The sequence below is a fragment of the Bombyx mandarina genome, chromosome 13, assembly GCF_030267445.1.
Source record: "Bombyx mandarina strain Sakado chromosome 13, ASM3026744v2".
NCBI classification, from domain to species: Eukaryota; Metazoa; Arthropoda; class Insecta; order Lepidoptera; family Bombycidae; genus Bombyx; species Bombyx mandarina.
The window spans coordinates 15306404-15378492 of NC_143220.1; the positions used below are offsets into that span (position 1 = coordinate 15306404).

General features: G+C 36.6%; 1 protein-coding gene across 1 annotated transcript; it reads left to right on the forward strand.

Moving 5' to 3' along the window:
• Positions 1 to 15465: 15465 nt before the first annotated feature.
• On the forward strand, positions 15466 to 44834 carry LOC114248524 (Carbonic anhydrase-related protein B). The gene is made up of 10 exons (XM_089732364.1): positions 15466 to 15673; positions 25974 to 26024; positions 32741 to 32877; positions 33668 to 33859; positions 35077 to 35172; positions 37692 to 37758; positions 38242 to 38396; positions 43139 to 43270; positions 43708 to 43756; positions 44078 to 44834. Exons 1-10 carry the CDS (start codon positions 15610 to 15612, stop codon positions 44098 to 44100), a joined length of 966 nt encoding a protein of 321 aa, XP_089588490.1. The 5' UTR covers positions 15466 to 15609; the 3' UTR covers positions 44101 to 44834.
• Positions 44835 to 72089: the final 27255 nt, after the last annotated feature.

Genomic DNA, 72089 nt, shown 5'->3' on the forward strand with positions numbered 1-72089 from the left:
TGATGATGACAAACGTTATACAGGTTTATTTGTGAAAAGAACAATGGTGAAAATGAGGAGTGCTGGTGATAGTAATTAGTATTTGGATTCTTCTTCTTCTCCATCGCTCCCTCATTGCTGAGGATCGTGACTCCGTTTTAGCTTGTCTACTGTCAGCCTCCATCGGTTCCGGTCAGTTGCCTGGTGTAGTGCAGCGCTAAGTGGTTCGCTGGTTTGCTCGGAGATCTGGTCGGACCAACGTTTGGGGCTCCGGCCTCTAGGACGTTTTCCTTCTACTTTCCCAGTGACCATCAGCCGTTCCAAGCTGTCTACACCTCTGCGGGCAACGTGGCCAAAGTAGCGCATTATGCGTTGCAGACAGGTGGCAGACAGGCGTTGAGCGTTCTCCATTTTAAGCTGATGTAGGACCGAGATGTTCGTGCGGTGGGCTGTCCATGGAATCCTTAATAGGCGGCGCCAGCACCACATTTCAAATTTCAAATTCAGTATTTGGATTAAGAACATGGAAATCACATTAGTTTATATACTTTCCAAGCAGTCATGGATTTTCATCGCTACTGGCAAAGCTACATCATAAGTACATATATAGAGTAACTGGGAGGGCACTCAATAATGTTTACTAATTAATTTTAATGATACCTGGCCAAAATCATGCTGAGCACGCCACTTGTCTCCGAGTATACTTCAAAGGTCTGAGGAAGCACAAAGTCTTCTAATGATAATCATTTCACGGACCCCACTTGAAATGGCACGCAAGATAAACGGGGCTCCGCTCGAATTTTGTGTCGGTAACGTCTGCAAAAACAATGACATTACAAATTATATTGATTGTGCGTTTGAAACAATTACAAGTTTTTCCTATGAAATTAAACTATACGTAAGCATTGAATTTGAAGTTCACAAGTTCTTTCTAGTTCGAATGAAAGTCTTTTCACTTCACAATAGTTTATTTAAATATTATAATAAATCAAAAATGTAAATTTTCGGGTGCACAAAAATAAAACTTTAATATGAGATCGCGTGATATTGAGACGTGGTGGCCGAGTTGAAATTGTGCGTGCGTTCGCCGTCAGATCGTGGCTCGACTAGTCGCTGCGACCGAGCGCAAGCGATTTTGTATTTTACAATACGAGTACTGAGTACACAGGTATCGTTCCTACACTACTCCCCCGCTGAGACCGAAGGTTATTGAGGTCGATAGTAGTCTGGAAAGTGAACGGTCCGGCCTGATCTCGTCTTCATTGAAGGGGTTGGATCAACTGCAGGTGGAATAGTGCTGATGTTGGTGTTCCCCGTTTTGGCATCCTCTTTGGCCATGTGTGCTGCTTTCAGGCGGTCAATGGAAACAGTCGTTTCTCTTTCGTTTGTAAGAATTTTAAAAGTTTTGTTTCCTCTTTCAATGACTTTATAGGGGCCAGTGTATGGAGCTTCCAGTGAACGCCTGACTGCATCTTGCCGGAGAAACACGTACTCTGCCGTTGCCAGGTCTTTTGGTATGTAGAATGTTTTCTGACCGTGTCTACTTGCAGGTTCTGGAGACAGCTTTGCCATTTGGAGTCTGAGTCGCGATGCGAAGTCGGTTATGTCGAGTGCTGGTATGGCGTTGGATGGTACGAAGAATTCGCCTGGCAGTCGTAAGGGTTCCCCGTAAACCAGCTCCGCTGCTGAAGCTTTGATGTCTTCCTTCCATGCGCTGCGGATCCCCAGGAGTACGAGAGGTAGAACTTCCGTCCAACTGGAGTTTTGGTGACATCTAATGGCCGCCTTTAACTGTCGATGGAGCCGCTCCACCATCCCATTGCAGGCGGGGTGATAGGCTGTGGTAGGACGATGCTGTGTACCCAGAATGTTTGTGACGCTGCGGAAGAGCTTGCATTGAAACTGACGTCCTCTGTCCGTCGTGACGCGATGTGGGCAGCCGAAGCGGGACACCCAGCCAGCGACGAAGGCGCGGGCACATGCTTCCGCCGTGATGTCTTCAAGAGGGTATGCCTCAGGCCAACGAGTAAAACGGTCGATGACCGTGAGGCAGTACCTAAAGCCACCTGAAATCGGTAATGGTCCCACGATATCCATATGGACATGAGAAAAGCGTTGGGAAGGAACAGGAAAAGTAGAAGTGGGTGATTGGGTATGGCGGTGGACTTTGTTTTTCTGACAATCTGTGCATTCACTGACCCACTGTCTGCAATCTTTCTGTGCTCCAGGCCAGATAAACCTCCTCGTAACCATCCTTGCAGTGGCTTTTGCACCTGGATGGCTCAGTTTATGAAGCGCGTCAAAAATAAGTTTCCTGAAAGCCACTGTCATATATGGTCGTGGATTTGGTGTGGAAATATCGCAGTAAATTTCCTTGTCGGAGTCTGGTATTTTAATTTTCTTCAGATCTAGTGCTGAACCTTTCTGTAGCAGCTGTTGTAATTCTAGATCCGAGTCTTGTGATGCTGCGAGTGCAGTGTAGTCTATAATGCGACTAATTTCCTCTATGCGGGAGAGCGCGTCAGCTACAACGTTTTGGCTTCCTTGGATATACTGGATATCCGTTGTAAATTGCGATATATAGTCCAGATACCGAAATTGCCTTGGAGAGCATTTTTCACGATTATGTGAGAAAGCAAATGACAGGGGCTTATGATCCGTAAAAACTGTGAATGGTCTTGCTTCTACCATATGGCGAAAATGGCGTATTGCGTTGTATATAGCCAGCAGCTCACGATCATATGGGCTATACTTCTTTTCTGCAGAAGAGAGGCGTCGTGAAAAAAACCCCAGTGGCTTCCAACTGTCTTTACACTTTTGGTGAAGTGCGGCTCCCATGGACGTATCGGACGCGTCTGTGAATATGGCCAACTGTGCAGCAGGTCCTGGATGTGCGAGCATCACTGCTTCGGAAAGACTTTTCTTGCAGCTATTGAAAGCTTCCTGTTGTTCAGGAGTCATTGTAATGCTCTGTGTTCCTTTCGTTTTAGGTCCAGCTAGTATGTCGTTTAATGGACTTTGAAATTTGGCCGCATTAGGTACAAATCGACGGTAAAAATTGTACATTCCTAAAAATCGGCGAAGTTCTTTTACTGTTTTCGGTGGTGGGTAGTTCATGATTGCCTGCACTTTTTCTGGTAGCGGCTTAATGCCTTCTGCGCTTACCTCATGGCCCAGGAAGGTGATACAAGCCTTACCAAATTCACACTTGTTAGTGTTAATGAGCATGCCATATTCTGCTAAGCACTGGAGCAGCTGTCGAAGGTGTTGGAGGTGGGAGGTCTCATCTGGAGAAGCAAGTAAAATATCATCTAAGAACCCGTAACAAAATGGCAGATCCTTAAGCATTTCGTCTACGAATCTTTGAAAGGTCTGTGCCGCGTTTCGCAGTCCGAAGGTCATATATGGGAATTCAAATAATCCGAACGGTGTAGTTATTGCTGCCTTTGGGATATCGGCCTTGTGAATCGGTATCTGATGGTAAGCTTTAACTAAGTCAATTTTTGAGTAGACTTTCGTCCCTGCTAGTTGCTGCGAGAAGTCTTGGATGTGGCGGATTGGATATTTGTCCGGGATTGTACGCGCGTTCAGTGCCCGATAGTCCCCGCAAGGTCGCCAGCCGTTGTCTTTTTTGGGGGCGAGGTGCAGCGGTGATGCCCACGAACTCTCGGACCTACGCGCCGTACCGTTCGCCAGCATTTCGTTAAACTCCTGCTTCGCAATCTTTAGTCGGTCAGGTGGAAGTCTTCTCGGTCGACTGGAAACGGGAGGACCTGGTGTCGTGCGGATGTGGTGCTCTGTTCTGTGTTTAATTTCTCGTTGGGTTCCAGCTGGACGTGTAATCGCAGGATATTCACGCAATAGCTGGTGATACCTGGAGTCGCCAGATATCACTTTAATTGATGCAATGTCATTTACCTCTTTTTCTGGTGTAGCTGTAGCCCAGAGAGATGTCAACCCGTCGACCAGGCGGTGGTTCCTCACGTCTACGAGCAAATCATAAAAACGGAGGAAATCAGCACCAATTATTGGTTTAGAAACATCGGCCACCACGAAACGCCATCTGTAGGCGCGGCGTAGACCAATGTTGAGTTGTAAGTGGATCCAACCGTAAGTAGCGATCGGAGAACCATTTGCAGCATAGAGTTGGTAGTCGGTTTTAGTACGAGGTTGACTCAGCGCAGATCTTGGATACACACAAAGGTCAGATCCTGTATCGACGAGAAATGACAACTTGCTTTTTCTATCCGTAATGAATAAGCGGCCTGGCTTAGATGGGCAGCCGTTAGCCGCTACCTCTGGCTGCCGGGTGCGTTTCCCGAAGTCGCGTTGAATTTGCAAGGTGTTGTACATCGTGTGGCTTTACCTCCAAATCGGTTGTGGTACCAACAGTAGCTTATATTCCAATCTCCGGATCGTGAGCGAGAGCGAGAGCGAGAACGATGATTCTCTTGAGACTGGCTTCGCTGATTACGCCGATGCCAACTTGGACTGCGAGACAGCCGTGCCTTCAATGATGCCACTTCTTTAGTTAATGCTTCAACTTGTTTTGCCATGTTGTTTATAATACTACTGCCATCAGCTGCTGCTATCACAGGTGCAACCGGTATCGGAACGATTTCATAAATGCGATCTGCTAGGTCTGCAACAGTCTCGAGTGGTACATCCGTTTGTGACGCTATTACGGTTTGAATATTGTGTGGCAGACGGCTCGACCATAGCGTGCGTAGGAACGAATCAGGTACGTTAGGTCCTGCTAATGTTTGTAAATGTCGCAGGAATTGCGAGGGTTTTCGATCTCCTAATTCTTCGTGCATCAATAACTGTTTGACTTTTTTTTCTTGTGACGCCGACAATCTTTTTGTCAGTTCAGTTTTTAATTTTATGTATTTATTTTCAGCGGGTGGGGAAATAATAATATCTTTTACCTCCGCTGCATATTGTTGGTCGAGTTGTGCGACAACATGGTAGAATTTCGTCGCATCTGATGTGATGCCGGAGATTAAAAATTGACCCTCAACCTGGGCAAACCACAATCCGGGCTCCTCGGGCCAAAATGGCGGTATTTTCACTCCAACTTTGTAGATTCCTACGGTTTCACCCATGCCTCCTTCTGTACGATCTCCAGAAGCGTCTCTGCTTCCTGATGGAAGTTGTCCCTTCTCACGACTCATCTTCTATCAGATCACGTCGGGTCACCAATTGAAGTTCACAAGTTCTTTCTAGTTCGAATGAAAGTCTTTTCACTTCACAATAGTTTATTTAAATATTATAATAAATCAAAAATGTAAATTTTCGGGTGCACAAAAATAAAACTTTAATATGAGATCGCGTGATATTGAGACGTGGTGGCCGAGTTGAAATTGTGCGTGCGTTCGCCGTCAGATCGTGGCTCGACTAGTCGCTGCGACCGAGCGCAAGCGATTTTGTATTTTACAATACGAGTACTGAGTACACAGGTATCGTTCCTACAAATTTAAACACAAAAAATGTTAATGACAAAATCTAAAATTGTAAAGATTAAAGGCAGAGATTTCATCGAACTGATACATAAACACAAAGTGAAGTTTTGAGACTATATGGTATGATGCAAGCGATTTAATGCAAATAAAAAAGAAAACGTTGTTTTTGCAATTTTACATTTCAAAAAATGCACAAACAAATGCAAGAACATGTTCTTTTTTATTGCATTAAATTGGAATACAAACAGGGTGCTCGCATCTTGTTAAGTTATGGCCTGAGCCTGTAAATGTCGTAAATGTGAATGCTAGGCTAAGCTGAAACACAAAGCGAAATCTATCCTTTGAAACGTAGAATAAATTGACTAAGCGCTATCGAAATATTGACCTTTTTAAAATCGTAATATCAACGCACGTCATATGCTGTGCAGTAGTTTTAGCAATAGCGTATTTTCATACAATTCGACACATTTGTGGTCAAGCTGGCTGTAGGATAATTTAATTTTTTTAAAATAAAACGTAATACGTCAAACGTATCTAAATCTTGACTCTTGGTTCCAATGACTACGGTCAACACTAGTTGTAATAACCGAGAAACATGTTTTATTATTGTGTTGACCGTACTGTATTCGGATAGAAATGGAAAGCCATAATTCAAGGCAATATTGAATTATTTATAAACAGACGGCGCTGAATAGAAACTGAGAAGTATTTTGACACCAGCTATTGACTGCATGCTCAACATTCTTGACTGATGATCCTTCATTGTTCGAAAGACAATTTTGTTGGCTTTTGTTGACTTATTCTTTTCTAGACATTTGAGTTATGTAGCTTCGTTCAAATATTACGACTAAAAGAGGTGGAGTATTATGTGAATAGTAAATATTCATTTAATTATATGACTAAGAATTTTAAAATTTAATTATCTTGAATTAAATTTTACCCCATATAAATATTACTTTGGTCAGATATCATATTTGTTTTTTGGTAACCCACTAAATAAATAACTATAGTGATCGTATAGTCCACTTAATGAAAAGAGCTGCCCTTGGACATCGGCACAGCTATCACACTGATTGCCATTAGAACTATCCCTAAACTTCATTTGAAAAAGGAAAGATTAAAAATTATAGTTCTAAATTGTTAAAGTAAGTTAAGTTGTCTAAATTGTAATTAATTAGAAATAATAATAAAAAGACAGAGATAATGATTTTATTATAAATGCTATTATTTAACGGGTTATTAGTTTTAAAGAGTTCCAGATTCGCCAGTGTCTTCGCAAGTGCTATGGCAACCTAACATCCTACCACTGATCTTTAGTCTGCCGGTCATTATGGTGCTTGCTATATTGAAATGTTAAGAAATCATTCAAAATATAAATAGCATTTATGGTTGTTCATAGCCGCGAATACTCGAAACGTTTTGCAGTAACATTATTTTGGGAATTTTTTTAGTACATTTGGACTATTTATCACAAACCATTAATAAAGAATAAAAATACATATTCGAAAACCTCCCTAAATTATTTTGGGCTGAAAACAATTAATCTTTTTGAACTGCAAAAAATCTTTCCTTGTTCAAGAATGAAAGCAATTTAGCCACACCGTGAGAACTAATGCAGATGATGCCCCAGCACTTTTCTTTCAGTCTGACAACCGTTCAACTGATAGCCATTATTTAGCCTAAACATAATATCAGCTAATTCAGCGTTCTAGTTAGCTCACTTAAAACACATTTGTAAGATATTTACAATTATGATTACAATTTGAAATACTTTTTTATTCACAAGTAAAACTCAATTTTGCTTTTATACAAAAGGCAAATGATAAATTTCCACGATCCGTGAGCGGTGTAGAAATCACCTCGGGCTATTTGCGTACCTAGAGCTACTTGTAAACAAATCTAGCGCGCTCCAAAGCTCTATGATCGAACGGACCACAAAATTCAATTACGTGGCAGACAAAATAAAAACCTTCATGCCGGCATCGTATCGTTGATTTGTTTTCGCTTTGTTGCTTCCTACTCCATGTAACATACATATTGTCATGGGATTTGACATGTTTTTTGCGACGATTTTTTATCAAACGCTTTAGAAAACCTATTTTGTATTGCCTGATTGAATTCCATCTGTGTCTCGCCAGTTGTTTTAAAGCTCACTATTGGAACGAAGTTCCTTACGGCAGGCTTGGAGGGGATAGGGATTTTGCTGCGCGACCGAACTGAAAAAAATGTGATAGGAAAACCTTAAGAAAAAATCAGTGGAAAAAAGTGCGTGGAATAAAACCGTTAAATGAGACGCGCCTGCGCGCGACAGTCGTATACACAAGCGAGTAGTGTATAATACCTTTCTCTTTCTCCCTCTTTCTTTTCGTTCTCTCATCCCTTCTCTCTCTATTTTGTAATTATTTCTATTTCTATGTAATTTTATGTTGTCAAACAAAAATAAAGAGACATATTTTGTTATTTTAATTGATAATTTGAATTACGATTTTATTTTTATTTAACGTAATTAATTATTTCCTAAAATACTGAATTTCCTAAATACTTTCCTGTACTTAAATAAAAACTAATCAGCAAAATTTAAGAGAAAAATCAAGAAAACCAACATAAAATTGAGCACGATTTTTTTTTGCAAATTGTGTCGATTCTAAATTAGCCGAAGGAACTTCGTTCCTACCTGGTGTCCCACGATACCACATTTTTTTTATTTATACATATTTTACTGCTACTGTATTAGAAGTTGATTCTTTATTTTTAATTGAATTTTTTTTTTTTTCTTCTTTTTCTCAAGGCTTTTAAAAAGCCTTTAAAAATACCACTGGCCGTATAATTATCCTTGAGCTATGAAATTAGTATCTCGATTCGCATTAGTCAAATTGCTGACCTACAGATTAGCAACGCATTACGGTTTATGACAGAAACTGGGTGGAAAGTATGTAGTATCCATCCATTCCGATCTACATCCTTTTTCATAAGGATGTAGATAGACATACTGACAGTACTAACGTGCTTTCTTAATTGATTATGTGGAACGTCATTTGAATTCTATGTCTTGAAGATGACGAAGAATGTTCGTCATGTTTTCAATTTCACGCAATGTTTGTTGATTTCATTGGATTTGAAAAATTGTTTTTACTTCTTGAATATTCGACATGTCATTACCGTTCTAAAATCAATTGAATTAAACGTCATTATTTATAACAGACTAGAGGAAATTAAACAATTATCTCCGTGTTTCGTTCTAAAATCTTAGAAGTGATGAAATTCGGCTCCCGTCTGTCAAAATGAAGTTCACGCTTTCTTGACAGTCTCTGTTTTCCTTCACTTCCGATTTCTCAAACAACTGCAAAGTGATTTAATTTTCAAGTAGTACGGTGTAAGAAATAGACGTTTAATGTTGAAGTATTTAAGAAAACAATAAGACGTCGCTTTGTTGACCTTTGGGGATTTGAGTTAAAGCATAATTGACATTGACATTGATATTTTTAGCTTGTAAATTTTATCTTTATGCTTTTTTCAAATGTACTAAGATGTATTTAGTTGGCCAAATGATATTTTTTGAAAAGACAAGTTGAATGTTTCTAATTTATTGATCCATTTATAAATTTTTATAAAATTAGCATAGTTAGTACTAGCTGTTACGTAGGTTTTTCAATAAAAAAGGTTAATTGTTCGAGATTGGGCTCGATTCAATGCCTTTCAGATTATCTAAAGTCATACATACGATACGCATTGCTTGTTCGTATGACAGCTGCCCGAGATTAATTGATAATGTATGGTCCACAAGCAACGAAATAATCGTAAGTCAACTAAATTTTATAAACAAAAAATATAAATCAATGGTAAGGTATAAATAAAAGGTAATCTTTATTTCAGGAATAGCATAATTTACGGGGAATATAAATTTCACGTCACAGCTTTAGACTAAAGTTGCGCTTTTTTCGTGTAAAAGGAATTCCCCGTGAAATTAGCGTCTAGATTAAATTCAGAGTGGACACCTTTCAGGTACAAAGATAAATTACTGCAGAGACAGGTCTCCAAAGCGAATTACTTACCTGGATGCGTACTAAACACTTAACGAGCATTTTGTTTGAGCATTCCAATTATTTGAAAAAACAGTACTAGTTGGATTGGAGGAACTGAAGACAGTTGTTTTTACTAAAGTGTCTAAGCGACAACTAGAGCTCAGAGTTTGTAGATACTATAGATATCCTAACCATCCATAGAGTCATCCACCACTAACCATCGAGATATTTTAATAAAATTGGGTTGGTGCACTGGATGCTGGTTTGAAATCACACGGGTTTATACCGGTGCAACAAGGATAAAAGAAATAGAAATCATTGAAAGGTAGCAAAATAGGTTTTTTATTGTATAGATTAGTAAGTGAGTTCTTGGTTCATTTGGCATTAAGGACTACCAGAACCACCACCTTGAAACAGGGATGAAAATTTCAATATTGTTTTTTAACGGCTGTGCCACCGAAACTTGAGACCGAAACACATAGCTGCTTCGTGGCATTAATTGGCAGGCCCGTAAGACTTACCTACGCGAGCGGCTTCGAGAACATTGGTCAAATATCTATTTCCTTAGTAAAATTTGAGCATCAGCATAGTCAGCATAGTAGCATCAGCATAGTCATGCTGGTGGTCAAACTCTGAAGGCATTTTGTGACTTGTACACGCAACGCTTAGTACGACTACATAGAGCATCTTATGCTTTAACCACGACAGCCTGTACATACTAACTTTTATCATTAGGCATAATGTAATATACCATAGTTATAAATTAACGTACTACGGATTTATCGTAAATGTTTCGTAAAAATATCAGTAATGTTGGGCTTATTTAGTTCCTGATAAATCTGATAACTATATAAAATTTATACAGTTAAATATTTATACAAAATTTTAAATATGTGAACGGTTTATAGTCAACTGATTGAATGTCGCCACTCACCTTAAGACAAGATATCGTAGTCAGCACACAACGTTTTTTGTATAAATTTCAAGAATAGTATATAGCATAATTTATGCAAATGGATAGTAAGATATTTTTTTGCTTCTACCTACATAAGAAACTTAAACTACAATAAAAAAATATTGATAAAAAACATTACACTATAGTTTCCATAATATACAAATATTGACAAATAATAATTTTGTCAGCCGTGACCACGAAAACTGTGAATCTAGTCTCAAGTCTGAAATTACAAATTAATCCACGTCAGATTAAATCGTAAAAGTAGTTTTATGAAACAATTTTAGTCTTTAAGCGTTGCTGCTTTGCAGTAAGTCAATCACTAAGGCAGATCTCTGCTTACTTGGAGTACCACTCCGTCTTAACTCGTTTCCACCACGTGAATACTTTACGTAGCCGGCGTTCATAAAAAAGACAATTTCCCTTATTGCCGCAATCTGTTACACATGCTCCGCGCGGGGTTATGTCTGCAGCCGCCCTCATAAACGACAAAGTAAACTATAATTTATTGCGCAAATTTAGGGTCAAACGCAAGACTCATAAATTACTTTATATATTATTTGAACGAACTGGCTACTTGCTCAAAATCATCTGTATTTATTACAAGTGTAGTTCTAATGGATCTTTAATGATAAGTCTTTACACACGAAATTGCCGTTTTACAATTCTGGCAATTTGAAACGTAATTTATCTATAGCTAACAATAAATTCTAAATTACATTGAATTTACATGGAGCCCATAGACAAAAGAACAAAGACACCTTGAGATATAGGTTCTAAGGTGTCAGTATACTTACAACAGCTGCCCCGCCCTTCAAACCGAAACACATGACTGCTTCACGGCAGAAATAGGCAGGGTGGTATTACCTACCCGTGCGGACTCACAAGAGGTCCTTCTACCAGTAATAAATGATCCTATCCGCCCAGTGAGGGAGATGAGACGACTGGCAGTGCATTGCGTTTTCGATCCGGTCCAGGCTGGTCCTGGTGCGGGTTCGTGCTCCGGGCGGGAATAAGGCATGGGACAAGACTGCAGGAAAGTCGTTTAGTCTGTAGGAGGCCTATCGGTGAAGGTAAAGGGTAAATACCTGAGAGTATGAGGCCGCGAAGTGCGCTACCCAAACTCTAACACGCTACGTGACAGCACTTTTTCGGAGTTGTAGTTCTACGGAGCGTCTGCGAGCGACCGATTGGTGGTGTATCACGTTCCCACCCGCTGATTATGGCCCAGCAGGGTATACCGAGTAATACCGGGATGCTATTTCTCACTTTCAAAGACCTGGTTTTAGTAGTAGGTAGGTAGGTATAGAGTTATTTCTCGCTTTAAGAGACGCGGCTTAGTCTTGAAGATGGTCTTTAATACAATAGTATCAATTCATTGGATTGAAACAGTTCAACGTAGCCTATTTTTCAATTTTAAATAGTATTGATTACAGTATACTTTTATTGTACCCCAATATAAAAAGCTAACAGATCTTATTGACAATAAAAACATTAAGCCTAGAATCAAATTCTAGCGATCAAAACAGTAAAATAATAAGCGTAATTGGCTTAATGAAGGCGAAGAAGTCGAGAGATATATATTATGTATTTACTAAATATCTATTAATACGTGATATTAATAATATTAATAATAACGTATATATTAATACGTGAAACAAAAACTTTGTATCCCTTTTTACAAAAATTGAGCGAACGAAGGAGAATGAAATTTTCCACACTTATAGAGAATATAGAGAAGAAGTGCACAATGCTAATATTTATTTTAAATGATGCATAAAAGATAAATTAAATCAATAAAGAAAACATTAGACACACTACCATGTATTAGACACACACACGTATACTCTTTGTTTATTGTCAAAATTTATTATTGCTTAAAGTCTGTAGTCAAATTGAGAATAGGTTAGTATTGTTTATCTTTAATATTACAAGTATTTATCTATAGTGTAGTCTTGCCGAAATCTTTAATAATGTTGAAACTTATAATTTCAATTGATTATAGTCGAATTTCGACTACTGCGGTATCACTAGTATCTATTAAAAGTCAAAACATTTTGTTTAGGCTGTAGATTTTATATGAAGTAGACAGTTAGTACATGAATTCATTCGGTGCCTTAAAATATAAAATGAACTTCTATTTAAAACAAGCCACCCCATCTCGAAATCATGGCTAAAGTAACAATGAGTAACAATGAACTTTAAATTCACAACGTTAGTGTGAATGATAGTTGATTCTGCTCACGTTTGAATAAGATGAAGCCTCCAAAGCCTCGATACAACTTATTGATTCGACTTTTCACTAAAGACCGGGTTCTAACATGAAAAATATAGGTATCGCTTCGAAAAATACCAACTAAACTTTTGAAAGTCTGAAACATAGCTCTTCTTTTATTCATGCTCTGACATGTGGCGTTCTCCGTTGTATACAGGCTTTCTTTTCTAACAAAATAAACAACATCTACTTGGAGTTAGGTCCTTTGAGAGGATGTTCCCTGCTAATGTTTTATGAATGAGGTCTACTACGACTCTACATTTAGGTTCATTGATGCACTTTTTGTTATAGCGGCAGTCGAATGTAGAGTAGAGGATATCAAAAAATAGCCCAGTATGTATGTGTAGTAAGAAATCTACATTGAATCAGAAGAGATAGCATAGCAGTATTTTTATTCTGATATCGTTTCTTGAGACATTTTAAGATCATCCCCACTGCGAAAATCGCGTAGGCCGTTCCCTTTATCGCGAAAAACTGTATTTGTCTCTGTCTCGCAAGGAAAAATTTACACGTTTTCTGGTATGCCGCACAGATTTCGTTGTGCTTAGTTTAACTAGAAATCAACTTTATATATACGTAACTGTACTCCTATTTCTACTTGATGGACCTCGGTTCTTAATCTCTTTTCAATCTAGACAAGATCGAATCAAACATTCGAAGAAAGAAAAACGTATTTAATGACGTTTATTTTGTTGCTTAACGGTCTTTGTCACTGCTAAATAAAACTGATTTTCAAATGGACGCAGTTGACTTATACGTCCCTTTGAACTTAGAGCTAGCTGTGGAAAGCTTGAAAGGTAGACAAGTAGGAACGTGTAGGCTGTTTTCGTACAAGCCTTCAGTCGTACCGCGCACATGCTGGCGGGTAGATGGGCACAGAGCTTAGACTGTACGCGAAATGGCGGGAACTTTTCGATAACTTTCGTATTCTAAGACGCTGAGACATATCATTGAACTTTTACTTTATGGAAGTGTAAAATACAATTGAGAGGAAATTCAAAAAGTGACTCGTTCCCGAGATAATTTTCAAATATTATAGAGCAGTGAGTACTTTTTTACGTCTGCATTTTAAAACATAATCGAAGCTAGTAACAAAAGAAATTGTTTGAAATATATGTATTACTTTATTCATTTGTGTTGTTATTGTATTTATGTTAAATTTTCATAAGTTTTACAATACTAGTGGTGTTTATATATTTTTAATTCATACATGAATATTATATTCGACTGGGTATTAAATGAAACCATGATTTAAAGATTGAACGAAATAATAATGTTAATTAAAAATTTAAGTATCTGCAATTTCTTACCTGCAATCCGGTCTGTAATATTTAGACCTGTAATATTTACCTGTGTAGTTAATAATTTGATATTTATTTATTTTGTTATTTTATTTCTATATACTTTACTTATTAAATCATATGGCTGACCTCATTTTAAAGCATCCCAAATATATAAATCAACAGAAAATCAAATATAAAATGTATTTAATTAAGCTTTATAATTAATACTTTATAGAAAGACAGACTGTTGTATCGCTTAAAAATAAATCAGAAATGCAATGAAAAACTAGGCACCAAAAAGTTAAACATAAAGCTTACCTTGATAAGGTTACGGCAACATACGAAAGGGCTCAGTCAGAACAGAAGTCTGTAAAATACAAAATATTGCCAGCGAAATTTCCCATGGAAATGATATTCGGGGTAATGAAAATTCCGACCGATGCATCCGGCACCGGGCGAGGGTTTTAATTCCCTTCGCTGTTGCGAATCGGCGCATGTTTTTTCATTAAAACGCATTCAATACGACTACGTAGTGGCTTTTAAAAAGCGGACCTTTTAAAAAATACTCCCCCACTCAACCGCTGTAGTATCATTCGTTACAATTTTGTAAAAAGTAAAAAATGGATACATACCTTTTTCAATATTTCTATTCTTTAACAGTGAATGACAAATAAGTTTTTTTTTTAAATAAATATGGCAATGACTTGCATCTTTCGCATTTATTTTGAGTTAACCGATATCGCTGTTCTAGTTTTATTACTAATTAAAAAACCAATTCCAAATCGAACAGATAAAATAAACCAATCGAATACGTCCTTGAAATTTATACCCGTAAACCGGAAACTAGTTTATCCAAAGCTAATTATAGTTCCTTAGCTGACATTCAGACTGCGCTGAAACGGTTATGTTGCGGCCTCAATGACACCCTCACCTCTCCATTAGTACACCGTGAGGCAGGGTTAACGACCGCTTCGCGTGATGCCACACTACTTTACGTTTATTTATATGATGAGGCAAACAAACCTGGGGTCTAAAATTCAGGGGCTGAACAACACGGTACGCGACATATCAAATTTCCATTATCAGCGTACTACAGAACACGAACAATAGCCCAGCGGTCTTTAAAACAGTAATTCTCTTTAGTTCGTAATCCGGTTACAGTCATGTAACCAAAAGGGAGACTTATCAGGGCTGTAATAATTTACGAACGAAACAAACAGCTGTCACAGCTAGAAAACGATAAGATATTTAGTTAATATAAATGAAACAATATTACATCGAATATAAATTAACATTTAGTGTAAGATTTGTCATTTTAATTTATAAGTACAGTATAATCTAGAATTAAAATAAGTAATGCTGTAAAGTACAATACAATGAACAAAAAGCACTACTACTTTGATACTAATCTAGAATTCCAGACAAAATTTGAAACAAAAAAATATTTTGTGTCCTCACAATAGAGCTAACAAATGTACTTTGATTTCAGAGCAAATATGAAGAACGAAGTGCCAATTGAAATATGTTAAACGGTATTAGTCGACAATGAAACAAATTAATAATGGAAATCTTTTACGAAAATGTGTCGTAATAACTTCCAATGTCGGGCCATGAAGTAAGCGTGTCGTAGACAATGCACAGACTCGTGGGTACGGCTGCAGTGTCTGCCCTACTGCAAATACTTCTATATTTTGCAGGTAAGATGTTTCATTTAATATAATGTACGGGATTAAGTGTAGCGTAAGACTTCATTCGTTTTTGATAAAATAGGGTATCTTTTAAGCTATTACGTATTAAATTTTCCCAGTATCAATTCCGCTTTGAAGTTCGGACATATTTGTTGAAATATAATTACAAAATAAAAGCTAATTAGATTCATCAGTGCGCTATTTATGAAGACAGTGATTACAAAGTATGCCAGTATGTTTTTATGATCTAATTGAACAGATGAGCACACATGATCTCCCTGATATTAAATGGATCCTGGAGCGCATAGACGTCACAACATAAATTCTTCCACCCATCTTGAGACATGAGGTCGAAACCTCAATAATATTGTAAATATAGGCCGATCAAGCGAGCTCACAATAAGGGCATCGTCATCATAGACGTAATTTACGGTCAAATGATATTTTGGGTCCGTATAATCTGTAAGTAGCGTGCAATTAATATTTTCTCTATATGTCTATATGTCAGTTGCCTAGAAGAGTCGTTTTCGTTTTGCATTTGTATGTAATTTTGGTGTATAATAAATCATATTTCACTGAACTATACGATATGAAGGTACCAATTAATACTCAAATTAAATTTCTTTCATTAAAACAGATAAACATTCACACATCAAATAAATTTATCCATAACAATCGACCGTACAAACAACAAGTCGCGACAGATGTCAGTTGTCAAATGACTTCGGAAGAACCTGTGCTCGCGTGCTGTTTGCCAATTTATCACTAAGCTGATTATATATAGGCTCGTCTTCCTGACGTGCTTTACGGCGTCTGTTTGCTCTCCTCGCATTGTTTCACGCTCCTTTGTTTACACACCTTTTAAGCTAAGAAATATTGACATGAAATTGTGTAAACGCAGCACGGTTAACATGTAGAAAATTCATTCAATAGTAATGATGCAGGTGACGGTATATTCATAATTTAAAAGTTTTTTTGTTGTTCCGTGTTCCTTCATCTTTATTCCTCGTTCTTAGATGATAAAAAGCCAGGTAGAGTATTAATTACACAAATAAGATATTTCAAATTTAAAAATACTATTATACTCCAATTTTAAAATTTTATATTTATTTATTACATAGCCTGATAAACAAGCTCATCACGTAACTGGTTTTAGGTGGCTACAGGTTACATTTGAATATCGGTAGAGTCGCATCGCTTGATACGAATGCACCGGGCGTCTTATTCTTTAAGCCACGAGGACCCAAAAATATATAAAGTAAACCTACTACCGGTGGTAGGACATCTTGTGAGTCTGCATGGTACCTATCCACCAGCCTGCCTATTTCTGCCGTGAAGCAGAATCCGTTTCGTTTTGAAGGTGGGGCAGCCATTGTACTATGCTGAGATCTGAGAACTCATATCTCAAGGTGGGTGCCAGCATTTACGTCATAGATGTCTATGGGCTCCGGTAACTATTTAGCACCAGGCGGGCCCTGAACTCATCCACCGATCTAAGCAATAAAAAAATCCTATATAATTCGAAAACTTGATACCAGCCTGCACGATTTTAACACTGGCATAGTCGCATTGCTCGATACGAATAAACCGGATGTATTATCTATTACGCCATTATGATTTCGTATAAAATTTAATTTAGAATATTATACAATACACTCAGAATACAGTATATAAACCAGGGCATATTCCAAAGGCTCAATACAGATTGTGTTTACAGTGCTTCTAGTTCGGAGCGCAGGTGGCATGGTCTGCATAAGCTCCGACGGACCACAGCCGAATCCGCATTTGACTTTAATTTAACTTTGCTACGCTGAACATTGTCTTTACGCGGAAATTTGAAGCACGACTTCGGGGATTTAGGCCGGTCGATGAATAATTCTGCCAGAGTGAAGTGTTACTGGTGGCTTATCTTCCATGAAGCTACTCAAACATTTCCGACAATTATGTCCGGAGTCACTTGATTAGTACTCTTTTAACACTATATTACTGTTTCAAGAAATCTTAACAAGTGAATCAGTTAATAGTGTATAAATAAATTGTACTATGTATGACGGAGCAAGCGCAGGTTCCATGGTGTTTTTAAAATGATGACGTCGGCAACGCTGCCTTCCATAGTAACAGCAATTAAGACTCACTTTTCCAATGAATTCCAATTATTACATTTCAAGTGTACAACGATAACATAGGTAATACTAAGGAAACAGTTAAACTAATCTTAGATAACCAAATAGTGATGTTGCGCCGACATGTATAATATAAAAAAAATTAAAAAATCTTTAGAGCATTAGTAATAATTAATTTATAAACAAATTGTTTGAAGCATTCTCTGAAAAATCCTCTAAGCAGATACGTCCATTATTTGATCGTCTTTACATACAACAACTACATATAAGCAAGCAAGCAAGCAGTCCATTAAGATAACAACAGATAAATATACAAAGAGGGAATGTCAAAGAATTTGCATAGATACTGGTTCCACAATCGCGCGCTGTACGATACCGTTTGAATACGTAAGGTGGAAGATATCTAGGCTCTGATTTTACAACTCTTTCAGACATTTTTCATTTATCAATATTTTTACTATTGTGCTTAATACCTTCCATTTCGAACACGAGAATTTCATTTTGAAATATCCATTTTGTGTTTTGAAATGGTTTTCGTGGTATGTAGTTTCATAATGCGCTATTTTATAAGCTAAGCTACTTCTATGATGCGTCTTAAGATTAAACTCAACGTGAGATGGTAAACATGACACTTCTTGTCCCAATAATTTAGCATTAAATGTGAACACATTTTAATGTGATCCTCATCAAGCATCTACAGCTCTTATGACTACAACTGCTATAATAAATTTAAAAGAAAGAAAGAACTCGCTGTTTTGGTACTGAACGTTCGGTTCGTCCGTTTGTCGCCCATTTGGGTATTAAGTTCAAATAAATACCTTGTCTTTTTCGTTGAAATACCTTGTCTTTTTCCCTTTTTCCTGTCGTCTTGTTGCATACTAGACAAGTCACACTCTCACCGTGTCAAGTCTCCGTCTTAGTCTATGTCTGGATATTATAAGTCTTATGTGCTGTCAAAGAGGTTACACACCACGATACTTGAAGCAGTGTGGATGCGTTTCGTTTTGAAGGGTGGAGCAGCCGTTGTATTATAAATCTGAGATATAGAACGCTCTACGACGTAGATGTGTCAAGGTGGGCAGCATTTACGTTGTCGATGTCTATGGGCTCGGGTAACCACTTAACTCCAGGTGGGCCATGAGCTCTTTCAATCTAAGTAATAAATAAAAATTCAAATAACCTGTTCTAGTGTTTGTCTAACTTCTATCATCGTAATTGAAACATTGATTCATTGTATTGTCTACTTCGTCTGTTAGAATTCATCCATCGATTTCACTTAATATTGCCGGTATTGGAAGCAAAATGCACTTATGACCTTTTATTTGTACACAATAACTAACAATCATTACAAGTCATATGTGTGTGTGTTCTATCCCTTTAATCAATTAAAATCGTAAACGTAATCGGAAAAGCGTATCCTAGTCGTTTTTGTATAATGACTAGCTGACTCGGCCCGGAGTTCGTAGTGCCTCAATCGATAAATAAAAGACCTAAACTTTTGTCTATACTAATATTATAAAGAGGAAAGATTTGTTTGTTTGTTTGTTTCGAATAGGCTCCGAAACTACTGGACCGATTTGAAAAAATATTTTTCCATTAGAAGCCGACATTGTCCCTGATGAACATAGGCTACTTTTCTAAATTTTTTTTTTAATTATTTTTTTTTGTTTCATGTGTGTTTTAATGTTTCCGAAGCGAAGCGAGGGCGGGTCGCTAGTATAAAATAAACTTAAAACAAACAAAAAGAATCCGTCCGACGGGGGACACATCAAAGGAAAAACAAAATTTGATATTTTTATATAATTCCGAGAATTTTCATATTTTTCTACCTTTTAAACCTTCTCTGGACTTCCACAAATAATTAGTCCAATTTAGTACAATTTAGTCAAGACTAAAATTAGCCAAATCGGTCCAGCCGTTCTCGAGTTTTAGCGAGACTAACGAACATCAATTTATTTTTATGTATACAGATAGGTATAGCAATAATAGAATGATTCGTCCAAAACATTTAATCGGTGGCCATTATTTCACTCACAATAGAGCAGTACCCACGCAAGAGTATGCTCGAGTGAATATTCAATGATCCCGTAACGAGAGCCCCAGTTGACTACGAACTTGGATGCGTATTCAGAAAGGGTTCTTGTAGTACCAGGTGAATTTTCTATAATAAGCATGGAATTTGATAGATATACTTAGATGTACTTATTCCCCATTATGATTTGCAGATTAGATCGTGTATCATTACTACAATAATTACGTGCAGTTTGAATATCTGCATTTAAAATTTTCACTAGAAATTCTAATGATAACATAAACATAATGGTCCAAAGTATGATACAATTTTTTAAATCTAAATCTACTGAGAGTTTAGGTGGTTTTAAGAGTGGACCAATTTAAAATTTACTTTTCGTTTTAAAGGCACCAATGAGGTCACAACTTTTTATATTTAAAGTAGTTATGAAGGCATAGACAACGTGAGTGTTTAGAGCGTGGATTGTATTTTGGTGCCAGCTTCAATAAAAACTAGATTAAGAGCGATGGATTTTTTTTTAATATACAACACGTCCCCGACCATATTTTTTTTGTAACTGCCACTACCTGTGTTGCCATACTTATTAGTGTGTTCCTACATTTAAAAACAATCATATAAAACTTTATGCTTAGGATTGCCCTAAACAGTGAGTACCACTCACCGGGATTGACACATGAGATCCCAATTCTTAACAGCGACTCTCCTAGTGTTCAAACCGATACGCATAGCATTATTAGCATAGCATTAGGATCTAAATAAATAAATACTCTTCACATATGTCATATACTATCTGTCGATTTAGTATTACTTATATGTATTTATTTCATTATATATGTACGTGTATGTATATGTTTATGTTATTTATGTGTGTAATTGTGTATGTATATAGTCTGATATATTTTAAATTAGTGTTTTATTTATTATTATTATTATTGTTATTGTATCAATAAGTAAATTGATTAGATTGTACTCTTCTACCCACTTATGTAAAGCTCTCCCTCTTTAAGAACGGTTAGCTGGTAGATAACTCAATTGTTGAGTTAAGCTCGCCATTTACAATATTTACATTACATTTACAATAATTGCGAAAAGTATAACTTTTCGCAATTATTGTATTGTATTAACTGTGTGTACAATAAAGAATGTATCAATAGTTGTTGATAGATTATTCTGTATGAAATTTAAATGTTGACTACAAAATAATATCACCGGCAGCTAGCTATACGAGATTAAGTTCCGAATAACCACGACAAAAGCGTCGTTGTATGCGGGCGTCGACGAATCTGCTCGGCGCAGTCTTGCACAATCCACGCAAAGAGCATCCAATGCACCGTGAAATTGCCTATTTTCCACGTGATTTTATTTATTTTATTTCATACATCGATGACGTTCTCATTCGTTTTTATACGAACCAATGCCTCGGAAAATCTGTTCTAGTTTCGATACAGCCGAAATATGGATTTGATTATTTATGTGGGAATAATTAGGTGTAAGCATTGGCCACACTGACCTGACAGATGACAGATGATGGTAGGACCTCTTGTAAGTCCACGCGGGTAGGTACCACCACCCTGCCTATTTCTGCGGTGAAACAGTAATGCATTTCGGTTTGAAGGGTGGGGCAGCCGTTCTAACTATACTTGAGACCTTAGAACTTATAATATATCTCAACAACAGATGGGCTGTGATCACGTCCACCCATCTAAGCAATAAAAAAAAAAAAAAGATTGCGCATGAAGTATAAATCAGACTTAATAAGACGAAAGAAGAAAAAATGTAAATTTTTGGGTGATTAAATAAAATTTAACAAATTCACTAATTTCATTGTGCACCTCGATCCCACATATTATTATATGTAATTCGGAACAAGCTCACTGTATCTAATTACGGATTCGTTAAGTGTCTCCGCGAAACTTGCAGGATGCATTTAGAATGTGCGAATCGTACAACGTGTCTTTGCAAGTAGCGCCTGTTAACATTTGTAAAATTTAAAGGAGATTGAACTGTGAAACGCAGGCTGTGGGTCTTAATTCGAGTGCAAATACCGATAAGGATGTGTCATTTGGTCTTGAAAACGGTGACTGATTCATTTCCGATGCATGGTTGAAGCTCTTTGTCGGGTTCGTCGGTGGCGAATTACCTACTCACGTTTTCGACATGCAATGCGGTGTCGATACCTGTGATACGTAGTTGGATGCACTAAAAGCAATACTGTTCCTATATTGCTTCGATTCTGTTACATACATACATAGGAGGTTTGAAATATTTTGTATTGGTACCTTTTATTTAAAACTAAATATACATGTACGTACCATGTAAGTAAGTACTTGTGAATTATACGAACTAAATGCAAAATGTTTAAATTTGCGTTATTGCCGAGGGCGGAGCGTATTGTAAGTCGTATGTTGGTGTGATCGTCTGGGTTTTTTATAGTAAAGACGCAGATTTTCATGGATAGTTTTTATTCTATCGACGATACACTTTTTTGTGTCGGTACTCATTGAAGACGCAAGAAGAAAAAGGGACGGGCACACGAACGACGTTGACACATATTACACGAGTGACAGCTGTCAGTTGGCATTAACATAAAGATGCGTTTAGGAAATATACAATTCTAACATCGTATAAGTCGCAACACCTTACTTACTATATCTGCCACGAAGCGTCCACATATTTGAGGGATTTGACGGCTACAATAAAAAATCGGGAGTTCGAGCTCATGTCTTACGGTGCTATTGAAACCGTCTACGGACTGTGGTAGCCATTGAAAACCATAAGGACAATGAGTTAAACAACCCACGAATTAAATATAAAACTCTAAATCTATAAGTAAAATAAAAGTTTTATATTATGCATCAGCCATTTCCGAATCCCTGCTACGTAAATACGTACATTTTAAGTCGCATTTCATTAAATAAATAAATAATTATATTATCAAATCAAAATTTGAATAATTGTAACCGAATTGTCATCAGCAAACAAAACAAAGTCAAACGTCTCGCGTTTTAATCAAAACAGAGCAGCATTTGTATTCAGAAAGACGTTATTGTGCCAAGTCGAGTCTAGCGAGAGTTAAAACTAAACAGATGCTGACTGGCATCTCCCGGGCGAGCACTTCCCAGCTCCACGTAGCAATCGCGTCTGCAAAATGCAGCAATGCATAAGAATTCAATCTTACATGTTTCGATATACAGCTACTATATTCCCTCTAAGATATTCCCTGCACTCTTTTGTATTTTCACGAGACAATATATTGTAATGCAGATTTGTAATTTAATTATTAACGAAATTAGAAATTGACTCATCGTACCGTTCTGATTTAATTCTTACAGTAACTTAAGCATAATGAAAATTCAACTGCAAAGAACTATAAGACTGAAATTCAGAGAAATTAAGATATTAATTTTTTTCTTCGCATTCATAATAGTTCCATGTTATTTGAATATCAAATGTGTACAGTATACGAATACAGACCACAATACTTTCGAAGTATTTATAAAATTTAACCAAGAAGTAGTTTATTAATAATGCGTTTCTATTGAAAGTTAACTTAGACGCTTTTTTTGGTCTCTCGGTGATGGTCACGGGGACCTGAGGGGGTTGAGGTTGTATCGCACGCTACCGTCACTCTAGCGCGCTGGCACTAAGAAGATGGGACGACGTGTCGGCGGCTGCGGCTTGCGATGCGGTCCGCGTCATCGTCGTCGCTGTCGTCACCGAACATACTGTGGAAGAGCAATCCGGTTGGCGGTGTATCGCGTTCCGACTCGGCAGACTGGTTCTGACCCAGCGGGGTATCCCGGAACACCAGCGGCATCGTCCGGGCGGCCTGGCAGGGCTGCCATACCGCGGAGATCGGCAGCGTTTGTCATCGACTATCGCCTCGACGATACGTCGGTCGGGCGTCCTAGGGATGATGCCGCGAGTCTTGTTGTAGTGTTGACCGCGGGAATCCCTCTGACCGGGTTTTGACCCCGAGCGAAGATCATATGTCGAGTGTAAGAGTGCAGTCGTTTAGTGCGGTAGGGTCCTAAAACGTCCTTGGACCCGCGATCTGCTCCCAACATCTGCAGATCGTCAAGTCCCACATACCCCGCGTACCCCCTAGGCACGGGGACCACGTACAAAGTGCGGCCCCAGGTCCGAAAAAAAAATGTTTTTGGCACTAAAACTTACACGTGTAAGTTTGATCTTAAATTACCTTAAGGTTAAGAGACCATACAACACAAGCTAAGAGAATATTGATCTATGATCCTCTTTTGGTGTTTAAAATTAAAGTACCTCATAAGTAACACCTATTTTATTTTGGAAACGATAAAAACAAATTTATCTATATGTGAAAATAAAAAGAAAAATCCCTTCATCGCCTATGAATATCCGAGTATAAAAGTCTGTGACGTTGTTGTTAAGGTTCAAAATTCGATATTTCAATTTTTGAATAAACGTAAACATATTCTGTGAGGCTGAAGTTTGTTGAGTAGCATTAAAAGATTAAAAGTCGACAGTTCGCTCAAGCTGTATCGAATGGGAACTGGAAACGATCTCTCGACTGCAACATATATTTGCAATGCAGGCGGCACGGCGCGTCCGCGGCGAACTTCGCCCGGCGAATGCAAAAATTTAAATTAAAAACATAAATCAGCCGTGTATCGAGTAACTTTCCAGATTCGCGTGTATTTCGAATACACGTTTCAAAATACGTGTACTTATTACGAAACGAACGGTCCGGGGAACGAAATTAATATAATATCACCCCCAAAAAATTTAACAGAAATTAATTTCGCTAACGAATTCGCAGGCAGTCAATTGAGAGGAGCTATCTTGTTATGAGGAAAAGATTCTCAAGAATAATTACAGGCCAAGAATCTCGACTGAGTATTTTTGAAAATTAATTGCTTTGAAATTATTATGAGTATCATAATCTCATAATCTTAATTAAGAGAAGTTTGGCAAGCGCAAATTAAAATTTTTAATCTACCGCAAATCCTTCTACAGTGGACAGTATTTATGGACTTGGTTTTAGCGGGACTTCCTTTTTAGCGGACTTTTTATGTTTGAATAAAGTATTAAAAGATTAAAAGCTCAGACGTCAAAAGTTTTCTTTTACGAGACATTATAATAATAAACAGCAAATTTAAAAACAATCCCTAAAAACGAAACACTAATTTTTTTAATAATAAATGTAATTTAAATGATAATTAAACGCGCTTTAATAGCAAGCCATAGTAACAATTAATTTATTTATTTATCCTTTTCTTTTCTTTTTTTATCCTCTTGATACTGGTCAGGAAATTAGAGACTTTCAAAGATTCCATTACACACATACGCACCAAGCTAATAAAAGCGTATTAAAAAAGAAACAGTATGGAAGGAAAATAATTCACGACGAAGACGAGATATCTGCTGCTCTCGTCAAATTGCACAGCAGACATACGTAGTAAAGGAAACAGGGACTTCAAAATAAAATGACATAAAAGCTGACGTTTTCCGGCAATGTTATTACGATTTGTGAACAATACCCGATGTCAGTATTGCCCTCTCTCAACATTAGGGAAAACATTTTGTTTCAAAAGAATAACGCCTTTCCGCTCCATTGATTCACTCATTCACTTCGCTGCTTCGTAAAAGATAAAATAATCGGAGAAAATTTTAAAGAATTCTTATTTTAAGTGAAATTGATTAAAAAGTTTGCTAGAAGAATTATTTATTAGCTTTATTATTTATTCCTTTTCGCGGATCGTAACATTTCGTCATGACTGTTACTGTTTTTTTTATAGATCTAACCATCCATCAACCATCTAAAAAAAAAAAGAAAAGATTATTATATTAATAGCGTTGATCCTACATTTTCTATCGGAATGCATGTTTGCGTCGTGACAGAATTAGATAATACTTTAGTTATCCGGCGACGTTTACCACTCACCATTAGATGGGCCGGTATGTCTGTCTGCTTACAAGGGCAATAAAAAAAATCCTGTTATTCAATGACTTTGTTTTGAAAATTCGTAAAATTGTAATAGTTAGAACGAAATTAACTTTTGTCACGGCCCGAAAGTTCGTTGACTCGAGTTAGCCTTTACGGCATACAAGTTATGCAATGAGAATGTTCATTATGAGAATTGTGCAGACTTAATTAGAGTTGGTTTGATTGCAGCCGTGACTGGCGTCAGCTGGGAGGAATGGTGGACCTATGACGGTATTTCAGGTAAGCGAACACGCTTGAAACATACACTTTATCCTCATTCTACAAGTATACAGCTCTAGATTTGTATGGAATTATGAAAACTTTGAAGTTATAATACTCTATTATTTAATAAACATCAACAGCAGTTTGAAAATTTTGAAGTACGGATGATATATTTTGTTTAACTATTCTGTTGATATCCGGAAACTCAATTTCAGCTACGATAAAATTAAAAAGATCTATGTTAATATTTAAATGACTCTACATACTCTACTCTGTATCTACTACTCTCTACATACTACGACCAACACAATTAAATTATCACGTCTAAGGTCATGATTGGATTTCATTAAAATATTTGATGATCTATGCATATTAAATCTAATAAATCAAATGTTGCAAATACACGATTAAATAGCATGAAAATATTTTGAAATTTGATCGTAAAATTTTGGAAAGATATCATTTCAATACCGACAGTGTAACGTTGCGATAAAACCTCACAATTTGGCGAGTAATATGAATGCAAGATAAATCACCGGAATAAATTTCACGTCACGTGTACATCGGGATACGTTATCGGCAAAGGGGAATTGATACGACACACGAACTGATATTCTGCTGGGCTTGGGGTAGGTCAGTGGTTCTGAATGTGAACACAAAATAATAACTTCGTCTTCTATGTGCTTTATTGTGCAGTTGTTTTAGAGTGTGTTATTTTATACTCCTACTTAGTTCTAGATTTTAAGCCCGTAAATTATAAATCAACTATTTTTGAAGGAGAGAATAAGAAAAGAGGATGTCAAAGGAAAAAATATTTTGATTTATTTGCGAAGATGGTAGAAACTACTGGATTTAAAAGGAAAGAAATTAAAAATTTACTCAGGAAACGAGAAAGGCTTGCGTCACAAGAGGCAACTGTATTTCATTGTACTTAAAGTACATTAAACTAAAAACAAATTGCTTCATTAAATAGATCAGAATAAAGGCTTTCCTTATTATTCTTTATGGAATTTGAAACATTACAATCAATTACCATTTGAATATTTTCTTCGATTTTCGCAATTCGTAGACGTAATTACCATTTGAAATATCCAATTTCAAAAGACCTTTTCCCTAATGTCGAGGTTCGATTTGATCAACATGATAATGTGCAATAACCACGAAAGTGCAGACACAATTCATATACTGCTGCTTATAATATAATAGTTAATGACTTTTTTTTTAATTGAGATTTGTCAAGTTTTGAATAATCCATTCAACCATATTTGTCTTAGTATAATGAATATTGTCAACAAAGAGCAAGCGCGTCGAACTATGCACGTTGAAAATACTGTATTAAGATAAACGTTCATTTTAAAAAAAAGTTTTTTGACCCTTACTTAATATGGTGACCTTTAACAATTATTGTTCCATGGAAATGGTCGTGGTTATTCCATTAGCTACTTTTATGAACAAACTAGCGACCCGCCCTCGCTTCGCTTCGGAAACATTAAAACACATATGAAACCAAAAAAAAAAAAAAAATTTAAAAAAAGTAGCCTATGTTCATCAGGGACAATGTCGCTTCTAATGGAAAAATAATTTCTCAAATCGGTCCAGTAGTTTCGGAGCCTATTCGAAACAAACAAACAAACAAATCTTTCCTCTTTATAATATTACTAGCGACGCGCCCTCGCTTCACTTCGGAAACATTAAAACACACATGAAACCAAAAAAATAAAATAAAAAATTAAATAAAAAAAGTAGCCTATGTTCATCAGGGACAATGTCGGCTTCTAATGGAAAAAGAATTTTTCAAATCGGTCCAGTAGTTTCGGAGCCTATTCGAAACAAACAAACAAACAAATCTTTCCTCTTTATAATATTAGTATAGATTACTAGCGACCCGCCCTCGCTTCGCTTCGGAAACATTAAAACACACATGGAACCAAAAAAATAAAATAAAAATAATAATAAAAAAAGTAGCCTATGTTCATCAGGGACAATGTCGGCTTCTAATGGAAAAATAATTTTTCAAATCGGTCCAGTAGTTTCGGAGCCTATTCGAAACAAACAAACAAACAAATCTTTCCTCTTTATAATATTATTAGTATAGAAGTATAGATATAGATGTAAGGTATGCAATGTAAGGTATCCTTTTCTCAATGACTAAAAATAGATTGCGATAATTCGACATAAAACCTTAATTGTAATTAATTGTTTTCCATCACTTAAGTCTAAGGTAAATTTTCATCAATCTCCAATAACTTGCAAACTAATTGCTAATTCTCTATTGTATCTCTATCACACTTAATTTTTTGACAATCAGCATACCTTCTGTACGGGTTTGCATAGCAGTTCATTGACAAAACCTTAATAACTTACATTTAAAATTCAATTTGCATTTGTCACTATTGTGTCAAAAATGACAGATGGAGATCGCGAGTAGCCAAGAGATTTCACAGCAGATCTCTAAGCACGCGATTTTGAACCTTATAAGTGTGTACTGTGATATGTATAACGTTTTTTGTTTTTTTTCCGGAATATCAACTTTAAGCAGTTCGGAGCGTTTTATTTTTATTTGATTTAAACTTAAATGTATAAAAGATAATATTAAAATGGTAAAATTCACTTAAATAATAACGAAATTCGACGATCTTCATTTGATGACAAAAATAATCTCCAATAATTCTTTAGAGAGTACACTTCTTTTTAATACGAGATCGAATAACTGAAACATTCTAGTAATCGCTCGACCGCACACACACACACACACACACACGTGCGCGAAACATTCCTGTAAATTTGTTGATCGACAAAACTTACATCTAAAACTACCAAAAACCAACAAAAATGCTTTCTCATAATAACATGTTTTGTTAATCTATCGATGAACGCATTGCTTGTCAACAATATTTAAATTCCATGCCAGTTTAAAGATGTAATTTGCCAAAGTTATTATCAGGTCAATTTTGGTGAAAAGCCTCGATAAAGTGCATCAAGCCAATAACGCGATTATTGTTGTTGTTCCATTAAATTTACGGTAATGTTCGCAACCATATAATGCAATATCAGTACACAATTTGTCCGAGCATATGGCTGAAATTTGCACATATTCAGCAATTCAAAATAGTTAGTTTCATTTTCATAGGCTTTCAATACATTTTTTTTATATCGAGGACTTTGTTTGTTTGGCTGTGTATTTGTGCATGCAAAATCCGTAAAAAATAACCAATTCCAACCTAGTTTAAGGTTTCGATGTATGGGATAATATAACGACAAATGGGCTTAATGATTAACTCCATTAGATTGAGACAAGGTATCAAACGAGAATCAATCAATATACTTATATTTACCTACCTATTTTTTTATTTAGATAGATGGACGACCGCACGCTTCACCTGGCACTAAATGGTCACTGCAGCCATAGACAACAACTACGTTAAATGCCACCACTCATGTGGACACAAGTGTTCGAAGTCTCAGTTTTACAGTACAACAGCTGCGTCTAACTCATCAAGTCGAAACGCACTGCTTCACGGCAGAAATAAGCAAAGTTGTGGTACCTATCTTAAGATGATATCTGGAGATAAGATATAAACTTAAGATGCGTACTAGTGAGATAACACGCGTTTACTCATAAATATTTCGTAAGCATCCTGCGAATAGAATTAGAATTAGAGAGTGGGCATTTTTTTTTTCCTAGCTAAGCTGATAGCCTTGATAGGCTATATCAGCGTAACCTTAACTAGTAGATGAGCTCACGGGGCTCAAACCTGACGACGTTGCTAACACGAACCCTAACAATTGCCGTGCTTCGCAAAATCTACCACCGGATTGGAAACGCGATTCACTGAGAAGATCCGGCGAGAAAATCAATGGGCTGTGTCTGAGGGTTAATTTACTCGTCGAGCCCTTTGTCGCAAGCGACGAGTTTGACGAGAACGATGACCGGTGCTTGAGGTACCTAAAAGCACCGTTAGTGGATCGGGAGTGGGCATTGAAACAAACGAAATGCATAAAACTTAATGGCTATTTAAATAAACAATGCACAAGTTTCTACGGGTTAAACAAAACGAACCTTAGCACATAACTGCCTTAACGAAGTGCCGAAAACAAAAAAAAATATTAGTGCTAATGGAAAATTCGCTTAACGCGTGGCCATAAAGTGGGCGTCACCGCAACCGCTGCGCCGGCTTACTCATGCAATTTTCAAGGTCATAAATAATAAAAGCCGTGAACTCGACTCAAAGCGGATTTCTTTCACACGCCACTACCAGTTCATATTGAAATACCTTTGGAATTTAATGAAACTCATTACAGTGTCAACTTTTTTACATTTTTCATGATATTTCCTAAATTCAATTTATATAATATTGTTAAAACTATTTTTACAACTTACATTCGCGTTTTTTATTATGAAGGACGGTTCGAATTTATGGTCACGGTCACTCAAGTTGCAATTCGTCGACATTAGAATATTGTGTTATAACTACCGTCCATTTTTCTATTAAATATATTTATAGGTTTTCCCCGTAAATTTCACATAAAACGAACTAGCAGTATCTCAACTAAAAATGAAACTGTAAAAATAGTTTTAATTATGTCGACGGTTCGCGAAAACCGATGTAAATGCTATATCATTCTGCTATTTTCAGTAGGCAGCGGCTTGGCTCTGCCCCTGGCATTGCTGAAGTCCATGGGCGACGGTAACCACTCACCATCAGGTGGGCCGTATGCTCGTCTACCTACAAAGGCAATAAAAAAAAAATCATTGCTCATTTCTCAATCTTATAAAATTGGCAGAATTGGCGTATAAATCGTAGTAAGTTACTAGAAAATAAATCACAACGACATTAGAATACTTACTGACTTCTGACCGACTAACATATTTCCAATGAATAACTGACTGACATATCTTACCGAATCATATTTTACCAAAAACTCCCAATTTTTTTTTAACTTCACAGTGAAAGCACTTATTAAAATCATATGTATTAACATTATAAATGCCATGGTGCTAAATTGACCTTAAGTCTCATGACCTAGAATAATAATAATTTGTTTCTTCTGTATCAATCTACTGATATAAATTATTTGATAAAGGTTAGTTTTCATGTTTCAAAATTGTATAAATCCCTAGTAATGTCTCCCGCTTCGGTACCACTAACGATAAATATCTATTCATTTTGTGGTCGTCGTGGCCTAACGGATAAGACGTCCGGTGCATTCGTGTTGAAGCGATGCACCGGTGTTCGAATCCCGCAGGCGGGTACCAATTTTTCAAATGAAATATGTACTCAACAAATGTTCACGATTGACTTCCACGGTGAAGGAATAACATCGTGTAATAAAAATCAAACCCGCAAAATTATAATTTGCGTAATTACTGGTGGTAGGACCTCTTGTGAGTCCGCGCGGGTGGGTACCACCACCCTGCCTATTTCTTCCGTGAAGCAGTAATGCGTTTCGGTTTGAAGGGTGGGGCAGCCGTCGTTACTATAAATGAGACCTTCGAACTTGTATCTCAAGGTGGGTGGCGCATTTACGTTGTGGATGTCTATGGGCTCCAGTTACCACTTAACACCAGGTGGGCTGTGAGCTCGTCCACCCATCTAAGCAATAAAAAAAAAATAAAAAAATCATATCAATTTGGTGAAACGAATATTGCATAGCATATTGCATATCATACTATAACTGTGTTGATAGTAGTATGATATAGCAGGAACCTTACCTAAGGTGCCAACAATAACTGGACAGAGCAATAATTTAATAGATAAACTCCGTATGATGGATATGAACTTGAACAAAGAATCTTGCATCTATTCGTTTATTTACTTTAATACTAGGTAAAATTAATGCGTGAAGCAAAAACTTTGTATCCCTTTTTACGAAAATTGCGCGGACGGAGGAGTATGAAATTTCCCACACTTATAGAGAATATAGAGAAGAAGTGCACAATGCTAATATTTTTTTTAAATAATGCATAAAAGATACATTAAATCAATAAAGAAAACATTACACACACTACATACCATGTATTTGACGCACACACGCATGCATACTATTTATTGTCAAACTTTTGTTCTTGACGTCTGTTGTCAAATTGAGATAAAATATTGTTTGTCTTTGTTAATATTTTTTATGGTGTAGTCTTGGTGAAATTTGTAATTATATAAGTATAAAATACAATCATAATAGTGTACAAACTTACAATTACAATTAATTAGTTTATAATAATATTTTATAATAATAAATTAATTAATTATTAATTAATTATATTCGAATTTCGACTACTGCGGGACCTCTAGTACTAGGTAAATTTGATAATTTATTGCTACAGCAAGTAATTACAATTATTCATGGCAACTGCGCAATTGCCTAACGTAGCTTTACTTATATTTAATTAAATAAAAATCCTGAAAAGCACCCCACATTTTTTTTTACAATAAATTCATTTTTCTTACATTATTATTAATTAAAATTTATTTTCTATTTTTTAGTTAGATTCTCTATAAAAGCGTATTTCGTTAGTTTTTTTAAACTATTATTTATATTTCATTTTTTTGTTGAATTACAATTTTTTTTTTTTTTTTAAATATTGAATTGTATAGGTCCTTAATAACTATACCAAATTTCGAGTTAATCCGACGTTGACGTGAAGGGGGTCAAAATAATATTCAAAGATTCCGTTACATACTAACATACATACGTCTGAAGCTAATAAAAGCGTATTAAAATGAAAACGTTTTTAGGTCCCGCTTTCTGGGGATTAATCAATCCAGAATGGTCACTGTGCAACAAAGGCCGGAGACAGTCTCCAGTCAACTTGGAGCCCGAGAAACTACTGTTCGACCCGAATCTACGATTTCTACATATAGATAAACACAGGGTAAGTTTAAAAAAAAACAACCATTCCTTTTTTTGTGTTATGGCATCTCTATTTACACCGATTGAAGATATTGGCGAATAGCGAAATAATCGTCAATAATAACACTGTTTAATTGTTATTGATATAAAAAAAACATTCTTATTAAAACATTAAAACATTATCTATCTATCTATCTATTTCGATTCTAAAATATTAACTGTCGCTCAATTTTTAACAGCCAGTGTATGAAGAATAAAAAATGGTAGCTTCAATATTACGTCTCAAGATACTCAGCCAGATGCATTTGCATTTACGAGTTCCAGTAACCGCTTAACACTAAGTGGACCGCCAGCTCCTTTGGCGAGATAATACAGAATTGAGATCAACCATATTCTGTTAAAAATGCAGATCCATTTAATATTGAAATAACACCCACCGACCATGAACTTATTTCTTCACAAAATCAAACAGTCTGTGAACCGATAATTAGCATTTATGAGTATGTTTTTTTTATTTATTGCTTAGATGAGTGGGTGAGCTCACAGCCCACCTGGTGTTAAGTGGTTACTGGAGCCCATAGACATCCACAACGTGAATGCGCCACCCACCTTGAGATATAAGTTCTAAGGTCTCGAGTATAGTTACAACGGCTGCCCCAACCTTCAAACCGAAACGCATTACTGCTTCACGGCAGAAATAGGCAGGGTGGTGGTACTCATCCACGCGGACTCACAAGAGGTCCTACCACCAGTAACAAATTGATGTTTTATAAATTTGATATTTGATAAATCATTCCTGTTGATTTGACTAGATAAACGGATTAATTAGCAACACAGGACACTCCGTGATCTTCACCGTCGAAAACGAGACCCGGCACCACATCAATATCACGGGAGGTCCGCTATCTTACAAGTATCAATTTCACGAGATCCACATACATTATGGATTGCACGATCAATTTGGTTCCGAACACGCCATCAATGGATACTCTTTCCCGGCAGAGGTGAGAACTTTTATGGTGAACGTATTCATTCATTTTTTTTCCAGTAGGATTAACGTAATGCTTCAATTTTTATATAGTACATAATTTAATTTTACGGTAATAAAAAAGTGCTATTTTTTATTTAGTGATATTTCAATCACTTTATTTGGTTAATTAAGAAGTTAACAACTTAACAACCTTCAAATCAGTAAAACATAATTTAATTTAATAAAATAAAATAAAACCTTTGACTACTTATGTTTATGTATGTATAACCAAATGCAGACGGACCGTCTGGGGCAAACATTGAACTTGAAGTTTAACTTATTTGTTACTCTTCATTATGAGAGGCTGACTCTTGTTGCTTTTATTGCTTCTTTGAACAATCCAAATATTTATAGAGCAATCAGCTAACTAGACAGTATATTTGATACTGCAACGCAAACTACTAATTAAATTAATTATATTATAGCAGTTCCCCTGAACACCGGGCTAAGTGCCGAAGTGGCTGAATGTCGTTTCGCTAATTGCTTGCAGACGCACTCGTGAATAATAAACAAACGGGGTACAGACGCAGTAAATACGTAATTAAACTCTGGACACTTTATTACTCAGCAGTAATGAATATTTAAACAAAATTACATTCCCAAACTAAAATCAGTGGATGTTCCATTCGAAGCTCCACTGAAATAATGTTTCGTCTTCAAATAATTCCCCGAGCTCCAACGCAAACATCATATGTCGCGTCAAAGTCAATAAAATAGTGATTCAGATAAATATTATGTTAGGTAGAATAAACGTTGAAATGTTATAAGGATTTCGCCGGGAAGATCTGAAAAGAAAGAGTAACAGATGTTTTCACACGCAACGGTCGCGACGCGCCTTCCTCCTTTTCAGAGACGTTCAAATCCCAAATGTAATCCCGACGAACGACTTTACTGCGAGCCAACTCAACCATGCCTCCTGTTTATTTATGTGACAAATTCTTACGCAGCCGAGTTAAATCCAAAATCATGTGCTCGTTCTCGTATGGGGGCTTTTTTAAGCGTCTTCTCTTTATAGCGTTGGGAGGAAAATGAATTTGTTGTTGTTTTTGTTAGTCAACAGGATGCGTTCGTGTAGAACAACATTTTTTATGCCATATGTTACATAAAACTTAAAAAGATATGAGCTATTAACACGTTTCTCGCGCACCAGGTTGATTGAGGAAATTTTCTGAAAAAATTATTTTGTTTCAGATACAAATTTTCGGTTTTAATTCTCAACTTTATTCGAACTTTTCCGAAGCATTGCATAAAGCTCAAGGAATCGTTTCTATATCATTACTGCTCCAGGTATGTATGTGTACTTTGTTGTTTTGCCCAACTTTTTAATTTTCAATGAGGTTTGAAATCAAACAGGTGGCCAACTGTAATATTCTTATCAAAAATAATTTGTAATGTTTTTATTGACTTCCGAGAATCTATGTTCCTTGTTTCCAAGAGTTATGAACAGGTATAGTTACAGTTATATAAATTTAACTAGGATTCAAATTGAATACACCAAAGTAAACATATAAGAAATACAACTAGAGGTATTATAGGAATATACAAATAAATGTTACGTTGCGCAATATCGAATTGCATATCCCCGTAATTGATTTTATCGACGATGTGGTATCAACAAAGCCACACCTGCTCTCGCCTCGTAACCAAACCTAAGCGCAGTTAATTAAGGAAATTGGAATTTTCTGCGCCCCACTGGATTAGCCACTAAGCTATTAGTTCAAATTACGAACTGTCTACCGAAGGTATCAAGGTATGTGCCAGTCATCGGCAGGGTCAAAGTAACTATGTTTTAGTTTCAATTAACAATGTTATTAATTACTGCTCTAAACTTAATTTAACGAACTTGCAAAGTTGCGTGTTAAATCATGTACTTTAGTTGATCACAAATCGTTTCGTAGTTAAATTCAAACTTTGCTTACCGAACTTTGCTTCAAATTAAAATTTCATAATGATTCTATTTTCAAACCTAGGCCAAAATTTAAAAAAAAAGTTTGAACGATTCAAACAGCATATTTAAACAAAACTAATTATGGAAATATTTTCACATCTTATTCATATATCAGAATTGCTTTTAAATTTTCGCAGCTATCCTTATTATTAACACTAATATTCAACGGTTTCTTACCACGACTTTCAATCTTAATGAGTTTCCGATAGTTGGGGGCTTGCAATCTATTAAATAGTGTTTATAATGACTTAATCCAATATTTTTTATAATTACTTATCAGAAGATACGAAATGCATCTCGGATACTTCCCACTACTGTTAATGCTTAATAAAACTATCCCGGCTATTTCAACAGAGTAGCAGTAGCGCGATCCAACGGCTTTTTTTATAACAGTCCAATTACTTTTCGCGATGCTGTATCGGCCTGGAATAATACCACTCGATGTCTTTCCGTGGTTATCGTAAATAAAGACTAAGGGATTCACAAGAGAATTGACAGCAGCGTTTCCTGTACTGCGATTGCCAATCGGCATCTACTCGTAGTAGATCATATTGAAAGCCTCTAGTGTAGTTATTATTACCATTCTGCATATTTTTGCCGCAAAGAATACGTTCCGATTTTAAGGGTAGCTTGGCTGTAATTTATAAAATATACCTAATTCGTTGTAATTTCCATGGGCTCCGGTAATTCTTTACAGCGTTGAGAATAGCAGAAATAAAACTATTTCCATCGTAGTCCAAACAAGTAATAACGAAACCATAATTAAGAATAAATAAAAGTTAAATTACGTTTTACTCTCACAGTAAATACGTTGTTCAAATACCTCAGAAATAGGGGTTGACGCCATAGTCCTTAGATAAACAAATTGTCTTGCGAGCACAACTATGTTTAAGATGCTATTTTTCGATCAGTTTACGAGCTTCCTTAATGAAGGTTGGCGCCTGTGTTAGCACATCCGATGTTGTCCCAGAGGGGACGTGTTTACAGTCACGTTCATATTTCGCTTGTGGGGCACCGTTAACTGAAACTTTGCTTCAACAAGCTATTTCTACACTATTGCAACTAATTTTGTCTATGGCATTAACAATTTTACAAACAAGAAACTTTATTTTGTTGGGATAAATTGTAATACAAAATTAAAAAAAAAAAATTGTAACAAAATGATTCGATTTCTTGAATGACGCAGTAATTTGTATAAGTAAATATAATTAGTCAAACCCGGCTTTGCTGTCAATTTTTGATTCGACTTAATCCGATCGCTACTGAACTCACTAGGTAGGCCAATCGGTATATCTGTTTTGGAATCTATAGAGAAGATATACACACATGGACTTTTATAAATCTATATATATAAAAAAAGTCGTGTTAGTTACACTATTTATAACTCAAGAACGACTGAACTGATTTGGCTGAAAATTGGTGAGGAGGTAGCTTAGAACCAGGAGAAGGACATAAGATACTTTTTATCACATTCCCGTGGGACTTGACATAAAACGTGGTAACTATAACAAAACGCAACTGACAGCTAAACGTAATATATTCTATGGTTAATTGTGTTAATTATAGAAGAATTTTGAAGTTGACTGGTTGATGTGTTTGAAACAAACCGTGTGGCGGAACAAAGTTCGCCGGGTCCGCTAGTAGATTATAATAGTCATCGCCTAATAATCGAAATTCAACCATAATCGTTGACATCTCAACACGACATCAAATCGTCAAAAAAGTCAATAACTACTAAACAAAAAAAACAAAGGAACAGAACAGAGAATAAAACGATACTTAGCTGTTCTCCTTTCTTCTATTTACACACGGATTTTTAGAACTATGTAATTAGTAACCGATAAATTTAATGTTGCAGCTAGGAGATTTATCAAATCCGGAACTAAGGGTGCTGACTGAAGAACTTGAGAACATAAAGTACGGGGGTGAGTTCTGTTTATTATACGTTATATCAACATATCTATATATATATTATAAATGAATTGCTGTTCGTTAGTCTCGCTAAAACTCGAGAACGGCTGGACCGATTTGGCTAATTTTGGTCTTGAATTATTTATGGAAGTTCAGAAAAGGTTTAAAAGGTAGATAAATATGTAAATGCTCGGAATTAAATAAAAATAACAATTTTGTTTTTCCTTTGATGTGTCCCCCGTCGGACGGATTCCTTTTCTTTGTTTTAAGTTTATACAAAAGTTTAGGTCTTTTATTTCTCGATTGAGGCACTACGAAGTCTGCTGGGTCAGCTAGTTATATACATAAATTTAACATAAAAATAGCAAATACCGTCAGTATCTTTCAAACGCACCGTTTAAAATATAAACCACGTATTTTACCTTTCATACGAGTTTGGATTCGAAATGCACCAATTGGTTTTGATTCGTAAATAATGGTGTTGGCGTGTGGGCTAGGTGCTGAAATGCCGGTAAACAAACTATCCGTACGTGGTCTGCTTCCCGATACGGACTACTACATGACGTATGATGGTTCAACCACGGCGCCTGCGTGCTTTGAAACCGTCACCTGGATTATTATCAACAAACCAATTTACATCACTAAACAACAGGTAAGATTATAGTATATTTATTGTATTGTAGTATTTATTTACCTTTATACTATTTGATGTAAATAATAAGAATAATTTCCTTCTGATGATTTTTTTTGTTGCTTAGATGGGTGGACGAGCTCACAGCCCACCTGGTGTTAAGTGGTTACTGGAGCCCATAGACATCTACAACGTAAATGCGCCACACACCTTGAGATATACCTATAGTTCTAAGGTCTCAGTATAGTTACAACGGCTGCCCTATACTTCAGATCGAAACGCATTACTGCTTCACGACAGAAATAGGCAGGGCGGTGGTACCTACCCGCGCGGACTCAAGAGGTCCTACCACCAGTGAAGTATTTAAATTTGGAAATATTAATCAATAATCAGACATTTGACCCCAAGTCGCCAATATTGAGAATAATTGACGTCATAAGTCAGCACCGAAACTTTATAAACCGGCATTGATTTAAACAAATAAGTTCGTTGAGTATTTTAGAGGTTAATGGACCGATCTATCTATCAAGGATTTTTGTAGTGTACGTTATGTAATGAAAATATTTTCTCATAAACAAAAATTTTTTAGCAAACTTTTTCACAAAACAAATTTCATAATGAAAAATAAGTCTATGAGAAAGATCGTTCAAAGTAGTAATTTTCAACAGATACATTTACGTTTCATATAAGAATGTAAACATCATTAAAAGTTTAGCTAGTGACATTAGAATCGATTCGTTTCACACTACAGTTCAAATTTGAAAACTAACTTTTAACTCTCAAGACTTCATTAATAGAGGCGATAAGAGTGCTCGTTTTCACTCATAGTTCAGTTTAATTTGAAATTAGATTGAACTAAATACTTACATAATATTTTATGTGTGACTGACTCGGTGGTGCAGTAATTAGCGGCCCCAGAGCGTTGAGCCGAGGGTCGTGGATTCAATTCTCACATCGGGCAAACATTCGTCTGATGAACAGGCCTGCTTGCTCTTTGTCTATGTATATTTTTATGTATACATGTATGTATATATTTAAACGTATGTATGTATGTATGTATATTAGTCTGGTACCCACAAGACAGGGATACTTAATTTGGGGCCGTATGACTGTGCGTGAATTGTTCCTAGTTACATTTTTGTTTATATTATTACTGCCTATTTATGCCGCAAAGCATTTCTGTTTGAAGGGTGAGTCAATCGTTATATAAATGAGACTTTGTCTCTATATATTCAGTTGAGTGCCAACATTCACGTTTGTTTATGTCCAAGGAATTCGGTAACCATTTTACAGCAGATCGTGAACTCATTCAGTGATGCAATATAAAAAAGTATTTTAAACTCATCGATCGAACTTTTAATTAACCTATTCACTTAAAATGTTAAAACACATTATGATAATGAAACACAACACTAAATTGAAATGTAGAAGAAACGAATCCGGGTACAATCGATATGAGCAAAGTCTGCATCGTTCAAGTTCACCCCGTTTGCATTACACGGCTCCTTGACTTGTCTGGGATGTATGTTTAAATAGAAGACCACGTTGCGGCATTGTCAGGTTTTTGTTGAATATTTAAAACTACAAAAAAAGGGTGCGTGTACTTATGTACGCGCGTAAGAAGTTATACTTTATTTTTATTATTATTATTATATTTTTTTTAATTTTAATCAATTTGAAAAAAATCGATTAAACAACATCCTCAAACACGCATATTGGACATCCCTTTTCTTGACATCATATAAATTCGGTAATTCTCGGTACAGTTCGGAAAGTTCACCTGCGGCTATATTCAGACTCGCCAAGTTACGTCAGTCGTATTGTAATAATTGATTTAGTGGGCAACTTCATTCTGTTAATTTTGTGTCACGGAGCGCGCGCATCGTAAAATTTCACTCTCATCAATTTTTCATAACGCGCCTAAAGAAGTATAACTACAATATGTTTAAGAAAAAAAACTTTATTTTGTAATGTGCCGTTAGATTTGAATTGTAAACTTTTAGTTAGGTATAAATACTCGTCTAGAGAGACAACGACTCAAAACATAATTTCAATGTGATGAAAATGGATTTATGTCGCTTTGAATTAATATGATAGATATTTTAAGTTAATTAACGGGCATCCAAAGCAGAAAAAACAGTTTTTTTTTTAAGTAACTGTGTATCTACTATGAATTTAAAATTGAACTGTTTCTCGAAAATCGCCACTGGCTCATCCAGTGTCGCAACATTCGCTCTGTGTATTCAACCGTATTAGAGGGCAGCCGTAATAACATTCTCATTTGTGCTCGCGCTGCAATAAACAACTCACGTCCCTCGCCGTTAGACAAAGGCTCCGCCGTGAATTATATACGTGTTAAAAGTAAACTGAAACAAGGGCGGATCCAGCTTTGGCGCCAGGAGGGGGTCACATAGTCAAATTTAGATGCGTCCGTTCCCAAACGTTTGCCATTATACAAAGTTATTATATTATATTAAATTAATTAAATATTGAAGGTATGTAGTTACATAAAATCTGTATGGTGACAAAATATATAAATAAAATCGTTATATTCAATTAGTGGTCCACCTAAGTCCTGGACCCAGCTCAGGGGGTGGTCATGACCCCCATGACCCTCCCCCTGGATCCGCCATTGAACTGAAAGTGCCGCGTTGTGAGCCCCGTTATTATAAATCACTGTTTATGTTTTCCGTTTGTCGCTAAGCAAACTAAACGGCGAAAACTACTCGCAACTCAAGTAATGTGGTTGCTCAAGGAAACTCTTTGTATGCGTTTGGAGTTAACGTTGCAACTGTTCTATGTTCGGTCTGCAAGCTGGTCACGCAAACACAGAATCCAACTTCAATATTAGTCGCACAACAATACTAATGTTAGACTACAGACGCTTAGATCAACAGAGCAAAATGAAATAAACTGTATTGATTTAGACGCTGAATCAAAAATAAAGGTGTAGTCTATAATCAAAGCGAAATTGTTTAATATGGAATAAACTGCTTTGGAATGGGGATGGTCGCGTGCGGCGCAATCGTTTATACCCGCGTCGGGAATCAGGTACGAGCATAATCGTACTTGTAAAGATTAGGCTACATCTGAAAGCTATTTTCCAAGACATTCTAGCCTGCTCGTGGCCCCTAACTAATATTTGGTCTGGTATGACGTTATAATTCGTCTAAGTACGAAGACACATTGACACAAGTAAATAATTTAACGGTCAAGTCGGATTATTAAAAAGACATGCGACTTTTCCAAGCTTTCCAAAATAATCGCATCATCACTAGGTAAAAGATAATAATTTAAGCTGATCTCGTTCTGGTTATTACGAAAATTAATTATTTGAAAATAAATTCTTGTTGCCACAAAATTAATTGTAAATAACTAATAATAATAACCAATATCTTATGTATTGCAATGCCGCTGTTTTTATTGAATCATTTCTGCTTTTCTATTATATTATTTTTCGGAAATATTAATTTAAGGCAATAAGGTAGTCGTTGTTAAGCAGTTCTGTGTATTAGCTCAACTGAATTAAAATTAACTAAATGAAAGGAATTTCAATTTGCCTGCAGTTGCTCTCCGTATGAATCATTAAAGCCCTCCTAATGAAAAGTGTAATGTGTGTGTATATATACGGACAGATTGCTTCTGTCTATTATGCAATCGAAACGTTGCCCTATTTTAAATGCTCTCATTTTCTTTTGTGGTGTTTTCATTACCAAAGTACTTGTTGCCGTATAATATTTAAAAAAAAACATTACACGTTTCATTAATTGTAAGTTAAGCTAAAACAACTTGCGTAAATTGCATATTTGTAACTGTGACGGTGACTGTCATTTTCAGTTGTGTTCAGATTCTCGGAATTGTGACTGTGACTGTGATTTTGTGTTCAGTTTCTCGGAATTATATGTAATATGTTTCCAACAATGGGAATTAAAAACATAGTACTCAGGTTCAGATGTCAGCTATCCGGCGTATTTTAGGGTAATCATCAATATTAAAAGTTAACTTTTCAACATCTACTGTCCATTGTAGTAAATACTGCAATTTTATTTCATATATTCAACAACAGAACATTGAAGTCGTCGTGGCCTAAAGGATAAGATGTCCGGTGCAGGTGCTCGTGTTGAGCGATGCACCAGTATTCGAATCTCAGGCGGGTACCAATTTTTCTAATGAAATACGTACTCAACAAATGTTCACGATTGACTTCCATGGTGAAGGAATAACATCGTGTAATAAAAATCAAATCCGCAAAATTATAATTTGCGTAGTTACTGGTGGTAGGACCTATTGTGAGTCCGCGCGGATAGGTACCACCACCCTGCCTATTTCTGCCGTGAAGCAGTAATGCGTTTCGGTTTGAAGGGTGGGGCAGCCATTGTAACTATACTGGGCTGTGAGCTCGTCCACCCATTTAAGCAATAAAAAAAACAAAAACAGCAAGCTAATAGACAACTCGTATCAAAAATAAGATGAAGCAACTTTTTGGAAAAATAAATGCTTTCTTGCAGACCTGTGTGTATTTTTTTCTTATTCTTAAGATAACGCGATCCCGATTAACAGATTAGGTCAGTTATTTAAAGCAATCATATTCTATATTGAATAATTTGGATATCCATAATACGATAAAATCAAATACACTTTACAATTATGGCTTTGCTAGTAAGTATAACAACAAAAAGAGACCGAAGGAAATATTGTGCAGGATACTCTGTTTATCCAATTCAATATTTCGTGTCTCCGTAAAATATGTACGTTATCTTTAGCTCCACGGGCTGCGGAGGTTGATGCAGGGCGACGCGAAGCACCCGAAGGCACCCCTCGGCAACAACTTCAGACCACCCCAGCCCCTGCACCACAGGGCTGTTCGAACTAACATTGACTTTGACTTAAACAAGGTAACTATTGCACGCGTATTTCGACTAATGATATTAGTTAAAATAGAATTTATGTATTAACCAAGTGAATTATTAATTGTACCTATGTAACTTTTTATGGTTTCCGTTTGCAATAAATTATTTCTCCGCTAAATTTTGGATTGCATTAAATTAGGCCTTATTATCCAAATACGACAAATATTGTAAAAGCGAACTGTTAGTTACTTCTAACGCCATAGCGGAAATCATAACGAAGCTCAGAAGATATCTCCGCTGTCAAGCGTTAAACTTTATAATTCTTGTTTGATGAGAGAATTTTAAAATAAATGAATTGCGCATTTATCCATCAATTAATTGAATTTATCTTGTTTATCAATTGAATTAATAAAATTTATATATTTTAGTGCGTTTCAAATGCATTGTTGCAACAATTGCTTAAATTAAAAATTTATTTACAGTATCCTGGAAAAACTTGCCCCAGCATGCAAAGAAACATGCATTACAAAGGTAAGTTTTTTTTTATTGCTTAGATGGGTGGACGAGCTCACAGCCCACCTGGTGTAAAGTGATTACTGGAGCCCATGGACATCTACAACGTAAATGCGCCACCCACCTTGAGCTATAAGTTCTAAGATCTCAGTACAGTTACAACGGCTGCCCCACCCTTCAAACCGCAACGCATTACTGCTTCACGGCAGAAATAGGCAGGGTGGTGGTACCTACCCGCGCGAACTCACAAGAGGTCCACCAGTAAAAAGTGACATTGAATTCTAAAAAAATAGTATTAAAAACAGTATTCCACGTATTTATTTCGACTTTTGTTTTCAGCTAAAAGCTGGACCCAGTACTGAAGAGATAACTTCGATAGCCATTCATCTATGTAAACATAAACATAGTTTGTAGGCTATGTATATAATTCTTGTACATATATTTTAATCTCGCTTATGTACTTAATGTATTCTAAGCTACGTACACTACGACTGTAACATATCCTGACATACATATGCGAGTATATTATTATCTAGTGCTCAGAATTGGTAAGACATTATTTTATAGCTTTTAGATAAAATTAGGCGTCTAGGACAGATCGTCTGGTTCAACTTTTAACGGCCTCGAAACTAGGTAGAACATACATAGATATTTTCGGATAGATTATTGTGTGATTTTAGTAATATCGCCATTAGAATGATAACTATAATAAAAGAAATAGTGTAATTGTAAAATTCTATTTAGAAAATTGAAATATAAAAATAAGTTATTTCCTTATGAATGAAACTAGGAAAAAGTTAGGCAGACTTTTCAGTGTACATGTATAAAAAAAATCGTTTCTATTCTTAATAGTCACTATAAAATCATTGGTTGTAATAAAAATCAATGTCATATCAATTAAATAAATGTGAATTTAATTACTGTCGTTAAAACTCTTAGAGTTATAACGATCATTACTAATAATCGTTGCTAGAAAACATCGATAGCTTTAAATATATTATTCTATAATGAACGACTTGAGGATTATCTTATGAAATCTGTGTGTATCGCCTGGCTTTTATGTAAAATCATTCTAGAAAATAAATAATACTTTCAATGCGTTTCGTTTACTTCACACAACCTATTTAAGAAAACAAAACTAAATATTTTGGTGCCAAGCGTGGACTTGATTCCAAATAATAAGGCATAAAAGATAAAACTTCAAAAAATGCAACCTGTAGACAATATTATGATACTATTAGTAGTATTATGATACTACTCACATAGAGCGTCTATTGTTTTTTTTTCTAAAAATGAATAAAGGCGTTAGAGGTCACCGAACTACAATGTTGCTTAATTCAACAACACAAAGAAACGTTTCAAATATTGTACTATCGTTTTTTTTTTTTTTGTAAACTCAATTAATAACCAGCCTATACGCTGCCACCACGTCTTCAGGGGAACTAACAATCTGTTCGTATTACACACACACGGGTTCATAAAAAACGAACTACATATTTACAAAAATATTGGGCCTTAGAAAAGTGCTTATTCCAGTTTGAGCTTCAGAAACGTCCGCTTGACATAAGTATACTGTGTAACTATACTGAGACCTTAGAACGTATATCTCAAGGTGGGTGGCGCATTTAATTCTATGTCTAACCACTTAACACGAGGTGGGCTGTAAGATCGTCCACCCATCTAAGCAAAAAAAAAAAACACCCTGTATAGAGAGATATATAGCAACGTATAAAACTAGCACCTCATGCGCATAAAATATTCTAGTTTTCAGCGATCACGAGCACTCTCGTGTCGCCAACTGATAACGGATTTGGAGTAAGCAAAGTACCGAAATAATTAGTAGGAGTACCAAAATACTTATGTAGTAAAATATTGGCAATAATTCGTATATAGCTGAGAAGATTGCATTAATTGGGTTTTTCTGGGATCCACCACTAGTTGACAGCTCCATTATCCAAACTATTTCTAGCATCTAGCAATTAGGCAATTAGAGCACCAAACTCATGCCTCATACCCCCAGGCCTGAATCCATACCGATCAGGCGTCGGTAACTACGTAATTACGTGATTGACAATAGTACAATTAGGCATTTCGGCTCCTATTCCACTCTATTAAAAACCGAACTGAAACTTAATGGTCTTGATACAGACGTAATTTAATTATTTCTTATAATCTGAACAACAGGGACAAACAAAAAATCTTTTCTTTATTAGGACTGAAGAAATTACCCATAAAGGTGAGTTCATATTCTTGAAAAGCAACGAAGTGAAACCGACTGTTTTAGTGTTTCCTTCAGTCTTACGTTTGAATAAAAAGCTCATTTGAATTCTATGAGAATCGAAATTGCTCTCTTTTTCGCTGTAGTAACTTAATTCAATCGAGTTCCATCACAATGTCGTCTACCTTTAGATTACGAAGTGGCAATAATACAGATAAGATGAGAAATTAAATTTATAAATTTTTCCTGTCTTCTCCGAGAATTTATTGCTTGGATGGCTATATCTTTTTCAAGTTTTATTTTTGTTTCCTATAGTTACGTAGGTACAATTTGTTTTTATATTTCTCTCAAGTAGGCGGAATTAAAGTTGCGGTAGTGCAATCTAAATTGCTCGATTTTCCGCTCAGGAACTAGGGTGGACGTTATTGGAAAAGTTCCCGGCGGGCCACGTTAATAGACTTAAGCGAATCGAGTTTATTAAAATTAATAAAATACTGGTTTATTCGAAATTGCCTTATCTACAGTTAAGAGGGACTGTTTTTGCTCAAATTATGAAAATATGTAATTAAAAATACATACTTCGACGGTTTAAATTTTGCCTTTATTATTTTCATTTTAGTACACTGATGTATTTGACATTTCAAAAATAATAAATAATAAGCGCCAGAATAAACTTTAAAATAATTTTATTTATGTGTACGACGCGCGAAATCCAAAGAATGATTACTTTGTACGATATTAAAGGATTGTTGGATTTTAAAATTTGTATTAGTGATTAGTTGCAAAGGAATTGTTCGTTGTAAGAAGTAAAACAGTCCTATTTATATTGTTGACTATTTTCGAATTGAATAACGAATCGAGTCACTTTCATGCTATTTATTACAAATTGGTACAACTTTAAGTTAACCGATTAAAATGAAAAACTCAGTAACACTACTAGGCATTTTTAGTAACACTTTATTATTAGACAATTCAAAGAGAACAGACTTAACACACCCAACAAGACTTACACTTTTTTACTACGGGTTTACGGCTTAACTAGTATTGAGTGGTCACCTAATGACCAAAAGTAATTTCTTCGATATAAGAGAAAAGATACTGTATGTGTTATTTAGTATAATATGTTAATCAATCGCCCATACACTCAATACTGCCCAATCGAATTTCAGACGTAAAAAACAGGATAATCCTGACCTTACACTTATAACGCTTACACTATATAATAAATCTTACACTTGACACATCATGATGACTTTTTCATGTTTTCAAGGCTCTCTTAATAGAACTTAATTATCAAACACAACAAGCTCGTTCAAATTAAAAGTGAAAAATCTTTCCTTGAATCCAAAATAAAAATAAAATCTCAAGTAACTTTAGATAGACAATATTCGTAATATACTCGTTCGTATCACAACATGAAATTAAGTAAATTAGAATATTAAAAATTCATAAAAGTTAGAAGTAATCAGATTTTCATCATCAAATCAAATTAGATTTCAAAATGAATTCAATTTAATCCGTCATTGATGCAAGAAGTACAAATGAGACCGTCAGAGCAAAAGTGGCCTAAACTTACCTGAACTTACTATAGTAAGTATGGAGACAATGAGGTCTGAATTTACTTTTACACTGCCTCATAGGCAAAAACAAAACGTGCAAAAATAATGTTGACAAAGCCATCTGCTATCTATGGGCGAAACTAGGGATAGGCCGGGTTTGCATCAAAATTTATTATGTTTTAAATAAATTGCAATATAGTAGAACCACAAATATGAAAAAATGTACGATAGGCCACTTTTGTGCTGACGGCCTCAAATTAGCTTTCATCAATAAAATGGACAAGATTTAAAAGATCCTGATGATAGTACTCACAGTTAACTTGTTCATTTAACACGAGTACAAGCGGTAACACAAAAAGGGTGCGTGTACTTATGTACGCGCGTAAGAAGTTATACTTTATTTTTATAAAATTTATTTCTTTTTTGAAGTTATACTTCTTTAGGCGCGTTATGGAAAATTGATGAGAGTGAAGTTTTACGATGCGCGCGCACCGTGACACAAAATTAACAGAATGAAGTTGCCCACTAAATCGCTCATTACAATACGACCGACGTAACTTCGCGAGTCTGAATATAGCCGCAGGTGAACTTTCCGAACCGTACCGAGAATTACCGAATTTATACGATGTCAAGAAAAGGGATGTCCAATATGCGTGTTTGAGGATGTTGTTTAATCGATTTTTTTTTCAAATTGAAAAAAAAAAAAAGTGTTTGTAAAAGTGTTTGTAATTTCAATGCAACTAGTTAAAGTTTCATTGCAAAACCAGTGTATAACATCGCTGGGGCCGATTCCGCTTTTATGCAAATTCATATGTACGTTCGACATTGTAACTTGTAGACTGTTCGTATAATGGATCGTGCCAAATTGAAATATTCTTGTGAAACTTTCTTCCTCTTTTGGGTGGGTAGTTGTGTGTTGAAACGAAAATACTGTGTTTTTGTGGAAATTGTGTAAAATAAGAAAAAAATACGGCACCATTATTTATATGATTTATTCTAACAACTGATTGTACCTACCAGCTGGACAAGTGTTATCCTTACAATTAATTACTTCTACACACTTCACTGCTCTGTTACTATGAATCCACTTGAATCTTCACTGGCTGAGATGTCAGAGCTGTTTAATGCACGTATGGCGAAGTTCGAAGCCCAGCTCAACAAGTCTCCAGAACCATCAACCACATCATCAAGTTTGGCATTGGAATTTTCGTCATTTCGGGCATTCATTACTGAGGCACTTAATAACTTGCAACAGCAGGTGGAGATGCTCGCGCGCATGCAGGATAATACAGAGACTCGCAGCCGTAGAAAAATGTTGATCATTCACGGAGTAGCTGAGACTAAGGGTGAGCAAATTGAACAGGTATTGTCTAATTTCATAGGCAGTCATCTTGCTTTGGCCGAGTTCTCCTCAGCTGATATTAGAAGATGTCACCGTATGAATAGATTGTCAACATCCGAAGGCTCTCGTCCCATACTGATAAAATTCCAAACGTATGAAATGCGCAGTCAAGTTTGGTTTTCTAAAACAAAACTAAAGGGTACCGGCTTTACTATTTCGGAGTTTCTGACGAAAGCGCGGCACGACATTTTCATGGCTGCACGGAGTAGATTCGGCATGAAGAAGGTCTGGACCAAGGATGGCTGTGTCTACATTCTGGGAGCGGATGGCATCAAACATCGCGTCGTTACACATCGAGATCTTAATCATCTTCAAAAGAACACATCGGAGGCAGTCCCTGAGGTTGATGCTCATAAGCGTGCTGTTACAAAACCGGCTGTGGTAAAGGCAAAGCGCGCTGCTGCTAGAAAGTGATAGTGATAATCTTGCTTCTTGTTTGTTTCCTTTCTTGTGTATAACAGGATTAACAGGTGACAAAGTGAAATTAACTTTCCTTATAAACTTTTTAATTATTATTTTTTATGATTTTTTTACATTTTATCGTTAATTTTGTTTATAATTTATAATATTAATAATGTAGTATTCATTTCAAACTACCTGTTTTTTGGCTTATAAGTACCTAGCCTTTTGTCGGTAGGTACATTTAATTTTAAATTTAAATATTTGAGTGACAGTGACAGTGCATGATATTGACAATTTTTAACTGTCAACTTTCAAGTGGCAAAAGGATCTTCGTCTATACAGCTAAATTACACGTATTAAGTTTAAAGCGAAGCTTAATAAAGAAAACGTCGAGATGAATTTAAGTATACTGAAATCTTTTCACTGCTACTCATGCTTCTGATTTGTATTTCTTTAATTTTAGTTTCTTTTATTTATTTATTTTGTTTTCTTTTTTTCTTTTTCTTCTGCTTTGTATTTACTATTTCATGTTTTCATTTTCTAATAAGATTATACTACCTAATTGCTACGTATATTTTATATAGGTATTCTATTTTGCTACTTTGATTTTCTTTTATTTTGTTATTTTGTTTGTCTTTTGGCTTGTTTTGTCTCTATTATAGTTAAATTAATTTTCATAGACACTTTCCCAGTTGGTGGGTATTATTAATTTGTATATATATTCATAACCGTATTGATATTTTGATATTGTGTATAATATATATATATATATACTTTCTCTACTTATATGCTCAACTCAACAGATACAAGTGAATCTGAAACTTTTTATTCAGCAAACAGCGACAACAGCGATATTAGTGTGCCTTCTTTAGCAGAAACATTGTCTTCACGGTTCTCTGGTGTTCCTAGGAATTTTAATGTCGTTCATATCAATGCCCAGAGTATTCCGGCTCATTTCCCTGACATGCTGGCAAGTTTTGATTCTAAGAATATCCATGCTATACTTGTGTCAGAATCTTGGCTTAAGCCATGTCTTCCGTCTACATCTTATACCATTCCTGGTTTTCAACTTTTTAGGAACGACCGTATTACTGGTGGCGGTGGTGGCGTTGCCATTTATATCCGTTCATATTTTAATTGTACAGTTGTTAATGTATCGGCACAGCCTACACCGCCATGTGCGGGCGAGCACTTATTTCTTGAAATAGAACTTCAACACACGAAGATGCTACTTGGTGTTTATTATTGTCCTTCGTCAAGTATAGATTTTTTTACTTCTTTTGAAACTTTGCTAGAAAACATAATGCCTTCATATACTCATACCATTATCATGGGTGACTTTAACACATGCCTCCTTAAAAATAATTCTCGCAGTACTTTATTTCACTCGATGATCGAATCGGTAAATTTAACTATTCTACCGTTGAACTCGACACATCATTTTCCAAACTGTGCTCCTTCACTTCTTGATCTTATTTTCGTTACTTCTCTTGATTACGTGGCTGACCATGGACAATGTTCAGCTGACGCTTTCTCATATCATGATCTCATTTTCGTCTCATACAAAGTACGACCTCCTAAGGCTAAGTCAAAAATTCTTCTGCTGCGCAGTTTTAACGGTATGGATATTGAAAGTCTTCGAGAAGATGCAGGCAGCATTGACTGGACTGCTTTGACGTGTTCTACCTCAATCAATGAGAAAGTTGATCAGTTCAATGCAAAATTAACTGGTCTATATGACAAGCACGCACCATGTCGACCAGTAAGAATAAAACATTTGCCAGCGCCGTGGCTTACTAATGAAATTAAAAGTATCTTAATCAAGAAGGCGGCTGCTAAATTAAAATATAAGAAAAAACCTACCCTCGAAAATGGCACAAATTATCACCGCATCCGTAATCACTGCAACAGGGTGTGTAGGGATGCACAACGCCAACATATCCATAGTGCTGTCGAAAATGGAGATCCAGCTAAAGTCTGGAAATTTCTTAGATCACTGGGGATTGGAAAATCACAACATAACACTCATTTATCTCATTCGAGTATTGATTTATTAAATCAACATTTCTGTGCGTCGTCCGATTTTGATGGGACAACTAAATCAAAAACATTAAATCATATTTCATCTCTTCCAGTCCCAAATTGCTCTCCATTTGTTTTTAATCACCTAACGGCTTGTGATGTTAAGCGGAGCATATTATCTATAACTTCCAATGCAGTTGGAAGTGACTGTGTCGCCCGTAATATGATCCTTCCTATCCTGGACCAAATCCTTCCCGTTATCTGTCATATCCTCAATCACTCATTATCTAGCGGCATCTTTCCAAAGGCTTGGAAAGAAGCACAAATTACACCACTGCCAAAAAAGTCGAATCCTATATCCTTTTCAGAATACCGTCCAATTTCCATTTTACCGTTCCTTTCAAAGGTTTTAGAACGCTTGATTCACAACCAGCTCAATGAGTTTCTTACAAGGAATCAGCTTTTAAACCCTTACCAATCCGGCTTTCGTCCTGGTCATAGCACAGTCACAGCCCTGGTGAATATTACGGATGCCATCAGACTTGGCATGGAGAGTGGGAAACTGACGGTGTTGGCATTGCTGGATTTCAGTAATGCATTTGGCACCGTTGATTTCGACATACTTCTAGCCATCCTTAGCTCCATTAACATATCTCCGACCGTGGTTGATTGGTTTCGAAGTTACCTGTCTGGTCGCCGACAGCGTATTCACTGTGAGAATGCCTATTCTTCATGGTGTGAAACGCACGTAGGTGTACCGCAGGGTGGCGTTTTATCCCCTTTACTTTTTTCAATTTTTATAAATTCTATTTCTATACAACTTACTTCTTCCTACCACCTGTATGCAGATGATCTACAGATCTATACACAAACTTCTTTGTCAGAACTGACCAACGCGATGAAGACGCTGAATAATGACTTATCAATATTATCCCGTTGGAGTAATTCGCATGGATTGAGGGTGAACCCGTCGAAGACACAGGTCATTGTTGTCGGCAGTTCAAGATTGTGCTCGAAAGTGAAATGGTCGCAGCTTCCGGCTATTTTATTTGATGGCGTACCAATTCCTATCAGCGATACTGTGAAAAATTTAGGAATCTTAATTGATAAAAACCTTTCATGGAACGCTCAGATAAAAGAGGTTAGCCGGAAGGTGTTTGCAACAGCTGGATCTTTGAGACGGTTACGAAATTTTCTTCCAACTGCCACTAAAACTGCGCTTGCACAATCTCTCCTTCTTCCAATTCTTGACTACGCCGATGCCAGCTATACTGATTTAACTGAAACACAACTTGATAAACTTGAGCGGCTACAAAATTTCTGCATAAGATTCATATTTGGTTTACGGAAATATGATCATGTATCTGAATTTCGCACTAAACTCAAGTGGTTACCAATTCGCCTTCGCCGCAATACTCATGTCCTTTCATTACTATACTGTACTCTCTTTAACCCCCATGCCCCCATATATCTCAAAGAACGTTTCGAGTTCCTACGTGATACGCATAATTTTTCCCTGAGATCATCGGATAGCCTGAGACTGAAAATGCCGGCGCATTCATCATCATTCTTTGATCATTCATTCACCGTCCAGGCGGTTCGATTGTGGAATGCTCTGCCGGATGCAGTGAGAAGTGCTCAAACTTTAAACTGTTTTAAAAGTATGGTGAAGGAACACTACTTATCTTCTTAGTGCTGTTTGTTTGCATCATCATTTATTATTTCCATACTGTTGATGTATTATGTGTATGTAAGTATATTAGTATGTATTGTGTGTAAGTATGTATATTGGTATATAATAATAAGTATATATTTCATATTATATGTAAACGGTATATATTTTGTTTATTGTATGTATATATTTTCTATAACGTATTATCTATAGTACACCGCAACATACCTGCTATATTTTTTTATATTTTCCAGAATTTCTATAAATTATACGGTTGTCTGGAAGAGATCGCTTTTAGCGATAAGACCGCCTATTGTACAAATTTATCTGTTTTCTGATTGTTTTTTTGAATGTAAATTGTGTTTTGGTGTGCAATAAAGTGTATTCTCTCTCTCTCTCTCTCTCTTTTAACGAAACGAAAAATAAAGTTTAAAGTTTTGCGTTCAGTAAATTAAGGCGATATACTTTAAAATTGTGGATATATATATATTACGAGCTCGCATTTTTGGACCATTATCATTTCTACTGTAAAGCTTTACTAATGATTGGTAACTGTATTCTCCCATGGTATTTATGGTTTTAGTACGTTCATAGCGCAAGGATCCTGATAATATCAGTACATTGGAAAGAGAGAAAAACATGAATATAATTATAAGGTTACAGGTGTTATTTTAGTCAACTATAAATCAAACTTAACATGAATTATACAGAGTGTACATTGATAATTAACAACGCTTCAGTAGCGCATTTTGAATATATTCCACGACAAGACTAAATTTACTTCTTGTTTATTCATTACTTCGAAGTTCAAGGTGAATGGTATTAAGTTGTGCCTTTTGACACATTAAAACCATATCTTTAAATAAAACATAACCAAAATTCAGGCGTCCTCATTATTTAGATTAGCATTAATGGAATGGAAGATTTTAAAATTGTGAATTGTGCAGTGCTATTAAAAAAAAAATATTTAAAACTTGGCATCGCTCGGTGGAGCAGGAGCGAGGGGTCTTGGGCATGACGTGGGAGGAGCTAGAACAGACTGGCCAAGACCGATGTCTTGGGATTTGATTCGAGCCCTACACCTTAGCAGAGGGTGATAGGAAAGAATGATGATGATTTAAAACCATTAAAACGGTCTTTTGAAAAGCTTTTTAGAATAGCAGATATCAAGATATCTTCTTCCTTTTAATCTTTGGATGAGTCATAGGAACAAATGACAAAATCTATGGATGTAATTAAAATTACTTTCGTAGCTTATACTTCCGACGTTTCAAATACTTTACAGTTTTCATGTCACGGACGACTCGCGGAAATCGAAGAAAATACTAATTAATCTCTATAAGGATTACAATTGAAATTTTACTAACTTTAACTATATTCAAAATATTATACCTTGACCATAACTTATACGCAATCATTAAATTTAACTTAGTTTAGTTGTACCTAACAGCATAGTAAAATTGTAATCAAATGGCTTGAAAATTTTCTTATTTTCGCAGTCTCTCTACAAAGAGCACTGCTGTCATACAAGTCTGTACCTTAGTTCAAACACGAATACAATTTATTCTTGCGTAACTTTAAATCTAAAGAAATAAGCACGTTTTCCACAACGACAGAGTCCCCAAGTACATTACGATTATGTCATATAAGAGAACTTCGTATAATTATCGCTTTTAACAGTTCACTCATCGACAAAAACGCGCATCAATCACGCGATAATCGCTATTAAAACACGACACTCACAGTTTTCGTTTACACTACGTAAGTATTTTAATATTCTCTCGTGATATTCCCATAGGCTCGCATTTGAGAAATCAGTTGGGCTCAAACTTCAATAGCAATTTTTACAATAAAAAAGTTCGTATTGTGTAACATTCCAAAAAAAAAAACGTAGTTCACGAAAATGTAGGCGGCGAAACGCCAGGAATTCCATCTTTACACACGAAACTTATGGCGAGAAAAAGAAATCCGCTTTCGTACCTCGACTAACTCTTTATTTGTACGGGTGATCCCTAGCGGGACAAAGTTAAAAACAGCTTTCGCCGCCCGTCGCCTTTGAATAAGTTTCACTCAAGTTTTATTGAAGTTGTAATCTTCGGCCGATTTGATATATGTACTTGAGTTCTCACATCGGTAGCGAGAGCCCGCCGCGACCAAAGTTAGTGCACTCGTAAATTATTCAACCCCTCTATATACTTACTTGTCGTGACCGACTGTTGTTCCCGGAACACTGTGACACGTGTTGTTATGCCCGAAAAGAGTTTTGTATTTATATTTCAAGATATTACGGACAATATACGTTTAGTATTTTCTTCGGTTTTCCCGAGTAGTGGGCATATGTAGGCATAGTTAAAGCACTTTTACGATTAATCGCTAAGATCTCGACATTTATCAGTGACCACGAAAACTGTAAGCAACTTGACACGTTGAAGATAATATTATTTGAAATATAATGACATATACTCGTTTACCGTAAAAGTAATTGTACATAAATACACGTTAAGTTTAATATTATATTTTATTTATTTAAATTAATATGGTAGGTGTAACGTTTAAAAATACTTTTTGTTTTGATTGTACTGTAAATGCGAAATTTAAACATAAGATCGACTTCCCTCTATATTCTAATATAACGACAGACTTATCCTTTCCGAATTGCAAGACTTAATATTTTTCTTATTTTTAAACTCAACTAGTTGCTTCGCCGTAATGTTACGTAAATTTTAATACTTTAGTTCATTTAATATTTTAAGAAAACTTTTATTCTCGCTAAATGTCTCTGGGCGTGAGAAACACTCATATGCTGCGTCGGTCTAGACGCACGATATTAGCGCGATGCCAAAATTTTATCCAATCTTGACTATAAATAAAGCTTCCACTGTTATTGTTCTGAGACAGATAAGTAAGTCTAAGCACGGAATGGATTTCCAAAAGCACAATTACTATCTTGCAACGACATGAATTGGCATATTGTGAACCCCTTTTTATAGAGTCCGCCATTCTACTTAATATACCTGCGACGATGCAGTCATGTGTTTTAGTTTCAAATATGAAACGGATGTTTTACAATACAACTGAAACTTCAAAATCATGACTTAAAGTGGGTTTTTTTTTTTGGTCAGGAGGAAATCGCCGGACTTCCGCTCTCCCCTGGGGATGGAGGGGCATGTCAGAGTCGAACTGACTAAAACCTCCTGTCGCTCAACAACCCGCGTCCGAACCTCGCATGAGACAGAACCCATGAAAAGGCAAAGGAGGAAAAGTGAAGCGTTTAGTGCGGAGCACATCTCTCCCATCATCCTCCCCCTCGGGACGCCGGACCAGCGGTCGTCGGCGCCACGACCACCAGCCCTCTCGGTCGGCAGGCTATCCGGAGCCCGCCTAGATGGCGCCGGTTAGATTGGGTTATCCATACCCCCATATGAATACCCCGCTGGGTCAGAACCAGCGTGGGTCTAGGATAGCCGGCCTTCCATAACCCGGATGCTCTTGCGTAAAACGCGTGCAGAGCAGCTTGCACGTCGTCTTCTTAGGCCCCCTTCGCCAGTTCCCAGATCGACATAATATGAAGGGGACCCGAAACACTTAAAGGGCCAGGGCTTGGGCGGGATCCGCCTCCCTGGCCCCCGCTCGACGGCGGCGGGCTTGCGCGTCTCTTATGCGCCCCGCCGCCTCCTTTTGCGAGATGGTGCACTCGCAGAAGTCGAGCATCGCCTTCCACGACTCGTCGTCACCAAGCATCGATACCACAACACTCGGCAACGACAAGTCGTTTCCTATTTTTGCGACGAGGACACGGCGCCACCCCTGCCGTCTCCCGCCGTCTCCCCAGAGAGTGGAATGTTTTGTTTTTTGTTTTTGTTTGCTGTATTTGGACGTTTTATTCACGGCTTTTAGGCAGCAAAACGAGAATACAGTCACCCACCTTAAGTCGTCGCCTGCCCCGCATGGGAGGGGTGGCGCCGTGTCCTCGTCGCAAAAATAGGAAACGACTTGTCGTTGCCGAGTGTTGTGGCATCGATTCTCGGTGACGACGAGTCGTGGAAGGCGATGCTCGACTTCTGCGAGTGCACCATCTCGCAGAAGGAGGCGGCGGGGCGCGTGAGAGACGCACAAGCCCGCCGCCGTCGAGCGGGGGCCAGGGAGGCGGATCTCGCCCTAGCCCTGGCCCTCTAAGTGTTTCGGGTCTCCCTCACATGTCGGTCTGGGGACCGGCGAAGGGGGCCTAAGAAGACGACGTGCAAGCTGCTCTGCACGCGTTTTATGCATGAGCATCCGGGTGATGGAAGGCCGGCTATCCTCAACCCACGCTGGTTCTGACCCAGCGGGGTATTCCGTAGGATATACCATTCTAACTGGCGCCATCTAGGCGGGCTTCGGACAGCCTGCCGACTGAGAGGGCTGGTGGTCGTGGCGCCGACGACCGCCAGTCCGGCGTCCCGAGGGGGAGGGTGATGGGAGAGATGTGCTCCGCACTAAACGCTTCACTTTCCCCCCTTTGCCTTTTCATGAGTTTTGTCTCATGCGAGGTTTGGACGTTGGTTGTTGAGAGACAGGAGGTTTTAGTCGGTTCGACTCCGACATGCCCCGCCCTCCATCCCCAGTGAAGGGCGGAAGACCGGCGATTTCCTCCTGACAAAAAAAAAAAACCGTGTACTAGAATGCTTCCCAGTACAAACAGATAACTTAATATTTCCAACGTGGGTGAGCTCTCACGTTATAAATACAGATAAGTGAAAATGAAGCAAATTTATAATTACATTATAAATGAACCGAAATATTTATGTAACTAACAAACTCAGTATAGAAATCAGGAGTAATTAAAAGATAATTAAGCACCGCAATGGTTTCAGGTGTCCATTCTAATCTCATGTTTAAAAGGAAGGCAGGCTCAACCCAAAATACCGGTGTATTCCTGAAAATTTAAATTAAATTTAATCTTATCATCAGTTTAGCTGTGCAATTTTAGAGAAATATACATTCAAGCTTAAAATTGTAATTTACGTTTAAAAATTAGGGTCGGAAACAGCTTCGTCGTAGCCATCGTAGGCATCGTAGTGCATCTACAAAAGTGCTACGCGAATCATCTATCGTAGAAACTACAGACCAGATACGATATTGACGCTATGATATCAATGGATTCCACTTCACATGAGGCCCATCGCAATCTCTAAATTATATTCCAGTTAATATTTCTAGCTTAGCATTTTTTTAATACAAATTGAAAAAACCTTATTCACTAATAAAAAATCTTACGTTACGGACGTTTTTTCCCGGTTAGGGTACCCCTGCGCATTGTCCCATAAGGAACTTCGTTCCAAAATTACTAATATGGGAAAAACGGATTGAATTTTACGTTTTATTATGAACGATCACTCCATTATATTTAAATTCGATACTAATACGACAAGGGAGCTAGGTTATCGAATAAGACTGCATCTCGCCGTCGGTACCCGCATGTGGTGGTTCTCACGATCCAGCCGCAGACATGCGACGTTTATTAAGCTCTTCACGTTTTTGTTACCTGCCGGGAGATTTATTACTTTTAATTATTTTTCATTGTGTCCGCCGACGTTGTTCGTCTTAGAGGCATCGCATTAAATTATTATTCGCACAGGTCATGATTTACCGTTGAACACCATGTAATTTACGGACAGACTAGCGCTTAGATAATCGTAATACCGCGCGCCGTGGCCTGTTTTACTTTGCTAAAGCAGGTCGTATTTTTTAAACGTTTCTGTGTATGTTCCTGAACTGTGTTCAACATTCAATTTACATTTTTCGAAATAAAGAAGTAAATTTTTATTTCCTTTGTGTGAATTTTGTTAATAAAAAATACAAATACAATATATGTATATGAGCAAAGCCCATAGATTTCAAACAATATGAACGTTTTTTTTAATTCCTTTGTTGGGTGAACGAACTCACGTTCCACCTGTTTTCAAGAGGCTACCGGAACCCATAGACATCTATAATGTAAATGCCGGCACCCATCTCGAGACATGAGTTCTAAGGTCTTAGTTTGTACAATACAGTGGCTGCCTTGCCCTTCAAACCGAAACGCATTACTGCTTCACGGCAGAACTAGGCAGGGTGGTGGTACCTACCCGTGCGGACTCACAAGACGTTCTACTTACAGTAAAAACATAATCGCCCTCAAGAAGTTACTGTTAGCAGTCTTAGCCTCTAAACCACCTTGACGTTGATAATTACCAGCAATAGCAGGCAAAACATAGTCCTACGTAGACGCGCGTGTTAAAAATGTCATATACGCGTATATGTAGTTATATATTTTGTTACGTAGAATACATGAAGTTCAACATCCGTCCTTCATCGGTATTCATTGAGGCCGCGTCTGGGTTCATTAAAATTCGTCGAACAATAAACGCTTGCCCCGCGGGACCTTTTGTGACTGCTCGACTTTAAACCGCATTTCAATCTGGTGTTCATTATTATTTCCGCATTGTTTATGATTACGCGGCCACGAGTGACAAATACATCGGACGGTGACTGTGTTTACTTTTGTTAAATTAAGAATAAACGAATAAAATTTTACCTTTGTACTTGACATGTGAATAGATATTATTATGTAAATGTCATCGATCCATAATCTCTCGTAACAGTTTTCAGGAACTCAAATGATACTAACCTTGAAGTCAGCTGAGTACTATTTATTAGCGTTACAACTTTTTTTTTATTGCCCTAGTAGGCAGACGAGTATACGGCCCACCTGATGGTGAGTGGTTACCGTCGCCCATGGACTTCAGCAATGCCAGGGGCAGAGCCAAGCCGCTGCCTAAAACTAACTAACTTTTTGTATTGCTTAAATTGGTACCGGAGCCTATAAATTGCTACGCAAATACCTATACCGTCTTCTTGTAATACCATCTTCTTATAATATAAGATTTAAATACATATAAAGGGTTTACATCCTATTGACAAAGCTAAGCGTAATACATAACTTTTATAGAAATATCTTGTCAAGTAGACCGCCAATTAAAATAAGCAAATTCTACCTATATCGCGAACTTTTAAAATGGCAAGGTAATTTAATTGTGAACTACATTTAGATTTTACTCAGGTGTCCGTCACGGCATTACGGGTGATTGATTTGACCTTGATTTTACTCAAAACACTACATACCACATATCAATGAACTGAAGCAATAGTTACATCCACTAGAGATGTGCAAACCAAAAAAACAAACGTAATTTTTTTGATGTGCTTAACGTTTAAAAGCCATAGTTATTAAACGACTTTTCAATATCTGTGACTGTATTTTTAAGGGTAAAAAACGCTGGAATAGAAAAAAAGAGATGTGTGGTGTCGTGGGACACCGGATAGGAACAAAGTTCATTATTATAAAAATATTAATTTTAAGTTCTATACGAGGTATAAAAAAAAAATTCGGGTATACATTTTTTATTATGATTTTTTATTGATAAAAATAAAAATAATAAAATTGATGCCAGAGAAATTAAATATTGTTATTTTAAACAAAATTTAATTATAGTCAATAATACTCATAAACAGAAAAAACAAAAAAAAAATTAAATAAAAAAAAATGTATTTCTAAATTTTCTATTATAATATAATTATTAAAATAATAATAACCGTCATCACGTATACTATACATTAGACACTAGCCATCATACTAAGATTATACATAAATAATAAAAATCTTACGTTACGGACGTTTTTTCCCGGTTAGGGTACCCATCCGCACCGTCCCATAAGTAACTTCGTTCTAAAAACAAATAGTAAACTGAAATATATTCGTAAAACTTAAATATCTTGAAAAAACGTCACGAACGTTTCGTTTTTACATTACCTCCAAACTTTTACTTTAACTATTTATCAAAGCGTTTAGTCGGAAACATAGATTGAGCCTTCCATCTCTTTCTTGACCTTTTAAATTTAGTACACCACCATAGCACCACAAATCCGTCGAAGTATATGAAACTGCATTAATTCCTTGTCTTCGTAAGTTAATGGGTTAATTTATAATAGGTGGGTCGGCGTAGCACAGGCGACGACGCCCAAGCGCTGTTCTGTATATCTACGGCTCTAAAGACCGCCCAACGGATTTCCATATGCCGCGTAAAGGCTCGTAAATTAAACGAAACTATTAAGAGCTTTGGCACGGTGTATCGGAAAATATTATAATACTATCGAATAAATTTATGATTTTAGTACTAAGCGCGGCTCTACGGCAGTCGGTATTGCACTCGATAAAAATCAGTAAGTAAACACTTATTATGTACTAAGAAGTATATTGGCATTTCAATATTGCAATAATTGTTACTTTATAATACTCATTGTAAAAATTAATATTTTTTTTTATCTAATATTAAAAAAAAAAGAAAAAGACAATATGCCCGCTGAGTTTTTTGCTAGTTCTTCTCAGGACGGAGGCTAGTTTTTGTGAATTGGCGGTAGTTCTTATTGACGTTCAACAAGTATGTACTTTCATTTATGTTTTTTATTTTTTTTTATTTCATTTGATTTGATTGTAGACATGTATTATGCGAAGTAGAATTCGATTCAGCCAATGGCTAACTATTATAACTATAAAGTCACGGCTCCATGAATTGCTGGTTGTGGTGCTACACTCTCTGATACACACCTATATTTTTGGTAGTAGTCCCCTAGCGTCCGATTGAGGAAGTCGTTGAGATTATATATGGTTGACCTAGTATACCTGTGAAGAGGTATTTTAGTGAACGGGATCAAGATCGACAAAGACATTTTCAAGAACTGACGAGATGACTCAAAAATGGACATAGTATTGATCAAGATCTCTAACTCTTTGTTTACTTTTTTTTTACTCTTTGTTTACTCATTGTTACACAATACAGCCGCACGCCATTTTACTTTTCAATCCCTGGATAATGTCTTTTCTATAATATTGGCCTTATAGACTAATGCACCCGTAAACGATAAAGGCTCTTAAAAAGCATTTAAAAGTTTTTGAAACATACAAGAACATACTTAATTCGTTACCGTAGAGCTACTAATATTTTCCGATACTAAAACGTTTGAAGTACACACTGAATACGAGCGACTACAGAAAAGGAAAATGTGACTTTATGATTCAAAGGATTAAAATCAAATTAGGTAAGAGCTTTTAGATATTCCGACACGACTACTGCTCATCGCTGTACGGGTTAAGATATTCAACTGAACTCAGACATGGGCCATTCAAAAGGCGCTCTAAACGGAGGGATACGAGCCGTAAAATAGGATTTCATGCATGCGTTGGTTTGTGTGAACAAATATGTACGGTTGACAAAGTAGGACCTTTGCCGATAACCGCGCAGAAAAAATGTGATTTTTCATTCAACGGAATATTTTAGAAGCGCTCTCCGTCCTCGTTAACTAACGGCTTACAAAATACACTTCGCCAACAAACCACTTTGAATGAAATAGTTTCACAGAAATACAGCTTCGAGTGCCTCGTTACGGCTTCCTGTCGTATAAAAGTTAAAATTTTGTTAAACCAATTAACATCAATATTATACGGTTAGTATTTGTTTTTAAATTCTAACTGATGATCAAGTTTTTCTTCTATAAATGTAAATTTGGCATAAGTCTATAAGTTCTATTGCATCCAAGAAAAGCTTTAAGACGATTTTAAAAAATAAAAAATCATGACATACAATATTTACGTGTTATGTATATGACGGAGTAGGGACGTCCGTATTGTTTTTAAAAAGAGTGACGTCAGCACCGCCGACGTCGCGGTCATTACTTTCTTGACGAATGACTCATGTTTGGGTTTCCGAAACAAAACTTCACGAGAACTTCACGAGAACTTCGTATATTGCACGAGAAGCATAACAACGTTACAGAGATATCCGTACAGTACAACGGCTCGGACATGAATCCTACAGTGTTAGACAGTACGGCCGTATGTATGGGGCTTCGTACCCGTGAGCGTGTTGACACGTTTTAAACACGTGAGCGTGTTTACACGTTTTTCAAACACGTGAGCGGGTTTACACGTTTTTCAAACACGTTTTAAAGTATTGAAATTACAATAAAAGGAACTGTTTAACATCAATTTCTTATCACAGAGTAATTAGTTGATGATCAGTAGGTAAATAGTCATATTTGCGCCGACACGGCCATACTGACAGGCGGTGCGCGCTCTGCACCAGCCGCCCATGTATGGTGTATCACCAGAGAGTTCTTGGAGTCCATCTGAAACAATGGAATGTCTGTTTCTGAGATTGGTATCTGTGTACCTTTTTATGTTACTTTGAAAGTAACTTATTTTGTGTAGTTTTATATTGTGACGTACACTGTGGTACTTATGTAGTGAACGTACACTGTGGTACTATGTAGTGGACGTACACTGTGGTACTATGTAGTGGACGTACACTGTGGTACTTATGTAGTGGACGCACACTGTGGTACTTATGTAGTGGACGCACACTGTGGTACTTATGTAGTGGACGTACACTGTGGTACTTATATAGTGGACGTACACTGTGGTACTTATGTAGTGGACGTACACTGTGGTACTTATGTAGTAGACGTACACTGTGGTACTTATGTAGTGGACGTACACTGTGGTACTTATGTAGTGGGCGTACACTGTGGTACTTATGTAGTGGACGTACACTGTGGTACTTATGCAGTGGGCGTACACTGTGGTACTTATGTAGTCGGCGTACACTGTGGTACTTATGTAGTGGGCGTACACTGTGGTACTCATGTGGTGGCGTACACTGTGGTACTCATGTGGTGGCGTACACTGTGGTACTCATGTGGTGGGGTACACTGTGGTACTCATGTGGTGGCGTACACTGTGGTACTCATATGGTGGCGTAATTTTATTAATCAAAAATAAAAACTTATCCTCATGCCGATTGTTGATTTTTTTGTTCGACCATCCTGGTTTGTGAAGTAGATGGTAGAGGTTCATCGGCTGATGCTAGTGGGTAGTCTTCTTCCGCCGATACGGTTATCTGGTCTCCAGGTTGTTGCTCAGCGGAGGCGGCATGTGATCCCACTTGGGCGGTGCGCGCTCTGCACCAGCCTCGTTGATTCTCGTAGGTTTTCTTTGATTCCCATTGATCTGCAGGAATAAAAAGTTTCTCTGAGTAGCGCATCTGTTATACTTGCGTTACTTGTAACTATGTAAGTTTGAGGCTATTAATGCGATTTTATTGTAGGGTTCTCGGAGGTTTTCGTAGATTTCTCGGAGGTTCTCGTAGATTTCTCGGAGGTTCTCGCAGATTTATTGAAGGTGGGATAAGAATGTGTAAGGTGTTGTTCGTTGTGTAAGGATATCATGGTCTGCAGATGAATTTTGTGGTGAAATTTTAGTAATCAAAAATAAAAACTTATCTTTTGTATTTTTATTTCATTGATCAGTTGATTGTTGATTCCGTCGCTCGACCATGCTGGTTTGTGAAGCAGACGGTACAGGCTTATCCGCCGATACGGTTATCTGGTCACCAGGTTGTTGCTGAGCGGAGGCGGCGTGTGATCCCGCTTCTGATGACGGAGTAGGGACGTCCGTAATGTTTGTAAAAAGTGTGACGTCAGCACCGCCGACGTCGCGGTCATTACTTTCTTGACGAATGACTCATGTTTGGGTTTCCGAAACAAAACTTCACGAGAACTTCACGAGAACTTCGTATATTGCACGAGAAGCATAACAACGTTACAGAGATATCCGTACAGTACAACGGCTCGGACATGAATCCTACAGTGTTAGACAGCACGGCCGTATGTATGGGGCTTCGTACCCGTGAGCGTGTTGACACGTTTTAAACACGTGAGCGTGTTTACACGTTTTTCAAACACGTGAGCGGGTTTACACGTTTTTCAAACACGTTTTAAAATATTGAAATTACAATAAAAGGAACTGTTTAACATCAATTTCTTATCACAGAGTAATTAGTTGATGATCAGTAGGTAAATAGTCATATTTGCGCCGACATATATTTACATCAAAAATGTAGGAGCTGTACAAAAACTTTTTTTTTTATTGCTTAAATTTGTTGATGGCTCACCTGATATTAAAGTGAGACATAGGTTCTAAGGTCTCACAGTTTCTTACCGAACAACGGCTGCCTCAGCATTCACATCGAAACGCATTGCTGAATTACGGCAGAAATAGGCAGGTTCGTGGTTGCGGACTCACCAGACGTCCTACTTACTACCAGTAATTACACAAATTATAATTTTGCGAGTTTGATTTATTACACAACGTTATTCCTTCACCCTACAAGTTAATCGTGAATATTGGTACTTGACTGCGGGATTCGCACGCAGTTACATAGCTTGATACGAATGTTTCGAGCGTCTTAACCTTTAGACAACGACGATTTCAAAATGCATTTGATATATCTCAATCTTTCACGGTAATAGGATGTTAAATTACAGTACACATTTTGTTTGCATTCTATGCAATATCTCACACATTTATATTCGTAATTAATATTTTATCGGTGAACGGTCGAAGGACCACTTGAACGGTCAATTCGTTCCTTGTCGTCTCGTTGGTGTCACTCTTTTAGGAAATCAAAAAATGTACTGCCTGTCGCTAGTCACGTACGCCCTCGTTCTATTTCTCTCTTTATTTTTGAATTCCTGTCAAGTGTCTGTCTTAGTCTGTGTCTATGTTTAGTTGTTGTAGGTCTTATGTCCTATCAAAGAGGTTGCACGCCACGACAATCGGTGTTAATAAGCAAGCGAACTTACGACCTAGTGGTTGCCGAGTTACAACAAGCAACGTAACGTTAATGACGTCACTCTTTCTGAGACAAGAAGTTGAATTTATAATTATATTGTATAATGGCTGCCTATGATCTGCCCTGCTAACTCCCATCGTAGACGCCGCATACTACAGCCCCGAACCAAACGATGGAGAAACAAACAGCCCCCGTCACCCTAGACATATCCTTTCAGATTCTCCCGATCCACTCTCGGAAATTTTGGGAACACTAAACACCAGCCACCGTTCTCGTCGAACTCGTTAAAGCGATGAAGAGTTAGTTCTACATGCAACTTAACCCATATGCACCACGCATTGAGTTACTCGCCGGATCATTTTAGGGAGTTGCGATTTCGATCCGGTGGTAGATTCCACGAACCGCTGCTCTTGCTAGGGTATATGTTAGAAAATCCTCTAAGGCTGTACTCTGTGTGCACGTTTCACAAAGAGGGAATGAGTTGCTCGCTCCGGGCATTTCAATATTGTAATAATTGTTACGTTATAATACTCCTTGTAAAAATGAATATTAAAAAAAATCTAATATTTAAAAAAAAATACATGCTCGCTGAGTTTCTTGCCAGTTCTTCTCCGGTCGGAGGCTAGTTTTTGCGAATTGGCGGTAATTCTTTTTGACGTTCAACAAGTAGGTATGTACTTTCATTTATTTGAAATAAAAATGTTTTGATTTGATTTGATTTGAACGCCCGTTTTGCGTTAGAAACCAACAGAACACAATCCGCGCAGGCTCAGCCCTACCAATATTCAAATTAATCATTGTATTTAATTATAGCTTCTCGTATTATTCATTAAAATCTAAGTTAAAATGAAACTTTCATTTGTAGAATTCATAAATGAAGCATTATCACCAGAACAATCAGCAACGCGAACGTGTGTCGCATCCCTAGTGTCCTCGCATACTCGTTTTGAATATTGCATTTAGCGTCACTATCTACAAGACTCAAGTCTGACACGGAAAATAAAACTAAAACTTTAGAGAGTTCACTTGACAAACCTGAAATGAGTATGCAGGCTGTAAAGTAAATTGGATGGCATATTGCAAGAAGGGCATATTAATCGTTTAACTCAAAATGAAGCATCTGGGAAACGAATGTAGCTCTTTTTGACGTTCAACAAGTATGTACTTTCATTTATGTTGAATAAAATGTTTTTTGATTTGATTTTGATTTTATTTGATAATTGGTGTATTAATATTTTAATACACGTATCTACATGTGACATCGCTTTTTTAATGCTATATTCTTACCCTTCAAGTATTTTCCATATTTTTTTTAGTATTAGGTAATACATAGCGAATTCAAATTCAAATTCAAAATCATTTATTTCAACTTAGATGTCATCAAAAACACACTTGTTGAATGTCAAAATGTAAAAGAAAATGTTAACTCTACCACCGGTTCCAAAAAAAGCCACAGTTCTGAGAAGAACCGGCGAAACAAACTCAGCGGGTTTTTTTTTTTTTTTGTATTTTCTCAACTATTTTCTTTTTTTTTTTAAACAAGAAAACATATTTACAGTATACGAAAAAACAAGTCAAAAAAATACAATTCAAATAAATAATAATAATAATGAAAAATGAAAAGGCCAGGAGCGAAATATAGCGTTCTATAAGTTAAGTTCGCCTATATATCAGATGTTCTTATAAATCTGCTTTTTGTTTAAATGTGTTTTATTGTGTACAGTGAAGTTCAAAATACATAATTTAATGATTGCAGTTCAAAAATAATATTAATAACTTTATTGATAAAACATTTAACGAAATACTGATTTAGAATTAGGTTTAGAGATATTAGAATGGAACTAGACTGTTAACGGACACTTAATACACTCAGTTGTAGTATAGTGGACAATAAATTAATTTAGACTATAGATACAAGTATTGTAAATTAGAACGCCAGGATCGTGCGTGATTCATTCAGATTTCAATTCTAATGTTGCAGTTTTATGAAAACTAGAGGTCCCGCAGTAGTCGAAATTTGACTATAATTAATTAGAATTGTAAGTTCGTACACTATTAAGATTGTATTTTATACTTCTATAATCACTAATTTCGCCAAGACTACACTATAAAAAATATTAACAAAGGCAAACAATATTTAATCTATTCTCAATTTGACAACAGACGTCAAGAAAAAAAGTTTGTCAGTAAATAGTATGCATGCGTGTGTGCATCAAATACATGGTATGTAGTGTGTGTAATGTTTTCTTTATTGATTTAATGTATCTTTTATGCATTATTTAAAAAAAAATATTAGCATTATGCACTTCTTCTCTATATTCTCTATAAGTGTGGAAAATTTTATACTCCTCCGTCCCCGCAATTTTTGTAAAAAGGGATACAAAGTTTTTGCTTCGCGTATTAATAATATAGATAAAATAAATAGACTACCGAAACAACATTGTCATTACGTCTGGTTGCAATCGACATAGTTTGCAATTCGATTTCAAACAGTAGTAATTTAAGTTACTGGACGGATTGCGGAGTAACTTCTACAGAACTATACAGCTAACGGTATCCATTCAACTAATGCACTGTCCGACTATTGGTCTTGATTCAAACGAGGCACTTGGTTCCACTAAGTAACGTATTACGTCACGAGTCCACACTTAATGCATCTGTTGCTTACACATGAAGTTTAAAGTGTTGATCTTAATATTGCATTAATATCTAGATTACTTCTCTTAAACTACATATTTTAAATTTTTTTTTTTTTCATTGCTTAGCTGTGTGGACGAGCTCACAGCCCACCTGATGTTAAGTGGTTACTGGAGCCCATAGACATCTACAACGTAAATGCGCCACACACCTTGAGATATAGTTCTAAGGCCTCAGTATAGTCACAACGGCTGCCCCACCCTTCAAACCGAAACGCATTACTGCTTCACGGCAGAAATAGGCGGGGCGGTGGTACCTACCCGTGCGGACTCACAAGAGGTCCTACCACCAGTAATCACAAGAGGTCTTACCACCAGTATTGAGTAAAATGATTCTTAGCCTTAAGAAAGCAAAAGTATAGAAACAAACACTCTTGTCATAATTGTGAAATATTATAGAATTCTTTAAATCAATATAGTTCTTACTGAATTTTAAGAGATTCTATACGATTTTAATTGAAATTAGAACAAGTTTTGTGCCAGTTCCATACTAAAAACAAATACAAATGCCTCATAATTATTGAATTTGCCGCTAAAGGCAATTAAGGCTTGTCTATGTAGTTTGAATGCGGCACTGGCAACATTATTAGTTCCAATTAACGCGGTAACCTCAGCACATGTATGGGCAATTAAATGGAGTGATACCTTACTTCCATTAGTACCCTCTGTGTTGTTTACATCAATTAACAGCAATGTTAATTTTAATGCTCGCATCTGTTGCCCGCTTTGTATGGCCTGCCTTTACTGACTTCACATACATACGTTCGTACAGTTGATAATAATTTATTCGTTTAATGTCACAATGGCGCGGAACATATTTCATTGTTACTCTCGTCTGGCCAAAACAATTCTTTTTTTTTTAATTTTCAGGCTGAGTAGAACAATTTAAATTTCTCGAACAAACTTATTAAGCATTTATATGACATAAAAGTTTAATAAAAGCTGCACGTTTAAAGTTTCTAAACATAAACGTGTGTTCCAGACGCTGCAAGTTATCGTGCGGAATTTCTGAGACATTCATTTTGATGTCTTCTTTACGTCTCGTTCCCGTTAGCTCTCTAGGATATAAGTTTAAGAAATGTATAAGATAAAGGTTAAATAACGGTGTGGACGTTAGGGCTGAAACACAATGCCACAGGTCGCTGTTTTTATACTCTCCTTTAATGTTCTTTCCCCGTTTATGACACCATAAAGACTATACCGTCCACTACGCGTAATGAAATCTTGTGTTCAATACCGTGCGGGTAGTTCTATGGCTATAAATGTGACTATTATAAAACTGCTGACGTTTAAATGACCTTTATCGATTATGTCAAGTGACATGATTCGAGACCCAGGAGTCATGTTCTTTTTGATAGATCGAAACAATTTTTAGTTTTATTTTTAAACAACAATAGTTCAGTTCGAGACTTCGTGCTAAATAACATTATGAAGTTTGAAAAATCATAAAATATTTATTTGATACTTTGCATGAAAAACTTATAACATAAATAAACTATCTAGTATAATCGCAATCTAGTAAAAGTTTTTTGATTTTCTTGACTTAATTACCATTTCAGTGTTTTTTTAAGTGAATTGTATACGCAAGAAAACCTGTTAATATTAATATAAGAATTTCATTGATTTTTGAAACGCATCTTTGTTAAGTTCAGATTTGTGATGTGAAATTGCGTTGTGAAAAAAAAATGTATCTTAGAAATTGTGCACTGTTCACTCATATTTTAGAGCCATTTTTCTTTCAGACTGTTTAAGGTTTAAAGGTCTTTTCAATTTTAAGATTTAAAGTCTATTTTTATGTTACGTGAGTCAATCCTGAAGTGAAGATAGAGCTTAATATTGGTGAGTAACGTAAGTGAATCTGAAGTAATTGAAGCTAAAATGGCAACAAAGGTTTACAACCGTCTAGTAAGATCAGTACGAGCACAAATGACGTGGAAGTTCTAATAGAAATTACGGTATAGGTATAATAGTCAAATATAGACACACAATTGTCTTGCAATATCTCTACCCTAAGAATTCCTGTCTAAATATTGTAAATTTTACAATACATTTTTATTATTGCTTAGATGGATGGACGAGCTCACAGCCCACCTGGTGTTAAGTGGTTACTGGAGCCCATAGACATCTACAACGTAAATGCGCCACCCACCGCGAGATACAAGTTCTAAGGTCTCAGTACAGTTACAACGGCTACCCCACCCTTCGAACCGAAACGCGTTGCTGCTTCACGGCGGAAATAGGCGCGGTGGTGGTACCTACCCGTGCGGACTCCCAAGAGGTCCTACCACCAGTGATTACACAAATTATAATTTTGCGGGATTGATTTTTATTACACGATGCTATTCCTTCGCCGTGGAAGCCAATCGTGAACATTTGTTGAGTACGTATTTCATTAGAAAAATTAGTACCCGCCTGCGGGATTCGAACACCGGTGCATCGCTACATAAGAATGCACCGGACGTCTTATCATTTAGACCACGACGACTTCAAATCAATAATACTCATTGAGAAATAATTTTCCAACACGTGATTTATACCAGCATTAGAACTACATACGAATCGTGCTAGTACATAATTGTCTAAACTAGTCACGCACGCATGCAATGCAGTCTATGTATTGTGCCCGTATGAAGTGGTATCTAGTTAATCTAGGATTCAAGATCCACCAACAACAAACAATGTGAGGAACAAACAGATATAACGTAATAATACTAACTACATAATATTTTATGAACTGAGTTACACAAAGAAAATTCCTTGTATACGTATAAATATTATCAGATGCATTTAATTGCTTTTTTTATGATTGAAAGATTACTGGTGGCCCGGAGGCCTTTCCAGTTTCACCAGGACAGTTGGGTGAGCAAAGGCTCAGCCAGGAGGGGTGGGATTTGCTAACAACTGCCCGAGCGCCTCCGAAGGAGACCTAACAACTCAAGAGCAATTGCGTCGCGAATGAATCTACTACCGGATCGGAATCGCGACCCATTGAGAAGATCCGGCGAGAAACTCAGCGGGCACATTTAAGTGCTACAAAAGAACACATTAATTAGGTAAAGTTCACAAAATCATCCTCAAAACACACAATAATTCTTTACACAAAACAAAAGCGGTGTTTCTTAATAATGTTCTTTTTTTGTTGCTTAGATGGGTGGCTCACCTAATGTTAAGTGGTTGTTACGTGATATGAATTGATCATTAGGACAATTGGAAAAAGATATTCAATACTCTCAGATGCTTACTGTATTGTCCGTTGGAAATGCATAGAGTAGCATACTTTATTTGAATCAATGGTTATTTAATAAAACTAGTGACCCCGCAGTAGTCGAAATTCGACTATAATTAAATGAAATTATAGTATATGTTTAAACATTATTATGGTTCTATTGTCAAACACTATTATAATTCGGCAATATAATCACAGTATTCGCCAAAACTGCACTATAGATCAATAATATTAAAGACAAACAATATTAATCTATTTTAAATTCGACCACAGCCTTTAAACAATAACAAAAGTTTCCCAGTTGACAGTAAACAAAGAGTATCTATACTACTATTATAAAGAGGAAAGATTTGTTTGTTTGTTTGTTTCGAATAGGCTCCGAAACTACTGGACCGATTTGAAAAATTCTTTTTCCATTAGAAGCCGACATTGTCCCTGATGAACATA

Coding starts and splice junctions, on each gene's coding strand:
- LOC114248524 (XM_089732364.1), top strand. CDS start 15,610: ATGCACAGACTCGTGGGTACGGCTGCAGTGTCTGCCCTACTGCAAATA. Junction 15,674..25,973: donor AATACTTCTATATTTTGCAG/GTAAGATGTTTC, acceptor GTTTGATTGCAG/CCGTGACTGGCGTCAGCTGG. Junction 32,878..33,667: donor TACATATAGATAAACACAGG/GTAAGTTTAAAA, acceptor TGATTTGACTAG/ATAAACGGATTAATTAGCAA.